The 72,089-nt window shown below is 44.9% G+C and overlaps 1 protein-coding gene, 3 long non-coding RNA genes and 1 pseudogene across 5 annotated transcripts; all 5 read left to right on the top strand.

Moving 5' to 3' along the window:
* Nucleotides 1-17,488: 17,488 nt before the first annotated feature.
* On the top strand, nt 17,489-18,479 carry LOC143487651 (uncharacterized). The gene is made up of 3 exons (XR_013124328.1): nt 17,489-17,720; nt 17,898-17,979; nt 18,102-18,479. It is a non-coding gene; the product is annotated as an uncharacterized LOC143487651 (long non-coding RNA).
* Nucleotides 18,480-18,512: 33 nt separating this feature from the next.
* LOC143487649 (uncharacterized) lies at nt 18,513-19,973 on the top strand. Its single transcript, XR_013124326.1, has 3 exons — nt 18,513-18,563; nt 18,655-19,533; nt 19,571-19,973. It is a non-coding gene; the product is annotated as an uncharacterized LOC143487649 (long non-coding RNA).
* A 4,185-nt stretch (nt 19,974-24,158) lies between these two features.
* On the top strand, nt 24,159-36,628 carry LOC143487665 (B-cell receptor CD22-like; annotated as a pseudogene). The gene is made up of 7 exons (XR_013124329.1): nt 24,159-24,207; nt 33,734-34,078; nt 34,167-34,385; nt 34,529-34,882; nt 34,968-35,183; nt 35,377-35,645; nt 36,228-36,628. The product of XR_013124329.1 is annotated as a B-cell receptor CD22-like (transcript).
* Nucleotides 36,629-37,092: 464 nt separating this feature from the next.
* LOC143487647 (uncharacterized) lies at nt 37,093-39,486 on the top strand. The gene is made up of 3 exons (XR_013124324.1): nt 37,093-37,250; nt 37,434-37,669; nt 37,761-39,486. It is a non-coding gene; the product is annotated as an uncharacterized LOC143487647 (long non-coding RNA).
* A 13,345-nt stretch (nt 39,487-52,831) lies between these two features.
* Nucleotides 52,832-58,971, top strand: LOC143487664 (sialoadhesin-like). The gene is made up of 9 exons (XM_076986718.1): nt 52,832-53,006; nt 53,150-53,503; nt 53,588-53,806; nt 53,950-54,303; nt 54,388-54,603; nt 55,116-55,385; nt 57,950-58,237; nt 58,303-58,542; nt 58,925-58,971. Exons 1-9 carry the CDS (start codon nt 52,832-52,834, stop codon nt 58,969-58,971), a joined length of 2,163 nt encoding a protein of 720 aa, XP_076842833.1.
* Nucleotides 58,972-72,089: the final 13,118 nt, after the last annotated feature.

Raw genomic sequence — 72,089 nt, 5'->3', positions numbered from 1 at the left:
CCGTACATGTCAGTGACGGCACACTTTATTTCACCGCATTGGAAGCTTGAATCCAAATGTTTGGAAACAGTGTTCTTTCCGGACAGCCACACTGCAACCAATATAGCTGAGGGTCTTCGCTCTGTAATCCAGGAATGGAAGCTGAATGAGGGAAATTTAACCTGCATTACCACGGACAACGCTGCGAATATAAAGTCAGCCGTGAGAGACGAACTTGGATGGCAATGGTTAAATTGCTTTGGCCGTGACAGTGCACGGAACGAGCGGGTATCTGCCGATCAATCGTTAGTACCTTTAAAATGCTGTGGTGGAAATTTGGTGATTTCCATTTATGTCAGGCTTTCTTAGTATACATTTAACACATTAGAGATAGGTGTTAGAGATCTTTTACATATACGTGTGTTGATCATGGCACTGAAGCCATTCTCGTGACTTCAGTAGGCCTTAGATGTGTGTGTGTGTGTGTTCTCTGGCCTCGGCTGAGGCCTAATCTGATGTTCCTCTGGTGTTCCTAAACTGACCTCGCTGGAGACGCCTAATCTCTACTTGGAAGGGACTACGGCGACACTCAGTCTGCCGGGACATCACGAGGATGCTGAGCGTGGAGGGGGCATGCGTCACATGCATCTGTCAAATCAGTGTTTAAACATATAAAAGATGAGAGTTCAGAATGGGGAATGAGCTCTCTCTTGCAGACGCCTTGTGCGTTTGTAACAGGGATCTCTTGGAGAAGGGTCTCTGAGCTCTCTCTGTGACAGACACCTGGCGTGTTTGTAATGGAGATCTCAGGGGTTAATCCATGCTTTGTTGAAATAAATCATTGTACTTTATTATCTAACCCAACTGCTTCTGACTTTCATTGTGCTCACCATTTAAGGGTTTCAGAATTTCTAACACAATGCTTTACACATTTTTTCCAAGTTCGTAATTTGACGTTCATAATTCATTGTTATAAATAAAATAAAATATTAGCAACATGCCTGATGTCTGTAGTTCCTGTAGTCGTGAGTGCAAAAATGCTATAACGGCTGAAAGTTAGATGAGAACAAATGAGAATATTTGTGTATGAATTGATCTGTACTGTTAAAATACATGAATTATTTTTACTAGAGTAATGTAACAGGAAAAGGTGTTACTAATATTATTCCTTCTTCTTTAACACAACTATTCCAGAATTAAGATCCTGTGACGGGCAGGGTGTGCGAACCAAAAGGAAGCGATCACGCCAAGTCTCAGGGAAAAAGGATGGTTTAATAGAAAGTGTGCAAACCTAAAACCCGTGCTATATCTCCAAATTAAGGATATAATGACCAGCGGTCAACTGGTACAAAGACAAGACATATATAGGCAAACAAACGACCCTCAGGTGAGACGGATCACGGGCTCCGCCCACCTGAGGGACGCACATGACGTCACCAAACAACGACAACAACAGCCGCTGTGGACGGAGGCGGCCGGTAGGGGGCCGCCTCATCGTGACAGACCCCCCCACCAAGCCGCACTCCCCTCCACTGGGTGTGTGGCACACAGCGGCTGCACACAAAACACGAAGGGGCAGGAAGGCAGGGACAGGCAGGAACACACCTCCTGCCGTCCGGGAGCTGGAACATAAAACACACAACATTAAACAGCTCACCTCCCCGGGCAGGACCCTGGACCGACCGGGCCGTTAACAACACAAAACCACGCCCCAGTCGGTCGCAGGGCCCTCACGCCCTAACCGGCCTTCAGCCGGTGAGCCCCACAGGTGTGAGAACGAGGGGCTACGGCTCCTCTCGTCCCTCGTGTATGTGTGTGTGTGCAGGCTACCTCTCCATGGCATGGCTACTTCACCTCCTGGACCTACTGTTCCTCCCAGAGCTGACCCCTGCTTTCTGCTAGGGGTCACCCCAGCCTCCTGGGGAGCCAACCCCTCCTGGGGCCTCTCATCTCAAGGTGGACTCCTTCACCCAACCCAGGAGTGCCAGAGGCCGAGGCCCAGAGCACCCCCGACGCGGGCTAGGGAGCAGCCCCAAGGGCCTCCTGGTCACCCCGGGCAGGAGGGAGGATCTCCATCCCCAGCAGGAGCTTTTCAGACCGGAGCCCCATGGTCCCCAAACATCCGGGGGCCCCAGCCCTCTAGGGAGGGGCTCTTCACGACCGGGCTCCGGTCACCCCACAACACAAGGGGGCTCCTGCCAGGTGGAGACCCCCACAAGGTCCAGGAACACCGCCAGGGAGAAGCACCTGTACAGAGAACACAACCTCACACACACACACACACACACACATGTATATACAAACACAAAACACAAACGCGCCTCACCGACGCCTTCCGTGCCATACCCCGTGGCACGGGACCACAACCGGTCCCCCCCCAAACACACATTTAAGGGGAGGAGCATGTGTGGAATTACATTTAACAGTTGACATCACGCTAGGACAAAACACACACGCTAATACTAGACAAGCAAACAAAACGGCGTACACACAAACAGACGGAACCCACAAACGCGCTCTCTACATAAACAGACACAGTGACGCGCCGCTCACGTTCGCAGTCGCTTCCCACATGAAACACAAGACAACACGGGGAGCGAGGCAACGGTGAGGAGCGGCACCAGCGTCACACACAGAACATGTAACATAACACAACGAGCGCGCATACCGATCGACACGTCCGTTCACGCATACACACATTTACAACACGAAGAGTTATCTCCAGGAAGACAATCCTGGTCTTCGCCGTGCCACGGACACAACACGAAAGCACGGCAGAACTCTTCATACAAACTGACAACAGACACGAAGAGCTTTCCCAGGGCAGACTGCCCTGGTCCTCGCCGTGCTACACACATACAAAACACAAAAGCACGGCGGAGCTCTTCAAACAAAACACCACGCAGACAAACACTTACCACGAGACATGACCACGAACAAAGGAGAAAGAAAAAGAGACTCGGCAGCTTCCGAAGGGTGGCTGGTCATTCTGTGACGGGCAGGTGTGAGCAACAAAAAGGAAGCGATCACGCCAAGTCTCAGGGAAAAAGGATGGTTTAATAGAAAGTGTGCAAACCTAAAACCCGTGCAATAAATCCAAATTAAGGATATAATGACCAGCGGTCAACTGGTACAAAGACAAGACATATATAGGCAAACAAACGACCCTCAGGTGAGACGGATCACGGGCTCCGCCCACCTGAGGGACGCACATGACGTCACCAAACAACGACAACAACAGCCGCTGTGGACAGAGGCGGCCGGTAGGGGGCCGCCTCACCGTGACAGATCCGCTGTTATCATTCTCCCTAACTGTTCCACTGAGATGCAGAAAATCACTTACACAGGCAGAAATAATATAATAATGTAACTGAGGCATGAAAGGCCCTCTAATGCTCACGTGGGGTACTGCATCAATTCATTTTTGACGCAATAATATCGTTTATCGGGATAATTCTGGAGACCATAATCGTTTGTCTAAATATGCATTATCGCCCAAGCCTACTTTGTGGTGTTTGACAGCTAGCCAGCTACTTCCCCTGGCGTCCTTTGTTTCTCTTTGGTTTTTTGTTTCTTCTTCACGCGTTGAGTATTTCAGCGAAGTTGCTGGCTAGCGGAACAGCTGTTGAGTACTTCCGCGATTACTTTAGTGCACGGACAAGGCGCTTGGGTCTGCCACCTTACGAAATCCATGGGGGATTCCGTCTCCTACATCTCCCGCTCTGACACTTTATACAATTTTCAGGTTGTGCCTCTTTTTTTTTGGTGTTAAGTCTTTTCACCCGACACCCTCATGTAATATGATTGGTCTAGATAACATGAGTCTACACAATAATACATAACCTGATTGGTTACAAAATACATCATCAGACCCAAACACAAAGTTGTGAGTTATTTATTAACTCATTCATATATCTTGTTGTAATGCCTGTAGCATCAAGGAGCGATAGAACGGAGACGTAATAGAACAAAGAACAAACAAGCACAAACCATAATACAACACTGAAGCGCAAACACGATTGTACACATGGCTGAACGAGCGAACACCTCAAACATTAGCAACAACAATGACCAGCACAGACAAGACAAAACAAGAGGTTTAAATACACAAGACCAAAGGAGCAACACATGATTACACTAACGAGGGGGCCGGGCTACAAAATACATGAAGGGACAAAGAATGACTGAACATGCACATGGCTACATGAACAAAACATACATGAATGACAGCTGGGGGAGGAGCTAACCATGACACTTCATCACCAGACTACAGGACAGGGTGACCCACCCTGACAGAACTGACTTTCCATGTTCAGTACATGATTATTCTGTTATTATATTCACATTAGATTATTACTGCATTCTTATTTACTGTTTTAATATTGAATTTATTTTAATATTTTATGTCAGTTCTCAGTAATTGAAGCTGTCCTGTGCACATCTATCACATTCTGGATCAGAACAGACTGCACTGAACACTAAAAACACTGGAATAATAATAATAATAATAATAATAATAATAATAATAATAATAATAATGACTCATCTGTATTTCTGCAATACTTTTCATACATGCATGAAATTCAAAGTGCTTAACAGATTATAGACAATGTATTTAACGGTAGGAAGACAACTCAACACAGAGGGATCCGGGTGCAGAGAGATGTATTTATTGACACTAGTCAGAGCAGGACAGTTGGAGTTAGCTGATAATGGGAAAGAACAGTACAGGGTGCTGGAGTGTTAACTGAGAGATGAAGGCAGGCAGAAGTTAATCCTGGAGGGCTCAGGATCCGTGAGGGGGACAGACTGGACGAGTAGTGTAGGGGTGAAGAACAGGTCCATACACACGTAGACCACACAGAGGAAGAAACACTCGGTACGCAACATGGTTGTCAATACATCGCAAAGAGAAGTGTAGGCTTAGGACTTAAATATGGGAGGGGTGACGGTAATGAGGAACAGGTGTGTCTAGTATTCCGGCGACAGGGACCCCTCACCCCCTGGACACGACTGTGTTTAACTCCTCTCCTCCTGTATCACTGAACACCTTAGACCAAAACTACCAGATACAGGAGCAGTTTCTCCCCTCAGACCCTCATCAAACAACTCTAGTCAGTCACTGTATAATGAACACTCACTTCACTCCTGTACTACAAAATTCCATGTGTATATTTGGCCAATGAAACCTAATATGATTCTGTGTATGTAGAAAATGTAATGTAAAAACTTACCTGTCAGTAACAGCAGGACTGTAATATTTCCTGATGTTCTGGGAGACATTGTGACCCCCCTCACACACACAGCTGATACCTGAACAGCCTCAACACTCACTCACTTAGTTTCATGTAAAATATCAAAGAATGGGCCACAGCTATAACAGACTAACACACACGTACATCCTATATCAGACTAACACACACGTACATCCTATATCAGACTAACACACGTTGTACAGCCTATAACAGACTAACACACACGTTGTCCATCCTATAAGAGTCAAACCCAGTGGAGTTTCACACCATCAGTGAGTCGTGTGGTTTCAGATATTTTCAGCATGTCTATCACATATCAAACGCACAGACGTTTAACTCACGAATTAGCCTGATTAACTCATCTAACTAAGCCTGACCAATTATGTGTGACAGGGGACCCTGTCCCACATACTAGCAGGGTGTCAAACAGCTCTGGCCCAGGGGAGATACGGGTGGAGGCATGACCAGGTGCTCCGTGTGATCGCTGACATTCTGGAGCAGGCCAGGAGAAGACCACAACCTCCCAAACCACAGGTACCAGCTGTACAGTTCATCAGGGCAGGAGAGCAGACGACCTCTGTGAAGAGAGCGAGGACCAACATCCTCCAGGGGGCACAAGGATGGGAGATGTCAGCTGACCTGGGTAGGAAGCTCACTTGCCCCCTTGTTGTCCAGACCACCTTGAGGCCCGACATAGTTATCTGGTCTGAGCAGGCTAAGAAGATCACCCTGGTGGAATTAACAGTGCCATGGGAGGAAAGCTGTGATGAGGCCCATGAGAGGAAGAACCTGAAGTATCAAGACCTCATCATGGAGTGCAGGGAAAAAGGCTGGCAAGTGTGGTTATTTCCAGTGGAGGTGGGGTGTTTCCGGCACAGTCTGTATGGTCGGTGCTCACGACACTCTGCATTGCAGGCAGAGATCACAAGGCAGCTGTGCGCAGAATTGGGGAGGCAGCAGAACGGGCCTCTTGTTGGCTGTGGTTTAAAAGGGAGGAGGAGGGCTGGAGGCCTGGAGCTAATGGGCAGTGATGTGGCCACCACTGCTAACCCGCCAACTGGAGGGTGTAGCGGTTAAGGGTCAAAACACCCAGAGAAGGTTGGGCACCGTCTGATGACACTGGCTCCTGGCCAAAAGCCACAGTCATTTAAAGAGCAGCTGTATGTACGGGATCATCTGATATATGGAACAAGACGCTGTAGAACTCTCCATTAATGTTTAATTTACACAACAGACCAATATTTAACATGCAGATATCACATACTGACACGACTAAATTACATTTATGATTTTTTATGCTTGTCCTCCTGGACAAGGTTTATTTCTCTCAGTAATATTCTGGAGTTCATTGTTGTCTCAATGACAGCAAGTTTCAAACATCTTGTGATTGCAATACAAGCCCAACATAACACACCTCCACCTCCAAACCACCACTCACACACCACCACCCACACACCTCCACCCACACACCTTGTAACGATTTGACCAGGCAGACAAGGATCCAAATGCGGAAAGTAGTCGCTTTTATTAATAACGTAAATACAGAGCACTTGAACTGACGAATTGACGTTGAGCGTGTGAGGTGTGTGGGTGCTGTAGTCGGGGTCAGGACAGTCCAGGGTCACGCCGGTCAGACAGAAGGAAGAAAGTACAGTGGGACTAGACAAAGAACGAGGTCTAGAAGGAGAACAGAGGTCAGAACACGGGGAAAGCAATTGCTAGGAAAGAACGCTTGGTATGTGGCATAGCAACAATACTTCACAACCCGGAAATGAGAGGGGGAAGCTTAAGTTGTGAAAGGGGTGGAGTAACGAGCAGCAGGTTAACAGAATCTTTCAGGAATGATCATGTGCTGTTCCTAACACACCTCCACCACTCACACACCTGCACTCACACACCTGCACTCACACACCTACCAGTAAACAATACTCCCACTGAAGACATCCCAGTAAATGTGAGTACAGTGTGAGTGAGAACAGGATGATCTCTGTATGTAGGTTCTAGGTAGGAGCAGGTGTGAACTCTTCGTACTCAGGTGATGGTGTTCTTGGTACACATGGTCAGTGATTCAGAGAAGTCAGAATAACAAACAAACAACAAAGTGTTCAGTACACAGTGAACAGTAGAAACACATCTCAGTGACAATAAGGTTTAAACAGATAGAGGGAATGAGCAACAGATGTCACCAATAATCCAGTGATGAGAAACGTGTCAGTGTGCAGTAACTGGGTGACAGTTCCTTTGGTCTGTGTTTAGGGTTCTGGGGGTTTTATTTATTTACCGTGAATTTAAATCATAAAAGAGTCACATTTGCATGTTAAATATTGGCCTGATGTCCAAATTAATCACTAATAAAGAGTTTTGCAGGTTCAAGTTAAATGGCATGACTGTAACAAGACAAGATGTGTGATAGACATGTTGAAAACATTTGAAACAACACGACTCACTGGTGTGAGATTCTCATTGGTGTGAGATAAACTAGTCTGAGTTCCTCTTTTAGGAGCAGTTAGCAGTTAGATGAACAGACACACACAGTCTATAACAGACTAACACACACGTACATCTTATAACAGACTAACACACACATACGGCCTATAACAGACTAACACACACGTACGGCCTATAACAGACTAACACACACGTACATCCTATAACAGACTAACACACACGTACATCCTATAACAGACTAACACACACGTACATCCTATAACAGACTAACACAAACGTACGGCCTATAACAGACTAACACACTGGTGTGAGATTCTCACCGCTGTGACATCTGCAAGTTAAAAATTGTCCTGTTGTGTAAATTAAACATTAATGAAGAGTTCTGTAGTGTCAGGCTAATTAGTGAGTTAAACGTCTGTGTGTTTGATATGTGATAGACATGTTGAAAATATCTGAAACCACACAACTCACTGATGGTGTGAGAAGCTCCACTGGGTTCCTCTATTAGTAGCAGTTAGCTGTACAGCTCCTGTTTGACTCTTATAGGATGTACAACATGTGTGTTAGTCTGTTATAGCTGTGGCTCATTCTTTGATATTTTACATGAAACTAAGTGAGTGAGTGTTGAGGCTGTTCAGGTATCAGCTGTGTGTGTGTTTGGGGGGGGGGGGTCACAATGTCTCCCAGAACATCAGGAAATATTTCAGTCTTGCTGTTACTGACAGGTACGTTTTTACATTACATTTTCTACAAACAGAACATAGAAGATATTGACATCAGAATCATATTTGGGTTCATTGGCCAAATATGCTGCATACACATTGTAACGTGGCTCGCACCACGGAGCGAGGAGACGGACACAATCGCTGAGATGAGCGAGATTTAATACGGGGAATACCAAAAGCAGAGTTGATAACACAGGCAGGGGTCACAACAGGCAGGCAATCCGAACAGGAACGAAAAACAGGCATGACGACAGAAACCAGGAGGACTCACGAACTAGGGATCAAACAGGCAGACAAAACGACGTACGAACCGACAAGGCACAGAGTAGACGACCAAACAGCATGAACAAAGCAAACCGACAGAGTAGACAAAATCACGGATACGGGACTGGGGAAATACTAGGACTTTATACATAGAGACTAACTAGGGACAGGTGATGGCAATGACACTGGGGCGTGGCAACAAACAAGGAATAAACGCGACAAACGAGCAGGGCGGGACAAACAGGCAGGGAACACGGACATGAGGGAACCCAGAGTGACAGCTACGAGAGGGGGGCATGGTCATACGTGACACACATGGAATATTGTTCTGTCAGGAACGGGAGTCAATTGAGTGTTCATTATACAGTGAGTGACTGTAGTAGTTTGATGAGGGTCTGAGGGGAGAAACTGCTCCTGTATCTGGTAGTTTTGGTCTACAGTGTTCAGTGATACAGGAGGAGAGGAGTTAAACACAATCGTGTCCAGGGGGTGAGGGGTCTGTAATTATTTTACCTGCCTGCTTCCTGGAGGGAGGGCAGAGGACCACTGATGATCTTCTGTGCTGTTCTGACTGTTCACTGATGAATTTCTTGCTCTATAGTCAATAGTATTCCAAATTGGGTATTTAAGTTATCTGTGTCCTGTCCTGTGTCCTTATGTTTGTTTCCTGATATTTGTATTTATTTTAATAATAAATACCTAACACGGGGCGTGTGACCCCTCTCTCTCCCGGGGAGGACCGGGACGCGTCTGAGTTTAGAAAGACGGAGGTGGTACTAAGCCTGAAGGAATTGGATGAGTTCCTGGTTGGCATGTTCGGCCTGACCGTTTGCTTGTGGGTGATACCCTGATGTAAGGCTTACTGTCATGTTGTATGGTGTGATTTTTGTTTCAATAGTTCCACAAAAAGCAAAAGTAAATCCAAGAGCAGAAAGTATATGTTATGAATGCAAAACAGAAAAAATATATCAAAAGTATATATTTTTTATATAATTGGTTATTTGAAACTTATTTTCGTTTGCATTTTGACAAGTTTTTGGTTCCATTGTTTTTGTTTTTTTGGATTTTCCCAGTAAGGTCTTTTGCTTCTGGAATCTCTCTTTGCTTCTGCTTCGTTTTTTGCTTCTGACTTTTGGAACACATTTCACGTGTGGGAGGGGCTTAGATGAAGGTGTTCCTCTGCAATCTCCATTGGTCACTGATTCCGGACTGACACAGCGCTCTGAGACCGCCTCTGGGACCAAGCCACGCCCACCCCACCAGCTTCCTAGCGTTTTCAAACATGGCGGAACGCGGTGGTTCTGTTTCACAATAGCATGTAAACTAAGTTTTATCATAAAAGTTTATACAAAGGTTATAATTAATTGCTAAATGGTCTGTAGATATTGCAAATGTACACTGTATAATAACTACATTAAGCATGGCAGTTAATATTTAGCACACTTCACCAGCGCGAACTTTTTAAAATTTTAGTGAACTGGATGCAGGCATGAAAATCTGTCACCTTGCGGCGAAATTCGCCGTTTTGAAGTTTTCACATTTTGCGGTAAAACAAACTCTTATGAAAAATAGGTAGATAGTAAAATAAGAAACAAGATTTTTTTGTAGTTCTAAATGATGAACCCTGGTATTTTTTACACTCATTTTTGCCGCTGATGTTATTTATTGGTTCATTAAGATGTAATGGTTTTGACTGAGCCATCTGGAATGGCGAAAGCAGCTTCTCGCGTTTACAGATCTGGCTCCATATATTGACAAGACAGGTCAATATTTTTCAGCGCGACATTACCGTGAGAGAAGTCAACAGGGAAGAGCGTTTTTTATTTAATCGCTGCTGTAGCTTCTGTCACCGTTTTGCCACATTCACAATAGTAGCGACTAGTTACTCGCTCCTCCTGGATCATTCGCTAGCGTCCCCGCGGGTCTAAAGTGAGAAGGAAATTAATCCGCACTCTGCGTTTCAATGGACTACTCTTCTTACTCCCACCCCTCCAAGTTAAAATCTTTTTGTTTTTATCTCTGAGTCGGACAGTGTCTGAATGTCATGTCTGACATGTATTATGTTTAGTATCTCTATGTTCAATGGTTCAATGAATATTGTTCACTTCTTAATAAAATATGGAGAGCACAAGATGCATGTGATGTGTGTTTGTGTGTGGTACCTGCAGAACACTGAAAAACAGTGTGAGTGAACAAAGCTGGTTGTATATAGGGTGGCCACTTTTCAGTATTGCTTTAATTTTGGTATTTGGCTTTAATTTTGGTATTTTTTACTATTGTGTATTTTACTATATTTGGCATCACCTCTCGTACACCAGCTGCCCCCCACCCCCCGTCCGTCGCCATACCAGATATTGCAAATACTCATATTTCTTCCACACATCAATGTTCTCTCCATCCAGTTCACTAAAATTTTAAAAAGCTCGTGCTGGTGAGCATGCTTAATGTAGTTATTATACAGTGTACATTTGCAATATCTACAGACCATTTAGCAATTAATTATAAACTTCGTATAAACTTTAATGGTAAAACTCAGTTTACATGCTACTGTGAAACAGAACCCCCGTGTTCCGCCATGTTTGAAAACGCTGGGAAGCTGGTGGGGTGGGCGTGGCTTGGTCCCAGAGGCGGTCTCAGAGCTCTGTGTCAGTCCGGAATCAGTGACCAATGGAGATTGCAGAGGAACACCTTCATCTAAGCCCCTCCCACACGTGAAATGTGTTCCAAAAGTCAGAAGCAAAAAACGAAGCAGAAGCAAAGAGAGATTCCAGAAGCAAAAGACCTTACTGGGAAAATCCAAAAAAACAAAAACAATGGAACCAAAAACTTGTCAAAATGCAAACGAAAATAAGTTTCAAATAACCAATTATATAAAAAATATACTTTTGATATATTTTTTTCTGTTTTGCATTCATATCATATACTTTCTGCTCTTGGATTTACTTTTGCTTTTGTGGAACTATTGAAACAAAAATCACACCATAATGTTGAGCTTGCTTAAGAATTCCCTCAACCCCCTCATAGACGTGGATGAGGTTGTAGGCACCGCGTAGATCAAGTTTGGTGAAGTACTGGGCCTCTCTCAGCTGCTCTAGTACGGCTGGCATTAATGACAGTGGGTAGGGGTGTTTCGTTTCACCAAGAGGGAATTGAGCCATTGGGAATCTATACAAGGTCTTTAACAAAGAAGACACTGGTAGATCTGGCGATGTGGATGGAGGATGTAACCCTGAGCTAGAAACTCCATGATGTCCTGCTCCATTACCTGCTCCTCTTCTTGTGACAACGGGAAGTCAAGTCAAGAGGTTTTATTGTCATTTCAACTACATACGGAGTACACAGTGAAACGAAACAACGTTCCTCTATATTGCAACGTTCCTCTGTATTGCAACCTGCCTACCGGGACAATTATAATCTTCTCTGGTGTCTTTAGTGTTCAGTACAGTCTGTTCTTGTTCCTGGTTAATGGGTGCTCTGATCCAGAATGTGATAGATGTTTACAGGACAGGTTCAATGACTGAGAACTGACATGAAATATTAAAATAAATACAATATTAAAACAGTAAATAAAAATGTACTAATGTAATGTGAATATAATATACAGAATAATCATGTACTGAACATGTAAATCAGTACTGATGAAAGGAGAGAGTGGGTCACCCTGTACTGTATTCTGGTGTACAGGATGTATATGTATGTAACTCACAACTTTGTGTTTGGTTCTGGTGATGTATTTTGTAACCAATCAAGTTATGTATTCTTGTGTAATCTGATGTTATCTGGACCAATCATATTACATGAGAGTGTCAGGTGAAAAGAGGGAACACAAACCATATTTGGTCAGGAGATGCAAATCTTAGAGAGGCACAACCAGAAAACTGTATAAAGAATCTTCATTTTCACATGTAGATTCACAGAGAACGTGTTACACACATGAGAAGAGTTGTTTCTTCACCAGACACATAATTGTAATTTTGTGCCTGACATTTTTGTGTATGTTCCAGGTGTGCTGGGTGAAGACATGTGGGGTGTAACTTACACTCATGAACGTGTGTGTGTTCTCAAAGGATCGTCTGTTCAGCTCTCCTGCTCCTACAAATACCCTGCAGGACGCAAAGTGACAGAGTCATTCTGGCACATTAACTGGTCTGATTCTTACCCTGTGGATGTGAAAAAGGAAGAGAGGTATTCTGGGAGAGTGCAGTATGGACAGAACTCCCAGAACACCTGTAGTATGACACTCACTCACCTGAGAGAGAGTGACGCTCACACATATAAGTTCAGATTCTATACTGATGATCCTAAGGGTAAATACTCTGGTGTACCTGGAGTCATTCTGTCTGTCACAGGTAATTATAACATAAAACATTTTAGTTCATCATCAAAATGTTTTATGAAATAATACTAAACATTGTTAATAAAATCACTCACAGGTCTAAAGGTTACAGTGTCAGACGGACGTGGTGTAAAGAACCTGATGTGTAACTCCACTTGTGCTCTGTCCAACAACCCCACCTACATCTGGTTCAGGAACGGACAGAGAATGTCTGACTGCATATCCGTCTCCTGCTCTGTACCTGCAGACAGATTTGCAGACAGATACAGCTGTGGTGTTGAAGGACATGAGAACATCACCTCTCCTGCAGTGTGTGAGTGCAGTTTACAACACACACAACCCACACACAACCCACACGCAACCAAAACAATCCAAACGCAATCCACATGCAACCCACACACAACCTACATGCAACCAACACGCAACCCACACGCAACCCACTCATAATTATCAACGCTAGTGTTATTTGTTAGCTGTAACTAAAGGACCTCATTAACAACAATAACATGGAAAACTATATTAATCTCCCAAACAGATTCCCCTAGAGGTTTAGAGGTTGTGTTTATTTTAAAAGTTAACACCGTGTTTGTGTTCAGATTCCCCTAGAAACACCAGCACAGTGGTGGTTCCCTCTGGAGAGAGAGTGGAGGGAGGTTCAGTGACTCTGACCTGCAGCAGTGATGCAAACCCTCCTGTTCTCAACTACTCCTGGTTTAAGCAGAGAGCAGCTGCAGACACACTGCTGGGAACAGGCCAGAACTACAGCATCACCAACATCAGCTCCCAGCACAGTGGACTCTACTACTGCACCGCTCACAACCAGCTAGGACAGCACAACTCCACCGCCGCCTTGCTGGACGTGTTATGTAGGTGCAGTTTTCGCCTTGAAACAGTGAATTCAGTATGTTTAAAATATAACTAGTGTTGTCAATTCCAGGTTCCGAGATTAAAAGTCCTCACCAGGATTTTGCTCAAGCTTGCTAGATTTTCTTATTAGCAATCCAGGTAAAATTAGTGCAATCAACACAATCCACGAAGCCTGAGCAAAATCCTGGTGAGGACTTTTAATCTCGGAACCTGGAATTGACAGCACTAATATAACATAGTGACGTGCATGAAAAAGGCAACATCTTTTTGACCAATGACACTTCTTTATTGGCAAACAGCTTTCTCACAAATACAAACAGACTGAGAGCTTCACTGTATAATGACAGAAGTGATTAATTTCTCTAACAACCTCCATCATGGTGCTTTACGTTAAATCCCACTTACGGCTCTAAGAGTCTGGTGGCATTAACCACGGTTAATAACAACACACAATATAGTGCCAGAACAACAATATCCATCAATTATGTTGGTGAACAAGAACTCGCGGTGCATGATGAGAGGTGGACGCAAGCCCCGCCTCTCCTGTTACCTCTCACACACAAGCCCCGCCTCTCCTGTTACCTCTCACACACACTGTGATTGCGGACCACCACCACCATCAGCAACCCTGCTGAGACCCGGTACAAGCACCTTCTAGCAGCCGATCCGCAGTGGTAGTGACGCTCTGATCAGTTACTGCATACGCCTCTGGCCATTTGAGAAAAAAGTCCATAGCCACGAGCACATAGTGGTTTACAACGTCAGTGCAGGAGAACGGAGTAGTTGCGTTTGGTCCTGTGAAGTGCCCGGCTGTAGTATATAATTACTCTCTTGTGTCAGGGTTGGACCCAGGCACGTGCCTCCTGCCGCCACTAGGCGGAGCACGCGAGCTAGACCTGGGGGCAATCAGGCACAATAGGCTGCAGGTGTTTGCAGCCTACTTAAGGCGAGCAACTTCAGCAGTCCTTTGCTGAAGTTGTTAGTTGTTGTTGCACTCGCAGCCTAAGCCAGTTACTCTTGCAGTGACTTATTTCTCTCAGTCTTCCGTTTCTCCCCTGAGTGTTCTCAGGTTTTGTCTCTCGTACGTTCTGTTTGTTTCTTCCCTCTCTGTTCTATGTCGGTTTGTGTACCAGTGTTCTGGTGGACAGGCTGACAGGTATCCTGGTAGAAGCTTAGGTCTTTCCTACCTAAGCTTCATCTATTTTATTTCCCCTTTTGACACGTCGAGGTTCTCCGTGTAGTTCTTCTGTTGTTCCCTCTGGGTTTTTTGTTTTCGTTTTCCCGCAGTCGCGGAGGTTTCAGTTTGGCTGTTTTTTGCCGTTTTGCTTTTAGTGGGTTTGCACTTGAGTCCTACACTCCTCGAAACCAGCGCGACACCACCGTGTTCAGGGGTGCCGCGTTACATCTTGCACTTGTGACAACACTGCCCCAATCCCCAGATGCGTCCATGTCTACAATGAACTGTCCACTCACCTGGGGAAGGCCCAGAACAGGAGTGGTGTACATCACCAGAACGCCCCATCCTCCTCATCAGACCACCAAAAGACCAGAACAACAATACGCCTTTAGAAGTCAGCTGGTGCAGGGGAGTACCACCCCCTCCTTGACACCCCGAATGAACCTGTGGTAATAGGAGGACAATCCCAGGAATCTCCTGAGTTCCTCTGTGTTGGATGGTGTGGGCCATTGTTGTACTGCCTTAACCTTTTCTGAGTCAGTAGCCACACCTTCACCACTGACCACGTGCCCCAGGAACTCGACTTCCTGCTGGAGGAGATGGCATTTTTTGGGATGGAGTTGCAGGTTAGGAGCTCTGATGGCCAGAAACACTTGTTCTAGGTAGGCCACGGCTCCATCAAAACTTGGAGCGTGCATGAGCAGATCGTCCAGATAGACTATGTATCGCTCCCGCGGCGTCCAGCTAGAACTCGTTCCATTAAGTGCTTGAAGGTGGCTGGGGCATTGCACTACCCAAACGGCATCACGCTAAACTGCCACAACCTCGTCCCCAAGGTGAACGCCATCTTCTCCCTAGCGTCTGGTGTGAGCACCACCTGCCAGTTTCCACTACGGAGGTCCAGTGAGCTGAACCATGACAACCCAGCGACCTTATCCAGCGTGTCATCGATGCAGGGCAGGGGGTAGGCATCTGCCTTGGTGACCGCATTGAAACGGCGATAGTCCACCCAGAACCGTCAGCTATCATCCTTCTTTGTCACTGGTACCACCAGTGCCCATGGGCTGTTGGATGGCTCAATAACCCCAGCCTCCTCCATCTCTCTGGGCTTCTATTTCACTGCCTGATGTTTAGCGGGGGGAGGTGGTGCGGGTGCAGCCGGATGGGTGCGGTTGTTCTGGTCTCGATGGCGTGTTGCAGCAGGTCTGTCTGGGTTCAGTCCTCCTCCAGGGCTGTGAACACATCCACATGAACCTCCAGCAGCTCCCACAGTCTCTGGTTCTCACTGTGGCTGAGACCCTCCCTGGTCCACAACTCTCACACGCCCTCCCAGTTGGCACTGGATGACACGGCTACGTGGGCTGGGGTTCCGCACAGGTGTCCTTGATATGGTGGCTCTGGTCTTCTCCGTTTGTGGCCTCTCTTACCACTTGAGTGGGCTGCATCTATGGGGCCACTGCACCTGCAGCCTGGTTCCCATCACTGCGATTGCAGAGTTCGGTCTTCACAATATAAATACAGTTATGATGGCATTTTATCAAACTGAGTTCAGTAACATTTATCAACTACAACTGAATCAAACAGAGTTCAGTTCCACTAATCAGCACATCCCCCCCAAAAAAATCTTGAACACTATGAACACTACATTATATTGTCAACAAAATTTAAAATACCTTCCTTAACAACTAGGGATCTAAACTGGCCAAATTGATGTTGTAAAAATTATAGAGTTAATTAAACAGAGACAATTTGCATCTGTGAAAAGATCACTGATAGAGACGTATATTCATTTTTCAGAAGAGTTACTAAATGCAAAAATTAGGGTGTATAATGGAACACGCAATTGGCCTGTGAGCTAAACATACAGATTTGGCATTTACTGCAAAACCAGCATAAACATTTAGTTTTTATTAATTTGTTTTCTAAATGCATTTAAAACACCATCTATACAGTTTTAATGCAGGTTAAGATTGATGTTCAAGGCTGTGGCTAGAGTTACACATTAAAGTTTGGATTAAATGTTTACAGGTTGGGATTCATGTTTATTTTTAAAGTTAACACCGTGTTTGTGTTCAGATCCCCCTAGAAACACCAGTGCAGTGGTGGTTCCCTCTGGAGAGAGAGTGGAGGGAGGTTCAGTGACTCTGACCTGCAGCAGTGATGCAAACCCTCCTGTTCTCAAATACTCCTGGTTTAAGCAGAGAGCAGCTGCAGACACACTGCTGGGAACAGGCCAGAACTACAGCATCACCAACATCAGCTCCCAGCACAGTGGACTCTACTACTGCACCGCTCTCAACCAGCTAGGACAGCACAGCTCCACCGCCGCCCTGCTGGACGTGTTATGTAGGTGCAGTTTGCTGTGTGAGATCCTCTTGTGTTGGGAGTGTAATATGTTCAGTGACGTGTTGAGTTTCTCTGCTCTTCAGACCCTCCCAGAGTCCCGTCTGTTACTGACCGTGTGTCTGGGGACTTGATCACCCTGCTGTGCTACAGTGACTCCAACCCCAACAGCACTTACACCTGGTACAGGAAGACAGGAAGTGATGTCATACCTATTGGAAATGGCACCAGTTTAACTTTAAATGCAAGTACAGTTGGACCTTTCTACTGTGAGGTGAAGAATCGCTTTGGATCATCCAATTCAACAGAATGGTCCTTCACATCAGGTACGGTGTGGGCTGGGCGGAGTTCCTACACTGGTTAGAGACACTCAGCATGTAGACTGAGGTGGTCTTGATCTCTCTTCTCTGGTTCTGTTGCATTTGAGTTCACTGAGTTCTGTGACTGTTTGCACATGTGTGTAAAGTCTTACACGTGTGTGTAAAGTCTTCTCACTGTTGCAGATAACACAACTGTGATGTATACAGCTGCTGGAGTCACTGTGGGTTTGTTTCTGGTACTTGTTGCTGCCCTCCTGTGGATGAGGTGAGAAATGCAAGACACATTTATTCCTCTGGGGTTTCTTCATAAGATTTATCATATTCATAAACTCTGGTCCATTACGTAGGTAAGATGTTTCTGCTGATGTTTCTGTGGTGTTCTTACAGAAGTCGAGCTGCAGCTCCCAGGAGCAAACATGAGGAGAACAGTGTGAACGTGAGTTTTAGTGAGAAACTCAGGACAGACGTGAGGCTTCATAGTGACCCAAATGGTTTCTTTACTGGGTCTGAGGTTCTACTGGGCTGTACAGGCAGTGACAGACTTTACAGTGGCAGACTTTACAGTGGTAGGTTTTACAGTGGCAGGTTTTACAGTGGTAGGTTTCTCTTTCTCTCTCATCATGACTCTACTCCTGTGTATGGAAACATCTCTGCACTGGCCATGACCTCTGACCCCACACTCTCACAATTCTTAACTGACCAGGATGATGTTCAGTATGGCACTGTATATTTCACACGAAACCACACACAGGAAGTGTCTCCATCGGCAACCACAAGACATATACCTGGCCCACCAGAGGATGTTCAATATGCTTCTGTGAACTTCAAGAGACACTCTGCTGCCACCCTGTGAGCATATCATGCCATTACACCTACTAGAATTATAAAATGTTTACTCTGTGGCTGATTCTGATAAATGGTTCATAAATTAATTCCACAGGTCTGAAGGAGCTGATGACCCGTGTCAGATCTACAGTCAGGTCCATAAACCCAAACCCCACACATAAGCAGCGCAACACCCTCACCGTGAGCTCAGAGCTCTGGTCTCTAACAGCAGAACATGCAGCAGCTCTGGATCCTGGAGAAACGCTGAGAAGTTGAATTTCAGTTTTCCAACAATCACCGTTCAGCCAGACAGGAGGGAGTCTGGTGACGTTGGACCACTTTACTACCGTAAAAGGGCTTTGGTTGTTTCTCTCTGAACACAGGAGGCTGATACCAGTGTTAGTACTGGATTAGTGTTCATGCACTGAACATGCTTGAATTGTGCTTAGTTGTTAGATGTTACATATGTATCCGCAATGTTAGTTATGTCTGGACATTCTGTTAGTTTGTTTTAACTGTAATGTGTAATCAGTACACAGTGTAATGACTTTCGTCTGGTGTTGTAGTAAACTTTGATCTTGGTTGGTTTGGGCTATTGTAAAGAACATTGTCATATTACTGATTGCTAAGATAATACAAGTATGAAAATATAGTGTGCATATTGAATCTTAATTTTTTGTGCTAAGTAGTAATTCAGTAGTTAGTGTTTTGTCTACATATAAAGTATAAGAAGCATTTCTATATCTTATTTTATATTTTACTTGCAGTGTGACTTGTGATTTCTATAATTTGTTATTTCTATAATTTGAACTTTCAAAATGAAAGTAACTGTCACTTTTCAACATGACAGATTATTTCTTACAGTAATTTTGACTCTGGCTGGTTTTGCTTTGATTGTATTTTTGTGGTTTGTCCTGGACTGTATTTTTGACCACACTGAATTCCACTATTGGCTGGTGGTAGACGCCATGCAGAGGGTTATTGTCCCATCATGGTTCCTGATCCTCCTCATTACCATCCTCAGGTGTGAGGTTCTCACTTCAGTGTGTTTGGATCTTGGTTGATTCATCCTGGATAGTCACCCATATTCCCCCTTCACTAGTGCACAGTCTGCATGCTGGATTTGGGATGAAACCACCTGTCACTCACATCAGTGTTTTATTCTTTATTCTGTTTTGTTTCCCATGTGTTTCTCCTGCCACGCCCATGACATTTGTAACTCCGCCCCCTGATTATTATTCCCATCTGCTTCTAGTTGTTTCTCTTGTTAGTCCAGTGTATTTAAACCCTCTTCTTTGTCTTGTTTGGTGCTGGTTATTGAATGTATTTGTTTTTTTGGTATCTGACTGCTAGTAAGTATTGAGATATTTCTCATTATTGTTTGTCTGTATTGTAATCTGTGTGTTATTTCCAGTTTATGTTGTAAAGTGCACACTAGTGATCACTAGGGGGGTGTGGACCCTGGCACAGTGCCAGTGTAGCAGTTGGGGTTAAGTGCCTTGCTCAAGTCAAGTCATGTCCTTGGGAATCGAACCCACAACCCTCTGGTCATAAGACCAGTTCCCTAACCACCAGACTGCCCCATTTTGATTAATTTATCTGTTCTTGCTGTGGTTCCCGTGTTTGTCCATCTGTTTACTTCTTTTAATTAAAACACCTTCACTTGTGATTCACTCACACTTCTGACTCGACCCCAGTGTGTTAGACGCACCTTTTTAATTTCATTGAATCGGCTAAGTGTCACGTTGTGGTCCCCGGCCCCTCCCTTTTGGGTGTGTTTACGTTGTCTGCGTCTACTCGTCTACTCGTCTGCGTCTGTGGATCTCCGTGGGTGCGGTTATGTCTTGTGATAATCCGTCTCACCTGTGGCTCGTCTCGACATCACATGGGGTTTATGTAGTTTGCCTATTTAATGTGCATTCGCGCAGTGTCTTGTGCTCGTCGTTGTTTGAGTCTCTTATACGTATACATGTTTGTGTTCTACGTGCGCTGTCTGCGCTTGTGTTTTACGTAATAAACGTAACGTCCGTTCAGCAAGAACCAAGGATTTCTGTCTCGTCCTTCGCCACGCTCCGGTCGTTACACTAAGCAACACAACTGAAACCATTTACCTCCACATCTAGTAGTTTTAAATTAAATACCTAACAATACCCCAGAATGTAAATTTGGAAAAATTTAATAATCAAGTGTGACCATTAAAAGATCAACAAATCAGTATTCCCTGACCCCTTGTTTCAGTTTCTGCCTCATTCACACTTGCATCTAGTTTATCCTTTTTAGTATTTAAACCCTGTGTTCTGTCTTCCTGGTTGTCAGATTTTGAGTACTTATGTTCCTGGTGTTTTGTGGTTCACTAGTTTTTTCGAAGTTTTGAACTAATTTGTATTTTATATACCCACTGCTTGGAGTGAGGTTGTGTGTGGGTTGCGTGTGAGTTGTGTGTGTTGTAAATTGCACTCACACACTGCAGGAGAGGTGATGTTCTCATGTCCTTCAACACCACAGCTGTATCTGTCAGCACATCTGTCTGCAGGTACAGAGCAGGAGACGGATGTGCAGTCAGACATTCGCTGTTCGTTCCTGAACCAGATGTAGGTGGAGTTGTTGGACAGAGCGCAGGTGGAGCTACACATCAGGTTCTTTACACCACGTCCGTCTGACACTGTAACAGTTAGACCTGTGAGTGATTTTATTAACAATGTTTAGTATAATTTCATAAAACATTTTGATGATGAACTAAAATGTTTTATGTTATGAACAATTACCTGTGACAGACAGAATGACTCCAGGTTCACCAGTGTATTTACCTGAAGGATCATCAGTGTAGAATCTGAACTTATATGTGTGAGCGTCACTCTCTCTCAGGTGAGTGAGTGTCATACTACAGGTGTTCTGGGAGTTCTGTCTATACTGCACTCTCCCATAATACCCCTCTTCCTGTCTCTCATCCACAGGGTCAGTACCAGACCAGTTAATGAACCAGAATGACTCTGTCACTGTGAGTCCTGCAGGGTATTTGTAGAAGCAGGAGAGCTGAACAGATGATCCTTTGAGAGCACACACACCTTCATGAGTGTAAGTTACACCCCACATGTCTTCACCCAGCACACCTGGAACACACACAAAAATGTCAGGCACAAAATTACAATTATGATCGCAACACTGAAATATTTATGACTGAAATAAAATTGTTGTCTAATTGGTGAAGAAACAACTCTTCTCATGTGTGTAACACATTCTCTGTGAATCTACAGTTGAAAATGAAGATTCTTTATACAATTTTCAGGGTGTGCCTCTCTAAAATATTAATCTCTTGACCTAATATCCTGACCTAATACCACAGCCTATAACTATCACACACATACAGTCTATAACAGATTAACACACATGTTGTACATCCTATAACAGACTAACACACATGTTGTACATCCTATAAGAGTCAAACAGGATCTGTTCAGCTAACTGCTACTAATAGAGGAACCCAGTGGAGTATCTCACACCATCAGTGAGTCGTGTGGTTTCAGATATTTTCAGCATGTCCATCACATATCAGTCAAACACACAGACGTTTAACTCACCAATTAGCCTGCAGAACTGTCCATTAATGTTTCATTTACACAACAGGACAATATTTAACATGCAGATGTCACAGCGATGAGAATCTCACACCAGCGTGTTAGTCTGTTATAGGCCGTACGTTTGTGTCAGTCTGTTATAGGCTGTACGTGTGTGTTAGTCTGTTATAGGCCGTACGTTTGTGTTAGTCTGTTATAGACTGTGCGTGTCTGTTCATCTAACTGCTAACTGCTCCTAAAAGAGGAACTCAGACTAGTTTATCTCACACCAATGAGAATCTCACACCAGTGAGTCGTGTGGTTTCAAATGTTTTCAACATGCCTATCACACATCTTGTCTTGTTACAGTCATGCCATTTAACTTGAAGTTGCAAAACTCCTCATTAGTGATTAATTTGGATATCAGGCCAATATTTAACATGCAAATGTGACTCTCTTATGATTTAAATTCACAGTAAATAAATAAAACCCCCAGAACCCCAAACACAGACCAAAGGAACTGTCACCCAGTTACTGCACACTGACACGTTTCTCATCTCTGGATTATTGGTGACATCTGTTGCTCATTCCCTCTATCTGTTTAAACCTTATTGTCACCGAGATGTGTTTCTACTGTTCACTGTGTACTGAACACTTTGTTGTCTGTTTGTTATTCTGACTTCTCTGAATCACTGACCATGTGTACCAAGAACACCATCACCTGAGTACGAAGAGTTCACACCTGCTCCTACCTAGAACCTACATACAGAGATCCTCCTGTTCTCACTCACACTGTACTCACATGTACTGGGATGTCTTCAGTGGGAGTATTGTTTACTGGGATGTCTTCAGTGGGAGTATTGTTTACTGGGCTTTCCTCAGTTGGATTAAATCATTTGGACTAGATTGGAGGTGTGTCGGTGGAGGTGTGTGAGTAGAGGTGTGGGGTGGAGGTGAGTGCTGGTGTGAGTGGAGGTGTGTGAGTGCTGTTGTGGGGATGATGGTGTGTGAGTGGAGGTGTGGGAGTGAAGGTGTGTGAGTGGGTGGTGGTGTGTGAGTGGAGGAGTGTGGGTGGTGGTGGTGGTGTGAATGGAGGTGTGTGAGTGCTGTTGTGGGGATGATGGTGTGTGGAGTGGAGGAGTGTGAGTGGAGGTGTGGGTGGTGGTGTGAGCAGAGGAGTGTGAATGGAGGTGTGTGAGTGGAGGTGTGTGGGTGGTGGTGTGTGGGTGGAGGTGTGTGAGTGGAGGTGTGAGCAGAGGAGTGTGAATGGAGGTGTGTGAGTGGAGGTGTGTGGGTGGTGGTGTGAGCAGAGGAGTGTGAATGGAGGTGTGTGAGTGCTGTTGTGGGGATAATGGTGTGTGAGTGGAGGTGTGGGGATGATGGCGTGATGAGTTGGGCTTGTTTTGCAATCACAGGATATTTGAAACTAGCAGTCATTGAGACAACAATGAACTCCAGAAAATTAGTGAGAGAAATAAAACTTGTCCAGCAGGACAATCATAAAAAATCATAAATGTAATTTAGTCGTGTCAGTATGTGACATCTGCATGTTAAATATTGGTCTGTTGTGTAAATTAAACATTAACAAAGAGTTCTGCAGCGTCAGGCTAATTGGTGAGTTAAACGTCTGTGTGTTTGACTGATGTGTGATGGACATGCTGAAAATATCTGAAACCACACGACTCACTGATGGTGTGATAAACTCCACTGGGTTCCTCTATTAGTAGCAGTTAGCTGAACAGATCCTGTTTGACTCTTATAGGATGTACAACATGTGTGTTAATCTGTTATAGGATGTACGTGTGTGTTAGTCTGTTATAGGATGTACAACATGTGTGTTAGTCTGTTATAGGCTGTACGTGTGTGTTAGTCTGTTATAGGCTGTACGTGTGTGTTAGTCTGTTATAGGATGTATGTGTGTGTTAGTCTTTTATAGCTGTGACTCATTCTTTGATATTTTACATGAAACTAAGTGAGTGAGTGTTGAGGTTGTTCAGGTATCAGCTGTGTGTGTTTGTTTGTGTGTGTGTGTGTGTGTGTGTGGGGGGGGGGGGGGGGGGTCACAATGTCTCCCAGAACATCAGGAAATATTGCAGTCCTGCTGTTACTGACAGGTATGTTTTTACATTACATTTTCTACATACACAGTAGATACTGTTATTAATGACCCCTGACAGGAGCCACTTGACCAAGAGAAACAAGAAGATAGAAGATATTGACATCAGAATCATATTAGGGTTCATCGGTATTCAAGTATGCTGACACACACACACATGGAATTTTGTTCTGTGAGGAACTCTAGTACAGGAGTGAAGTGAGTGTGCATTATACAGTGAGTGACTGCAGATGTTTGATGAGGGTCTGAGGGGAGAAACTGCTCCTGTATCTGGTGGTTTTGGTCTACAGTGTTCAGTGATACAGGAGGAGAGGAGTTAAACCCAGTCGTGTCCAGGAGGTGAGGGGTCTGTAATTATTTTACATGCCTGCTTCCTGGAGGGAGGACAGAGGAGCACTGATGATCTTCTGTGCTGTTCTGACTGTTCACTGATGAATTTCTTGCTCTGAATGTCAATAGCTGCATTCTAAATTTGTGACGGGCAGGGTGAGCAACTCAAAAAGGAAGCGATTACTCCAAGTCTCAGGGAAAGAGGATGGTTTAATAGAAAGTGTGCAAACCAAAAACCCGTGCATTGTTCCAAATGTAGGAAATAATAACCAACAGTCAATTGGTACAAAGACAAGACGTATATAGACTCCCCTCCGGATGTGCGGCTTACAGCGGCAGCACACAAAACACAACAAAGGGGCAGGAGGGCGGGGACAAGACAGGGACCCGTTCCCTGCCGTCCTGAGCTGAAACACAAAACACATAAAAGCTTCTCGTCACAGGACGCAGACCAGGCAGGGACCCGTTCCCTGCAGTCCTGGAGCTGAAAACATAAAACACATACAGGTTAGCTCGCCTCCTGGGCGGGACCCTGGACCGACCGGGCCGTCAACAAGACGATAACCACGCCCCGGTCGGTCACAGGGTCCTCGCGCCCTAACCGGCCTTAGGCCGCTTAAGCCCCACTGCTGTGTGTGGACCGGGAGCACATGGCCCAACAAACGTCATAGGTGTGGATGTGTGCAGGCCGCCACACTGGGGTGCGGCCACGGCTTCTACCGACCACCTCCCGAACCTACCTCCTCGCTCGGAGCTGACCCCTGCCCTTTTGCTAGGGGTCACCCCAGACTCCTGGAGAGTGAACCCCTCCCGGGGCCCCTCATCTCAAGGTGGACTCCTCCACCCAACCCAGGAGCGCCAGAGACCAGGGCCCTGGCAATCCGCAACAGGGACACGCTGGTCACCCCGAGCTCGAAGGAGAGGGTCTCCTCCTGGAGACCCCACTAGGTCCGGGAGTACCGCAGTCCACCACCAGGAGCGACCTGCAACACATCACACACACACGCACACAGACAACACATAACACAAAACGCGCACTGCTCCGACCACTGACCCCCCTTTTACACAGGGGGGAAGGGACCCCTTCTTGGCATGAGGAGACACCCTGTCCTTACACCCCAGGCGTCCTCCGCCTACAAAGGGGTACAGGGGCTCCTCCTTGCTCAGGGGTCCCTCCCAACCGGTCAGGTCTTCTGATGGAGCAGTGCCTTCTGAGCCACATGTCGTGGCTCAGGAACCCCATAGCTCCCCCCCAAAAACATATTTAGGGGGGGCCCCTCTGGGGAATAACAAAACAAAAAACACAAACACAACATATAACACTGACGCACCCAGGATGCCCTCCGTGCCACATCCAGTGGCACGGGACCTCTAATGGGCCCCTCCCCACACACCGTGAAGAGGGGTGCAAGAGAGGAATTACATAAAACAAAGCACGCTACACTCTAGGACAAAACGAACATGCAAAGACAGAACACAAACAAACGGACAGGACCTACCGATGCGCGCGCTCTGCGGAGCGTGACGCGCCTACTCCAGCTCTCTCTCTCTCACCGTTTTCCCCACGGGATCCGCAGATCCTTGGAGAGAGGGAGAGCTATACGCGAGCGGCTGCGCGTCACGCCCACAGCGACGCTTCTCTCGAGCTCGCAGTCAAAAGGCACCGAGAGACCCTCGCGTCTAACGCGGTCTAGCGTGCGGCACGCACCGGTGGACCCGACTACATACACACACCACGGGACACTCACACACTCGCTCACGTCTGCGTCGTTATTAAAACAAAACACTACAACGTACATACACACACACAGACGATAACGGACAACGGACGTGCGCATTGTGAGGCACCGGTAGTTTCGCTGGGCGAGAGCGGAGTCTACCGGTCCCCAGCTCTAGTCACCGCCGTGTGATTTACAGGTTTAAACACAAACAACATTTAAACACGGCGGGACGAGTGGGGACAGACTCAACACTCTCTCAGACAATACACGACAAACACACAGCACGTAGACAAACACTTACCACGAGACATGACCACGAACGAAGGAGAAAGCAAAGGAGACTGGCGGCTTCCGAAAGGTGGCTGGTTATTCTGTGACGGGCAGGGTGAGCAACTAAAAAGGAAGCGATCATGCCGAGTCTCAGGGAAAGAGGATGGTTTAATAGAAAGTGTGCAAACCAAAAACCCGTGCATTGTTCCAAATGTAGGAAATAATAACCAGCAGTCAACTGGTACAAAGACGACGTATATAGACGAACAAACGACCCTCAGGTGAGACGGATCACGGGTCCCGCCCACCTGAGGGACGAACATCACGTGACCAAAAACAGGACCGCTGCCGCTGTAACCGGGGGCGACCGGTAGGGGGCCCCCCCCACAACGTGACAAAATTGGATATTTAAGTTCTCTGTGTCCTGTCCTGTGTCCTTATGTTTATTTCGTTATATTTGTATTTATTTTAATATTTTTAATTTATTTAAATTTATCAATTGTATGTAGTTTGTAAAGCACTTTGAATTTCATGCATACATAAATATTATGCACAAATAAAGTCATCATTATTATTGTGACGGGGTGACTGATGCAGCAAATGTGTGTTCAGGAAGAGTTGCAGCGAAAGATGTCATGAGCAGGCTCACTCCTGTAGGTTCACTCCTGTAGGTTCACTCCTGTATGAGGGTGAGGGTGCTCACACTGGAAGGAGGAGATCAGTGGGGTCCAGTATCTGGGAGGCCGGCGGGGGGGGGTGGTTTCTATGGATACAGCGACGGCTGAAAAACCGTTAGAAGCTGGACAGTCCATACTTTCCCAGGGTGCCCTGTGTGTGCCTGTGCTGCTCTGGACATTGAGGATGTGGGTTTACGTGCCACATTGCACAGTCCAGACTCCAGTCCACCGATCCGAGGAAGCGTTGAGAAGGGAGCACTGTTCCTTTGTAGGTGGAAGTAGCGAGACGGTCGTATTGTCGAGAGAGTGAGTCCGCCCCTCGTATTCTTCTCACCTGGGGAAGTGTTCCAAGAAGCGGGTTAAGCGAGAAAACCGGGTAAGTTAGCTCAGAGTTCACGGAAACTCGAGGTTTTCCGTTCCAGAAACCGAGCTTAGAGAGAACCTGAGTCAGTTACTATAGCAACTTATGCTCTGAAGCTAACCTGCTCGCTGGCAGGTTAACTTGGACCTGACCCAGAGTTACAAACACGTCATCATGACGTGTCATTTCCTCGAAGATCATGTGGATATTGAAGCTCAGTTTATTCACTGAGTTCTTCGTCGGGAACGCCTTATAAAACCCCGAATAGACATAGGCCTACTATAATTTTCGGATTATTTTTTTAATGAATGTTATCGTTTTCAGCACAATCCATTACTTACATCAATAACTTTATTATTATAATAACATTTCAAATATTACACATCGCGGATCAGCCCTAAATTCTCTCCAGATTGTTATATATCGGTCTTCGTTTTTTGCTAGTGGAAGTTTTCTTTAGGAGATGCGGAATCTGTCAGCAAAACTACTGTATGTCGGTCTGTCCGAAAACTATGTCCGGCATTAAAATGACTAGTGCCCAGTTTTGTGGTGTTTCCTGGGCATAAGCCAGTTATGAACATCAAAGAGGAATTCCACAGCATCATTGGTTTGTCTTTAATTCACACGGACAATAAAGAAATTAAGCAAAGGAGAAGCAATATATAACGAACTTCATTCCATTTACATTTTAAGGATTTCCTGTGATTGGCTGTATTGATGGAACCTACATATGCTACCTATTCCAGCACCATTAGAACATAAAAAATTCATCCATAGCATTAATGTACAGGTATTAACCTTTATAATTCTTAATGAATAATGTACTTATCTTTAATGGTAACAAAAATAACGTAGCTATTGTAACTGACCGTTCTTCCCATCAAGATCATATGTGATGCTTCCCACCTCATCACAAATGTTGAAGCCAGATGGCCATGTGTGACGTTCGGCGAGGGATGAAGGACGAGACAGGAATCCTCCTCTTTACGTCACTTTTATTAAACAAGATTGCGCAATAGCGCACGAGCAACATATATTTCACACGTAATGTGTAGACATTAGACAACGACGAGCACAGGACACTGCGCGAGCGCACATTAAATAGACAGACCATATTAACCCCATGTGATTACGAGACGATTCACAGGTGAGACACATTATTCACACAACATAGCCTTCACCACAGAGTTCCGCAGACGCAGACAAAGCACGTGGACAACGTTTACACACGCCCAAAAGGGAGGGGCCGGGGTCCTCAACGTGACAGACGCCCCCTCCAAGGGCACTACCCGTCCCGGGGTGCCAACAGGACCGAGTGCCCCGAACCCACGACGATGGGCGGATCCGACGCGCTCAGTCCTGCGTCTGGGAGGTGACCGCCCTCGGGGAAGCGTCCGCCACGGACCGCCTAGAACACCCTCCCTGGGAACACAGGGGAAAAGACGTTAGACAACGGCACGGTCACAAAAACACAAACAGGCACGCTTACACACATAGACACAAACGGGAAGAGGGGGTTAGGTACACATACGGGTAGACTTACGAACACAGGCACACACACACATGAAACAGGCGCCTGGCTTCGCGCCAGAAGGAGAGCGATGAGGGGAGTGAGATCGGGAGCCACTGGTGCTGCAGGCGCTGCGGTGGGCGGTCCTCCTCCTGCCCTTGCTGCAAACCCTCCACCGGGCGCAGCGCGGCTGGCGGACGCGCCAGGTGCAGCGCGGTTGGCCGACGCGCCAGGTGCAGCGCGGTTGGTCCCATCCCTCGGTGGGCCGTACGGGAAACCCTCCTCGCCCGTGGATCTCCCTCCGGGCCTGGCAGTGGGAGTGGCTTCCTCTGCTTCCATCTCCTCGTCACTGCCACGGCTCCAGCTCATGGGCTGTCCCGAGCTGCCACCCCGGGAGCAGTCCATGTCGCTGGCTGGGGAGCGCTCGTGGGATGAGCCCGCCTCTGGACTCCTCCTCCTCTTCACCGTCCCGGCGGACAGTTCCGAGGGGGGAGGGCTCTCCTCCTCCGTGTAGGAGCCCTTGGACGGAGGGTAATCCCCGTTCTCCTCCTCCTCCCCACCGTCTTCCTCGGGGCATGCGGAGCACTCCGACGGGGGGTACTCCTCCTCGTCGCCCTCTTGCTCCTCCCCGTCGTCCTCGCCCTCCTCGACAGTGGGAGAGGGACCTACGGGCGGAGGGAGGTAGTCCTCTTCCTCCGACTCCTCCTCATCCTCTTCACCGTAGTCGACGGTAGAGACGTCATCTAGCGACAGAGGATAGGCGTCTTCCTCTGACTCCTCCTCCCTACTGTAGTTGACGGTGGAGGCGTCGCATAAAGACGGAGGGTAGCTGTCTTCCTCGTCTTCCAGCTCCTCCTCCTCGCCTGGAGAGTCCCCCTCCCCAAACTCGCTCTCGGGGGTCTTCTCCACCCCACAGAGCGCAAAGGAGCTCACCTGCAGGGGTGAGGGCTCCCTGGATGAAGTGGGGTGGTATGTTCCCCAAAGCCGCACCGCCTCCTGGCGGAGCTTCTCTGCCGCCTCGGGGCCGTGGTGCACCCGCGCCTGTCGCAGCAGGGACGCACAAATCGGGTCCAGCTCGAGCTGCGCCAAAGTCGGCGGGGCTTCGCAGCGCGGGGGGGAGGAAGAAGAGCGGTGGTGCCGCTTGCATGACTTTTTTCCCTTCTTGGGCTTGCTCTTGTAGCCTGGCATCTTTCTTTGTCTCTTGACGGCTCATCGTTCTGTGATGTTCAGCGAGGGATGAAGGACGAGACAGGAATCCTCCTCTTTACGTCACTTTTATTAAACAAGATTGCGCAATAGCGCACGAGCAACATGTATTTCACACGTAACATGTAGACATTAGACAACGACGAGCACAGGACACTGCGCGAGTGCACATTAAATAGACAGACCATATTAGCCCCATGTGATTACGAGACGATTCACAGGTGAGACACATTATTCACACAACATAGCCTTCACCACAGAGTTCCGCAGACGCAGACAAAGCACGTGGACAACGTTTACACACGCCCAAAAGGGAGGGGCCGGGGTCCTTAACGTGACAGACACCATGTATGATTCCACACTGTACAACAAATCTGAACAGAGTAGGCCTGCGGTAGTTTTGCTAGTTGTTCACATGCAGTGTAATAGGTAAATCAATGCAAACCCTTGTGTGATTATAGGACATGACTGCCTCCTTCATGGAGACAGAGGGTATCCCTGCCTGTCCTATAGGCCTACCTTATGACTCCCTATTCAGATCCTGCACCTGGACCACAGTCCCGCTACAATCAGGCCCACAGCAAAACCAGGGCAAGAATTTAAATGACCCTAGGAATCCTCGAGGCCAGGTTCCAGTGCCTGAAGGAGGTCAGAGTTACCCCTGATAGGGTGTGCCACATAATAATGGCATATGTGGTATTACACAACATTGCAACCATCCAGGAAGAGCGACAGCCTACCATCTCTGACATGCCCACAGACGAGGAACCTTACTGGGTGACAACAGAGATGGTGGAGTTGTCAGAGACTCCATCTGCAATCACTGCTTTCCACATTAAATCATGCACCATCCCCCACCCACCACACCATCCACCCTGTAACCTTTTAATATACATTACAGTCAAATTCACTGTTATGTTTCATTATTTCATTTTTCCTGTAAATAAATATATTTTATAATGTATGTTAAGAATAAGATATAGTACAGCCATACCACTTTGTACAATATTCTTATACTTCATTTTTATCTGATGCCATGTGTGACGATACGGGGTGAGCGAAGGACGAGGCACCGGATCCTTGCTGTAGACGTCACTTTTTATTTAAACACGGAGATTGCGCAATATAGCGCACGAGTAACAGATACGTTGACACAACGTGTAAACATTAGACAACGACGAGCACAGGACACTGCGCGAGCGCACATTAAATAGGCAAGATACATTAGCCCCACGTGATCACGAGTCGATTCACAGGTGAGACTTATTAATCACACAACAAAACCCTAACCACGTATATCCACTGACGCAGACAAAGCACGTGGACAACACACGCCCAAAAGGGAGGGGCCGGGGTCCTCAACGTGACACCATGTGTGTTTCACACCACTCAGATTAGACCTGGAATTAGTAAGTGTAAATTTATTAAATATTTATTTAAAAACTCAATACAGTATTATAAAGGTGGAGAAAATAATAATATAACCGCACCCTTCTGCTAAATATAAAAATATCATTTTCACTCACGCATTAACTCTGTGGGCAATTTTTTGACATGCTGACTGCCTTTCTCTAGCAGCTACCGCAGTATTACATTTACGTTTAATAATATCTAAATATTCTGCATACGCAGTCATTAATACTTCAAGCTACAGTGGTGTGAAATACGATGTTCGACTGATTTTCGAGTTTAAGTCCATGATAAATCCTATTTATCTGTGTTCCATTAAGAATGCCTTTCATATTTACGTGTGAACGCGCTTCTGTCTGGGTCAACCTACTCAGAGTTGAGCGACCCTGATTACTTTAACTCCGATCAGCCGTTTTGGAACCGAAAACTCTGAGTATGTCAGATCGGGGTAAGTTAACTCAGAGTTCAGGGTTAAGTTTAGAGTTTGTTAAACCCGCTTCTTGGAATACCCCCCAGGTCTATAAGTTATTGTGAATGCAAATAAGAGTGATCACCGAGCCTGCCTATAGTTCAGCCTCTTGGTGTTACGCAGGTTCTTACGGTCAGTTCTTACAGCAGCTCCCCGTCACCTACACCATAATTTATCTCCGCTGGTGTGAGCCACCGGCCGTAGGCCTCCTCTCCTCTTCGTCCACTGGGACAGTACACTTCCTACTCCAACATCCGAGGCGTCAAAACAAAGATTATACCTCAACAAAGAAAGGGTAGTTAGGGTTAGGCTGCTGCAAAATAGGGGCAGAAGAAAATGCTGCATTCAGGTCCTAAAAGGCTTTTTCGGCTTCTTCGCCCCACCTGAGGTGTTGAGCTCCACCATGGAGCAGGTCTGTGAGGGGCCTAACCAGGGTGCTAAGTGACTGGAAGAAATGCCGATAGAAATTGGGGAACACCAGGAACTGCTGGAGCTCACGGCATGTCTGGTTCTGCACTTACGTGGCCACTCCCCCTCTCCTTCTGCGGGGGAGATGATAGAAAGGGCGGACGGGTTTTCTTCACCTAGCGGAGTGGTTTCAGTACACGGCGTAGGAAGTGGGCCTGGCAGGGCACCGCGTTCATGTCCTGCTTACACGACAGTTCAGCTGACAGTTCGGCTCTGAGTCCATAATAAATAAATAAATGCGTTGATAAGGGCCGCGTCATTCTACTATGTACCTGCCACCATAGTGTGAAAGTCCATGGTGCACTCAGATGTGGTAACGCTGGCTGGTAAGCGAAGTATATCTCACACTGCACCATGAACCCCTCACACTAGTCCAGATCCGCCGAGTAATGATCTGAACAGGTGATGTGACTTCTGGACGGCGAGGGGCTCGTGGTGCTACCAGACTCTGCTCGGGTGGTGAGCTGCTGAACGCAGATGGCCAGGTTGCCCATAACAGCTGGCCTGGCCTATTATAATTATAATTAACAATTATTATCTTCTCTGGTGTCTTTAGTGTTCAGTACAGTCTGTTCTTGTTCCTGGTTAGTGGCTCTGATCCAGAATGTGATAGATGTGCACAATTCAATGATTGAGAACTGATATAAAATATTAAATACAATATTAAAACAGTAAACAAAAATGCACTAATGTAATGTGAATATAATATAATCAGTACTGATGAAAGGAGAGGGTGGATCACCCTGTACTGTATTCTGGTGTACAGGATGTATATGTACGTAACTCACAACTTTGTGTTTGGTTCTGGTGATGTATTTTGTAACCAATCAAGTTATGTATTCTTGTGTAATCTGATGTTATCTAGACCAGTCATATTACATGAGAGTGTCAGGTGAAAAGAGGGAACACCAATGTTATTTGGTCAGGAGATGCATATTTTAGAGAGCCATACCCTGTATCAAGAATCTTCATTTTCACCTGTAGATTCAGAGAACGTGTTACACACATGAGAAGAGTCTCTGGTTTCTGGTTTTTTCAGTCATGTTTCAATGTTGCCATCATAATTGTAATTTTGTGCTGACTGAGACTGTGTGTGTTCCAGGCGTGCTGGGTGAAGACATGTGGGGTGTAACTTACACTCATGAACGTGTGTGTGTTCTCAAAGGATCATCTGTTCAGCTCTCCTGCTCCTACAAATACCCTGCAGGACTCACAGTGACAGAGTCATTCTGGCACATTAACTGGTCTGGTACTGACCCTGTGGATGTGAGACAGGAAGAGGGGTATTATGGGAGAGTGCAGTATAGACACAACTCCCAGAACACCTGTAGTATGACACTCACTCACCTGAGAGAGAGTGACGCTCACACATATAAGTTCAGATTCTACACTGATAATTCTACGGGTAAATACACTGATGAACCTGGAGTCACTCTGTCTGTCACAGGTAATTGTTCATAACATAAAACATTTTAGTTTAGCATCAAAATGTTTTATGAAATAATACTAAACATTGTTAATAAAATCACTCACAGGTCTAACGATTACAGTGTCAGACGGACGTGGTGTAAAGAACCTGACCTGTAGCTCCACCTGTGTTCTGTCCAACAACCCCACCTACATCTGGTACAAGAACGGACGGCCTGTATCCAACCACAACACACGTGACCTGCGTGTGTCTGACAGTAGTGATGATGCAGGCAGCTACTCCTGTGCTGTAAGAGGACACGAGGAGCTCCGTTCTCCTGCTGTCTGTGAGACGCCCACTTTAAACTGATTCTGCTTATTTATAGTAAACATGTTCAGAGACACTTTGCTGGGTGGTGCTGATGTCAGAGTTGTGGTTTATTATTCTTGGTGTTTGTGGTTTTGTTTTCATTTACTTTCTCTGTTTCAGGTGTTTCTAAAGATTCAGATCAGAACTGCTGGAGTGTGACTTATTCTGTCTCAACTATTTGTGCTCTGATTGGCTCATCACTGGATTTATACAGTAACTTCACTTTTCCTAAAAAAAAGAATGTGACAAAGTCATTCTGGCACATTAACTGGTCTGGAACTGACCCTGTGGATGTGAGACAGGAAGAGGGGTATTATGGGAGAGTGCAGTATGGACAGAACTCCCAGAACACCTGTAGTATGACACTCACTCACCTGAGAGAGAGTGATGCTCGCACATATAAGTTCAGATTCTACACTGATGATCCTACAGGTAAATTCACTGGTGAACCTGGAGTCACTCTGTCTGTCACAGGTAATTATAACATAAAACATTTTAGTTCTTCATCTAAATGTTTTATGAAATAATACCTAAACATTGTTAATAAAATCACTCACAGGTCTAACGGTTACAGTGTCAGACGGACGTGGTGTAAAGAACCTGATGTGTAGCTCCACCTGTGTTCTGTCCAACAACCCCACCTACATCTGGTTCAGGAACGGACAGCGAATGTCTGACTGCACATCTGTCTCCTGCTCTGTACCTGCAGACAGATGTGCAGACAGATACAGCTGTGGTGTTGAAGGACATGAGAACATCACCTCTCCTGCAGTGTGTGAGTGCAGTTTACAACACACACAACCCACACGCAACCCACACACAACTCACACGCAACCCACACGCATCCAACACGCAACCAACACGCAACCCACACGCAACTCACTCATAATTACCAACCACTAGTGCTATTTGTTTGCTGTAACTAAAGAACCTCATTAATAAAAATTACATTTTGTGTTTGTGTTCAGATTCCCCTAGAAACACCAGTGCAGTGGTGGTTCCCTCTGGAGAGAGAGTGGAGGGAGGTTCAGTGACTCTGACCTGCAGCAGTGATGCAAACCCTCCTGTTCTCAACTACTCCTGGTTTAAGCAGAGAGCAGCTGCAGACACACTGCTGGGAACAGGCCAGAATTACAGCATCACCAACATCAGCTCCCAGCACAGGGACTCTACTACTGCACCGCTCACAACCAGCTAGGACACCACAACTCCACCGCCGCCCTGCTGGATGTGTTATGTAGGTGCAGTTTTGTCCTAATGAAACAGTGAATTCGTTATGTTTAAATATAATATAAAAATACATTTATGATGCCATTTTATCAAACTAAGTACAGTTCCACTTAGCACATCTCCATTGTAAAAAATCTTTCAACCAACACAATATAATGTCAACAAAACTGAAAATACCTTCGTTAAAAACCAGAGTTCTAAACTGGCCAAATGGATGTTGTAAAAATGATGGAGTTAATTAAACAATTTGCATCTGTGAAAAGATCACTGATAGAGACATATATACATTTTTCAGAAGAGTTAATAAATGCAAAAATTTGTGTCTAAAACTGAACATACAATTGGCCTGTGAAGCAGCATCATTAAAAATCTGATATTGCTGAATTACACACATTTGGCGTTTATTGCAAAACCAGCATATACATTTGTTTTTATTCATTTATTTTCTAAATGCACTTAAAGCAACATCTATACAGTTTTAATGCAGGTTAAGGTTGATGTTCAAGGCTGTAGCTAGAGTTACACATTAAAGCTTGGTTTAAATGTTTAGAGGTTTGGATTCATGTTTATTTTTAAAGTTTGTGTTTAGATTCTCCTAGAAACACCAGCGCAGTGGTGGTTCCCTCTGGAGAGAGAGTGGAGGGAGGTTCAGTGACTCTGACCTGCAGCAGTGATGCAAACCCTCCTGTTCTCAACTACTCCTGGTTTAAGCAGAGAGCAGCTGCAGACACACTGCTGGGAACAGGCCAGAACTACAGCATCACCAACATCAGCTCCCAGCACAGTGGACTCTACTACTGCACCGCTCACAACCAGCTAGGACAGCACAACTCCACCGCCGCCCTGCTGGACGTGTTATGTAGGTGCAGTTTGCTGTGTGAGATCCTCTTGTGTTGGGAGTGTAATATGTTCAGTGACGTGTTGAGTTTCTCTGCTCTTCAGACCCTCCCAGAGTCCCGTCTGTTACTGGCCGTGTGTCTGGGGACTTGATCACCCTGCTGTGCTACAGTGACTCCAACCCCAACAGCACTTACACCTGGTACAGGAAGACAGGAAGTGATTTCATACCTATTGGAAATGGCACCAGTTTAACTTTAAATGCAAGTACAGTTGGACCTTTCTACTGTGAGGCGAAGAATCTCTTTGGATCAACCAATTCAACAGAATGGCCCTTCACATCAGGTACGGTGTGGGCTGGGCGGAGTTCCTACGCTGGTTAGAGACACTCAGCATGTAGACTGAGGTGGTCTTGATCTCTCTTCTCTGGTTCTGTTGCATTTGAGTTCACTGAGTTCTGTGACTGATCGCATGTGTGTGTAAAGTCTTACACGTGTGTGTAAAGTCTTCTCACTGTTGCAGATAACACAGCTATGATGTATACAGCTGCTGGAGTCACTGTGGGTTTGTTTCTGGTACTTGTTGCTGCCCTCCTGTGGATGAGGTGAGAAGTGCAAGACACATTTATCCCTCTAAAGTTTCTTCATAAGATTTATCGTATTCATAAACTCTGGTCCACTACGTGGGTCAGATGTTTCTGCTGATGTTTCTGTGGTGTTCTTGTAGAAGTCGAGCTGCAGCTCCCAGGAGCAAACATGAAGAGATCAGTGTGAACGTGAGTTATAGTGAGAAACTCAGGACAGACGTGAGGCTTCATAATGACCCAAATGGTTTCTTTACTGGGTCTGAGGTTCTACTGGGCTGTACAGGCAGTGGCAGACTTTACAGTGGCAGACTTTACAGTGGTAGACTTTACAGTGGTATGTTTTACTGTGGTAGGTTTCTCTTTCTCTCTCAGCATGACTCTACTCCTGTGTATGGAAACATCTCTGCCCTGGCCATGACCTCTGACCCCACACACTCACAATTCTCAACTGACCAGGATGATGTTCAGTATGGCACTGTATATTTCACACGAAACCACACACAGGAAGTGTCTCCATCGGCAACCACAAGACATATACCTGGCCCACCAGAGGAAGAGGATGTTCAATATGCTTCTGTGAACTTCAAGAGACACTCTGCTGCCACCCTGTGAGCATATCATGCCATTACACCTACTAGAATTATAAAATGTTTACTCTGTGGCTGATTCTGATAAATGGTACATAAATTCATTCCACAGGTCTGAAGGAGCTGATGACCCGTGTCAGATCTACAGCCAGGTCCATAAACCCAAACCCCACACATAAGCAGCGTAACCGTGAGCTCAGAGCTCTGGTCTCTAACAGCAGAACATGCAGCAGCTCTGGATCCTGGAGAAACGCCGACAGGTTGAATTTCAGTTTTCCAACAATCACCGTTCAGCCAGACAGGAGGGAGTCTGGTGACGTTGGACCACTTTACTACTGTAAAAGGACTTTGGTTGTTCCTCTCTGAACACAGGAGGCTGATACCAGTGTTAGTACTGGACTAGTGTTCATGCACTGAACATGCTTGAATTGTGCTTAGTTGTTAGATGTTACATATGTATCCGCAATATGTTAATTATGTCTGGACATTCTGTTAGTTTGTTTTAACTGTAATGTGTAATCAGTACACAGTGTAATACAAGTATGAAAATATAGTGTGCATATTGAATCTTAATTTTTTGTGCTAAGTAGTAACTCAGTAGTTATTGTTTTGTCTACATATAAAGTATAAGAAGCATTTCTATATCTTATTTTATATTTTATTTGCAGTGTGACTTGTGATTTCTATAATTTGAACTTTCAAAAATGAAAGTAACTTTGTCACTTTTCAACATCACTGATTATTTCTTATAGTAATTCTGATTCTGGCTGGTTTTGCTTGGATTGTATTTTTGACCACACTGAATTCCACTATTGGCTGGTGGTAGACGCCATGCAGAGGGTTATTGTCCTATCATGGTTCCTGATCCTCCTCATTACCATCCTCGGGTGTGAAGTTCTCACTTCAGTGTGTTTGGATCTTGGTTGATTCATCCTGGATATTCACCCATATTCCCCCTTCACTAGTGCACAGTCTGCATGTTGGATTTGGGATGAAACCACCTGTCACTCACATCAGTGTTTTATTCTTTATTCTGTTTTTGTTTCCGAAGTGTTTCTCCTGCCCCTCCCATGACATTTGTGACTCCGCCCCCTGATTATCATTCCCACCTGCTTCTAGTTGTTTCTCTTGTTAGTTCAGTGTATTTAAACCCTCTTCTTTGTCTTGTTTGGTGCTGGTTATTGAATGTATTTGTTTTTTTGGTATCTGACTGCTAGTAAGTATTGAGATCTTTCTCATTATTGTTTGTCTGTATTGTAATCTTTGTGTTATTTCCAGTTTATGTTGTAAAGTGCACACTAGTGATCACTAGAGGGGTGTGGTACCCAGGCCCAGTGCCAGTGTAGCAGTTGGGGTTAAGTGCCTTGTTCAAGGACACTTCAGTCATGGCCTTGGGAATCAAACTCACAACTCTCCGGTCATAAGACCAGACCAATTTGGATTCATTTATCTGTTCTTGCTGTATCTTGCTTCTCTTGTTTGTCCATCTGTTTCCTTCTTTTAATTAAAACACCTTCACTTGTGATTCACTCACAGTTCTGACTCGACCCCAGTGTGTTAGACGCACCTTTTATTTAATTGAATTCATTGAGTGAATTTAAAATTTGAGTTAATTTAAAAACCTGAAAGACTAAAAAAAAAGCCTAACATTTCTCTGGTCAACACTAAAGATTGACTGGCTGCACATGCTTCTTAGCACCTGACACATCACCTCCTGTTCTTGCTCCGCCCCCTGACACGCCCCTCATTATGACTGATGCTTGTCCTGCTTTTCTGGACAATGTTACGTTCGTTCCTGGTTTGTTTATCCTTGGCTCCTTGTGCTCTGTACACCTAGTTTAACACGCAGCTCTCTCTGACTTACATTTTATTAATCACATTTTTCTTTTTATTAATGTTTTAATTTGTCTACCAGTTCTTGGTAAAGCACTTTGGTTTTACAGTTTCATGTCCCTAACCATCTGGTGTATGTAGCCTACTGCTACTTCTGATCACTCATCTCCTCTCCCTCTAACTCTAAATCTAAAGCTCTGAGGTTCTTAATCTATCTGCCCCTTTTGTCTGTTTTCTGCTTATCTAAAACTGCAGGGCTTTCAAAACTGATTTAGCTTCTCTTCCTTGACGTCACTTACCTCACCAAGTCAGCGTTTCTGTCTCTGCTGTGAAACCCAGATCTGTGTTATCCACTGTGCTCTCTGGTTCATTAGAAGAACTGGCAGATGTCTGGAGCATTCCTCACATTCTCCCAACACTGAACTGGAAACAAGGCTGCTGTGATCTCTGTACATCATACTTTTCTGAAATATTAAATTGTGTAGATCATAAATCTGATCAGCTTTTTATCTACTGTTAAAAGGGCTGATGTCTCTAACCTGTCACATCAGTCTGTAACTTACAAACCATTATGTTCCACCTGCTCTGAGATTAGGACCTGTTACCCCATTATTAAGAAATAATGGCTTTCTTAAAAACAGTGTTATAGGCTGACATACATATGACACTAAAACAAATATACGGCTTTTACATTGTGGTGTGAAGTGTAGGGTTGGGGTCATAACTACAATCATCTGACTTCACACTTGCACTCAACACACCTGATCCAGGTAACAGGCTTTTATACAGAGTTGTATAGTAACGAAGTAGAACTACTTCACTACTGTACTTAAGTACTAAAATGCTGTATCTGTACTTTACTGGAGTATTATTTTTTTTTCTCCTACTTCCACTTTTACTTCACTACATATTTTCCATCAGTTTAGTACTGTTACTCCGATACATTTTTTACGTGCTGTATAGTTACTTGTTACAATTATAAACATGTTAGCTGGCGCTGTCACCGGATCAAGCGATCAGGCTGTCTTATGAAAACTGCGCATGCTCCGGTCGCGTCTCGTTTACTCTGCTGCTGCCTTCACTCAACACTTGAGCTTCGTAATCTAGGTTCACTTGGCAAGGGTCTGCGCAGCAAAAATGATCGCACACGGTCGCGTGGCGAGGTCGTGCACCTCTATTTTTGTGCGTGCGAAGTTACAAGGTGGAATTCATGCACTTGTACGGCACTTTGAAGGTCCATTTTCAGTATTTTCCAGCACCTTCAGCTTAATTTACATATTTATACAAATACACATATACTCGAAACAGTGGCGGATGCAGCCGGCAGTTTTTGGACCACCCAGGCCCGCCCGTAGATCCGCCCCTGACTTGATATTATTCCAAATAATTCGCTTTTTATCTCATTAAAAGAGATGGTACCGTGTTTGGTAACAGCAGAAGAATAAGTGTATTACATAAGCTTGTTGGTATTTTAATGTACATATTTTGGCACCTTTAACATTGAGTGATCGTGGCGGTGAGAAAGGAGACCACCCTGGCCCTACCTAGACAGTGTTTGCGTTTGCTGGAGTGAAAGTACATTCCTATAGGATGAAGTGCCATCTCTGCCTCCCTAAAGAGGGTGAAATATTGGCCTTCAAAAATTCACCTTCGAACTTGAAGAAACACATCAATGTAAGTTATAAACATAAGGCACAGAAGACACACCAGCTTGAGCTGTTGGTAAGCGCTAGTTAGGTTAGATATCTTGGCTAACTAACCTAATTATGTTCATGACGTGCTGCAGTATTCACTTAACATTAGCTGGCAGTCATAAAGGCGATGTCATGCTGAGTTGTGTTTTAGCAACAGTAAGCAGTGTCTCTCTTCATGCTGACTAATCATGTGCCCATTTTTATAGTGTAGTGTTTTTATAGGGTAAGGGCATTTATTGAGGGTAAACGCAGGGCAGTAGGCTCACCCTTAGAATCCGATGGATGGATTTTACATACGAAATACACCTCGTTTTCTCAGCTAAATTAAGGCAAACTTGTACTTGTGCCTCAAACCTACGACGTAGCGGGACATAGGTTATATATTTTTTGTGTACGAAGTGTTAAGCCCAGTTTTTTAAGTTGCTACTTATTTGTACATAAAGAACACTTTGGAGCAAACCAAACTGCACTCACACACTGCAGGAGAGGTGATGTTCTCATAAAGAACTATTTGTGGTCTTTGACATCTTTGATTTGTAAGTGATATATAAAAACAATTGATAATCAAACTTTGATGGCTTTCTTTAATTAATTCAAAACACAATACTTGTACTTTTTACTTTCAGTACTTGAGTAATAAATTTTAGAATAACCTACTTGCAATACTTAAGTACAAAAAATGCTGAATACTTCTGTACTTCTACTTAAGTAAAGTTTTTAAAGAACACTTCAACTTCTACTCAAGTCAGTGTTTTGATAGAGTACTTGTACTTTTACTCAAGTGTGGGTCTCTAATACTTTATACAACACTGCCTACCTGCTTGTGTGTAGGGGTTTTTAGTTATGATACTTGACTAACCTACCTGCTTGTGTGTGGGGGTTATAGTTATGAGATATAACTAACCTACCTGCTTGTGTGTGGGGGTTATAGTTATGAGATATAACTAACCTACCTGCTTGTGTGTGTAGGGGTTATAGTTATGAGATATAACTAACCTACCTGCTTGTGTGTGTAGGGGTTATAGTTATGAGATATAACTAACCTACCTGCTTGTGTGTGTAGGGGTTATAGTTATGAGATATAACTAACCTACCTGCTTGTGTGTGTAGGGGTTATAGTTATGAGATATAACTAACCTACCTGCTTGTGTGGGGGGGTTATAGTTATGAGATATAACTAACCTACCTGCTTGTGTGTGGGGGTTATAGTTATGAGATATAACTAACCTACCTGCTTGTGTGTGGGGGTTATAGTTATGAGATATAACTAACCTACCTGCTTGTGTGTGGGGGTTATAGTTATGAGATATAACTAACCTACCTGCTTGTGTGTGGGGGTTATAGTTATGAGATATAACTAACCTACCTGCTTGTGTGTGGGGGTTATAGTTATGAGATATAACTAACCTACCTGCTTGTGTGTGGGGGTTATAGTTATGAGATATAACTAACCTACCTGCTTGTGTGTGGGGGTTATAGTTATGAGATATAACTAACCTACCTGCTTGTGTGTGGGGGTTATAGTTATGAGATATAACTAACCTACCTGCTTGTGTACAACCAAGGCTGGAAATAGGTGCAGAAGAAGGATTGTTGTGCACAAAACTTAATATAATATCTGACTCCAAATTATAGTTCAGGCCCGTAGCCAGGGGGGATCGAAGGGTTCGTTCGACCCCCCCACCCCCCGCCCCCACACCCTCCCTCCGTACACACATGCCCCTCAAGATAGGTAGGTCAGCAACAACAGACTCACAACAAACTTATAACAGTGTTGCCAACTCTCACGCAATGAGCGTAAACCACATTTGACCGTTTTCACACACTCATACGCCACACATCCGATTTCTCGCGCTGAAAAAAAATCTAGTTTATTTATCTCTGATCTACATCTATGATTCAATGAGTTACTAGTTCGCTCTGGCGCCAACCACTGGCGATCGATCGCTTTAGGCGCAGCATAGAGGAAACATATAAGACATAACCCCCCCCCCCCCCCCCCCCCCCCCCCCCACTCCCGGTCAACGTTTGACACACACCCCGCCCCCCCACCCCCAAATCAAATCTCAGTCCTAGTGATTTTGAAAAGCAACCTTGCTTATAATCAGGTCCGGCCCTTCCATTAGGCAATATAGGCAAATGCTAGGGGCGCCGTCTGTCCAGGGGGGCGCTCGCATGCATGCGTTTTTTTTTAATTTTTATTAATCATTTATTAATTTATTAATCAATTAATAAATTGTTTAATAATGTTAGTCAAATTAATAATGATTATAATAACAACACACGACACCTATCACCCGCGCGCCAACCCGCCCTCCCCCACGCGCTCTGCGCACCTCGTTACTGTTTCTCTGTGGGGAAAAAGACACCACAGAGTGAGTGACATCTCCTCGAAAAGACGTCAAAAAAAAAGTCACCAGACGAAAAGACGTCTGTTGCCCAGGGTAGAAAAGGGAGAAAAGTGGAGGAAGAAATGCAGCAAAAAACATATAATGGTAAAATGTGGTGAATTAACATTATACCAGTGCCGAACCGTCAGGGACTTCAACGCCTTCTCTGAAGGTTAATTGATCTTAAAAAGGATGCTTTATCTATTATATGTAATATATGTTAATAACACTTCACCAATAATTTGTATTTTTCCTATAAATTGGCTTTCAAATTCATTTTTCGTGCTCGTGATGGAAAAAAAAACTCAGTGCTGAAATTAAAAATCAACCAATCAGAATATTTCAAACCGTTGTTTCTAGGTAAAAGAGAGAAAGGACCTCCCCCAGGAACTTCTGTTTATCTGTCGCATACCCTTGCCTTTTACATTGAGAACTTTTATTATGGATTGGCAGTTTTATCAACCAATCATATTATCGAATTAGAATTGTGGGGTCGTGCTCCAATGGTCTCTCATTTTTATTTGAAACAAATCCAAAATGTTGCCAATCTGTAGCTGTTGTGTTTTTCTTTGAAACCAGCTCGCTTGACTCACAACTAACACTCAGTCGTCATGGTGGCTTTTCCCCCTCTGTAAGATCTTAGTGAACTCCGCCACTCCATAACCAATTAGTGAGCTCCAACTGCTGATACTGTCACAATTTTTACAATTACAAAGCTATGATTAGCTTAGCAAGTTTTAAAATAAATATATATTAAAACACACATATGCTCCTATGTTCATTGCAGATGCACTTTTGAAATAATGTTGCAGTAGGCAAATTGCCCTGATTTGCACTGGTGGTAGTTGTTTTTTATTTTTTTAATTATTATTAATATTTAAGATGATGCAGGGGGCACCAACGAAAATCTCGCCTAGGGCACCACATTGGTCAGGGCCGGCTCTGCTTATAATGAATAAAATATGTCTAAATTAAAAGGTTTGAAATGTGAAATGGGGCATTGGAGTAGAGAGCCAAATGAAGTTTTGGGGGAAAAAGATCCCCCCCATCACAATACTGGCTACGGGCCTGTAGTTGATAAGAATCTAAAAGAACTCACTTCTCAAATAGATCAGATACTGAGCGGTGCAGGCTGAGGATGTGGAAGAAGAAAGAGGAAGCCAAGAAGAAGAGGAAAAGAAGAACCCTGCACCCACAAACCTCCAGTATCTCAAAGGGACAGCAGTCACAAAAACCAGGTTAACCAATGGTGATCTGGTTGTTTGTAAAGACAACCGAGGACATTTGAATACAGAGTGCATTTCCACACAGGACTGCCACCTTTGGGGTGAAGTCTACAAACCTTCTCAGGGAGTGATGGAACTCTTATCCTGTTAATTTGGTTGTAACTTTACCCAGTACACAACAAGCTGCAAAATGAGACTAAACATGCCACACAAACACACTGATATAACTAAAAATACAAATGGTCAGTTTTATCCCATTTCAATGGGAACCTCTTGAGGTTAACCACCATTTGTTGCCCCCTATGGTTTTATGGAGGAACACCAGATCCTGCATCCCCCACAGGAACACATCTCACCACTCCTACACACTTTCATTCCATATATGTACAAATAATCTGTGATGCAAAAATGTGCTTTACTAATGTAGTGGCACGGTGGCCTGGATCAACCCATGATTGACATTTCCAACTTGGAATTCATTTCAAGCATGGGTAATGTTAAATTACTTGGGAGACAGTGGCTATGTGCTCAAGACATAGCTGATGACCCTTTGTAATGCACAGACTGACCGGGAGCGGAGATACAATTCTCTCCATTCTCCACCCGTTCAGTCGTGGAAAGGGCGATTGGGCAGCTGAAAAGCCGGTGGCGCTGGCTGGAGGAAACTCCTTTGGTGCAGGGCAAATTTAAATGAATTTGCATATTTATACGGGGGCGTGCCACAGGAGGAGTCAGCCACTCTCTCGTGTGCGCTCTATTCCATGTTCTGCCAATGTGCGTGGATTCCAGCGTAAGCACAGTTTGATACATCCGGATTTTTTTTGCTTACGCCATTTTCTGAATGTGTCCGTACGCCAGGTTTCAGCAAGAAATCCATGCAAGTCTTTGTACATGAGGCCCCAGAGCTCTGAGCTCATGGTGAGGGTGTTGCGCCGCTTATGTGTGGGGTTTGCGTTTATAAGATAAAATAAGATAATCCTTTATTGATCCCGCAATGGGGAAATTTGCAATATTACAGCAGCAGAGAGGGACAGAGAAAGAAAGTATAAACAATATATAAGATAAATAATTAAAAACAAATGTATGTACACTGGTTTACAAAATATATGATATTGAAAAATATAATAATTTTATGCATGGTTAATATTGCACATAGAAGTACTGAATATTTCATATTTGCCGTATTGATTGCACATTGTTTGGCATGTGGTATCAATGTTAAACATTAACTACAGATTATTGAGTGCAGCGCGTGTTGAACAGTCTGACGGCGTGTGGAAGGACCTGCGGTATCTCTCCTTCACGCACCGCGGGTGCAGCAGACGGGCACTGAAGGAGCTGCTCAGTGCGGTCAGAGAGTGGTGCATGGGGTGGGACAGGTTCTTTAGCATGTGTTTTAGCTTAGACCTGATTCTCCTGTCTCCCACCACCTCCACTGGGTCAAGACCTGGTCTTAGTCCTCATTCTCCTGTCTCCCACCACCTCCACTGGGTCAAGACCTGGTCTTAGTCCTCATTCCCCTGTCTCCCACCACCTCCACTGGGTCAAGAGGACACCCCAGGACAGAGCTGGACTTCCTTATGATCCTGTCCAGTCTCTTCCTGTCAGCGGTGGAGATGCTGCTACCCCAGCAGACCACTCCATAGAATATGGTTGATCCTTAGGAGATACAGTTTGCTCTGGCCCTTCCTGTAGAGAGCAGCTGTGTTGTCAGTCCAGTCCAGCTTGTTGTTAAGGTGGACACCAAGGTATTTATAGGACCTCACAATCTCAATGTCTGTGCCCTGGATGTTTACAGGCACAGGATGAGAGTGTTTAGTCCTGCAGAAATCCACCACCAGTTCTTTAGTTTTGCCTGCATTGATCTACAGGCAGTTCTTCTGGCACCATGTGACAGTCCTGCATCAGTCCTCTGTACTCCCCGTCATCTCCATCACTGATGAGGCCAACGATAGCAGAGTCATCAGAGAACTTCTGCAGGTGGCAGCTGGCAGAACTGTACTGTAAATCTGCAGTGTAGAGGGTGAACAAGAAGGGAGCAAGAACTGTTCCCTGTGGAGCCCCCGTGCTGCAGACAACAGTGTCAGACTGACAGCCCTGTGTCCTCACATACTGCGGTCGGTTGGTGAGGTAGGGGAGACCAGGGACATCACACTTTTTGTGATTTTTCCAATAAATCAAAAACCATTTACACTGGAATAGTCAATTTGCTCTATTATGAACTTCAATGTGTCAACTACTGAAACAACGTATTTAAGTGGGTTTATGAAATATGTACAGGTTGCGAAATTGATTTAAATACAGTCACTCCACTGTTACACCTGTCCCTGGGTACAGGGACGGTTGTAACACATGCCAGGGACGGTTGTAACGTATAAAATTTACTTAATCAAATACTCAAAATGAAAAAGATTATTTATCATTCATGTTATTGTGACTATTCATTTCTTTTTTTTAAATTAGGCCTAATTATTACTTTCACACCACATGACAAAAAAAGAGGGAAAGGCTCAGACACCACACATGGTGTGATGGGAGGATGAAGACACCACACATGGTGTGATGGGAGGATGAAGACACCACACATGGTGTGATGGGAGGATGAAGACACCACACATGGTGTGATGGGGGGATGAAGACACCACACATGGTGTGATGGGAGGATGAAGACACCACACATGGTGTGATGGGAGGATGAAGACACCACACATGGTGTGATGGGAGGATGAAGGTTCAGACACCACACATGGTGTGATGGGAGGATGAAGACACCACACATGGTGTGATGGGAGGATGAAGACACCACACATGGTGTGATGGGGAGGATGAAGACACCACACATGGTGTGATGGGAGGATGAAGACACCACACATGGTGTGATGGGGGGATGAAGACACCACACATGGTGTGATGGGGAGGATGAAGGTTCAGACACCACACATGGTGTGATGGGAGGATGAAGGTTCAGACACCACACATGGTGTGATGGGAGGATGAAGACACCACACATGGTGTGATGGGAGGATGAAGGTTCAGACACCACACATGGTGTGATGGGAGGATGAAGGTTCAGACACCACACATGGTGTGATGGGGAGGATGAAGGTTCAGACACCACACATGGTGTGATGGGAGGATGAAGGTTCAGACACCACACATGGTGTGATGGGAGGATGAAGACACCACACATGGTGTGATGGGAGGATGAAGACACCACACATGGTGTGATGGGAGGATGAAGGTTCAGACACCACACATGGTGTGATGGGAGGATGAAGGTTCAGACACCACACATGGTGTGATGGGGAGGATGAAGGTTCAGGCACCACACATGGTGTGATGGGAGGATGAAGGTTCAGACACCACACATGGTGTGATGGGGGGATGAAGGCACCACACATGGTGTGATGGGGAGGATGAAGGTTCAGACACCACACATGGTGTGATGGGAGGATGAAGGTTCAGACACCACACATGGCTACAGTGGAAGATGGTTGTAACAAGGCGTTACAATCGCCCCAGTATCACCAGTTATGTTTTCACCTCATGTGAACAAGCCTGTCTGCTTGTTGGACACATGTTAATCAATTCTATTTTTAGCTTACACAACAGTGATTCCAATAATACTTGTTTGGATTCATAGATATTTGATCTCAGGACAGTATCCAAAAAATACCTCTGATAGAACAGTAAAATTTTTACATCAAAAAATACTTTTGGTGATTACTTTCTCTGGGAGTTTCAAATGTGGCTCCTTTTTTGTTAGCATGTGCACAGTGAGTGTAATCGCTCTAGCTTGTTTCTGTTTGGAGGAATTCAAGGTGTTACAACCGTCCCTTGTTACAACTGTTCCTGGTCTCCCCTACTAATAGAGGAACCCAGAGGAGTTACTCAGACCATCAGTGAGTCCATCACATATCAGTCAAACACACAGACGTTTAATTAGCCTGCAGAACTGTCCATTAATGTTTAATTTACACAACAGGCCAATATTTAACATGCAGATGTCACAGCAATGAAAATCTCACACCAGTGTGTTAGTCTGTTATAGGCTGTATGTGTGTTAGTCTGTTCATCTAACTGTAACTGCTCCTAAAAGAGGAACTCAGACAAGTTTCTCACACCAATGAGAATCTCACACCAGTGAGTCGTGTGGTTTCAAATGTTTTCAACACATCTATCACACATCTTGTCTTGTTACAGTCATGCCATTTAACTTGAAGTTGCAAAACTCCTCATTAGTGATTAATTTGGGCATTAGGCCAGTATTTAACATGCAAATGTGACTCTCTTATGATTTAAATTCACGGTAAATAAATAAAACCCCCAGAACCCTAAACACAGACCAAAGGAACTGTCACCCAGTTACTGCACACTGACACGTTTCTCATCTCTGGATTATTGGTGACATCTGTTGCTCATTCCCTCTATCTGTTTAAACCTTATTGTCACTGAGATGTGTTTCTACTGTTCACTGTGTACTGAACACTTTGTTGTTTGTTTGTTATTCTGACTTCTCTGAATCACTGACCATGTGTACCAAGAACACCATTACCTGAGTACGAAGAGTTCACACCTGCTCCTACCTAGAACCTACATACAGAGATCCTCCTGTTCTCACTCACACTGTACTCACATTTACTGGAATGTCTTCAGTGGGAATATTGTTTATTGGGCTTTCTTCAGTGGGAGTATTGTTTACTGGGCTTTCCTCAGTTGGATTACATCATTTGGACTAGAGTGGAGGTGTGTGGGTGGTGGTGTGTGGGTGGTGGTGTGTGGGTGGTGGTGTGTGGGTGGAGGTGTGAGCAGAGGAGTGTGAATGGAGGTGTGTGAGTGGAGGTGTGTGGGTGGTGGTGTGAGCAGAGGAGTGTGAATGGAGGTGTGTGAGTGCTGTTGTGGGGATGATGGTGTGTGAGTGGAGGTGTGTAGGTGGAGGTGTATAGGTGGAGGTGTGTGAGTGGGTGGTGGTCTGTGGGTGGAGGTGTGTGGGTGATGGTGTGATGAGTTGGGCTTGTTTTGCAATCACAGGATGTTTGAAACTTGCAGTCATTGAGACAACAATGAACTCCAGAAAATTAGTGAGAGAAATAAAACTTGTCCAGCAGGACAATCATAAAAAATCTAGAGGTGTCAATTCCAGGTTCAGAGATTAAAAGTCCTCACCAGGATTTTGCTCAGGCTTCCTGGATTGTGTTGATTCCAATAATTTTACCTGGATTGCTTATTAGAAAATCTAGCAAGCTTGAGCAAAATCCTGGTGAGGACTTTTAATCTATAAACCTGGAATTGACACCTCTAAAAAAATCATAAATGTCATTTAGTCGTGTCAGTATGTGATATCTGCATGTTAAATATTGGTCTGTTGTGTAAATTAAACATTAATGAAGAGTTCTACAGCGTCAGGCTAATTAGTGAGTTAAACGTCTGTGTGTTTGACTGATATGTGATAGACATGCTGAAAATATCTGAAACCACACGACTCATTGATGGTGTGAGAAACTCCACTGGGTTCCTCTGTTAGTAGCAGTTAGCTGAACAGCTCCTGTTTGACTCTTATAGGATGTACAACATGTGTGTTAGTCTGTTATAGGCTGTACATGTGTGATAGTCTGTTATAGGCTGTACGTGTTAGTCTGTTATAGGATGTACATGTGTGTTAGTCTGTTATAGTTGTGGCTCAATCTTTGATATTTTACATGAAACTAAGTGAGTGAGTGTTGAGGTTGTTCAGGTATCAGCTGTGTGTGTGTGGGGGGTCACAATGTCTCCCAGAACATCAGGAAATATTACAGTCCTGCTGTTACTGACAGGTAAGTTTTTACATTACATTTTCTACATACACAGTAGATACTGTTATTAATGACCCCTGACAGGAGCCATTTGACCAAGAGAAACAAGAAAATAAAAGATATTGACATCAGAATCATATTAGGGTTCATTGGCCAAATATGCTGACACACACACAATGAATTTTGTTCTGTGAGGAACTCTAGTACAGGAGTGAAGTGAGTGTGCATTATACAGTGAGTGACTGCAGATGTTTGATGAGGGTCTGAGGGGAGAAACTGCTCCTGTATCTGGTAGTTTTGGTCTACAGTGTTCAGTGATACAGGAGGAGAGGAGTTAAACACAGTCGTGTCCAGGGGGTGAGGGGTCTGTAATTATTTTACCTGCCTGCTTCCTGGAGGGAGGGCAGAGGACCACTGATGATCTTCTGTGCTGTTCTGACTGTTCACTGATTAATTTCTTGCTCTATAGTCAATAGCTGCATTCCAAATTGGATATTTAAGTTCTCTGTGTCCTGTCCTGTGTCCTTATGTTTGTTCCCTGATATTTGTATTTATTTTAATAATAAATACACGGGGCGTGTTACCCCTCTCTCCCGGGGAGCTAGAGGACCGGGACACATCTGAGTTTAGAAAGACGGAGGTGTTACTAAGCCCGAAGGAATTGGATGAGTTCCTGGTTGGCATGTTCGGCCTGACCGTTTGCTTGTGGGTGATACCCTGATGTAAGGCTTACTGTCATGTTGAGCTTGCTTAAGAATTCCCTCAACCCCCTCATAGATGTGGATGAGGTTGTAGGCACCGCGTAGATCAAGTTTGGTGAAGTACCAGGCCTCCCTCAGCTGTTCTAGTGCGGCTGGCATGAATGACAGTGGGTAGGTGTGTTTCACCAAGAGGGAACTGAGCCCTTGAGAATCTATACAAGGTCTTTAACAAAGAAGACACTGGCTGATCTGGCGAGGTGAAAGGGGGATGTAACCCTGAGCTAGAACCTCCATGATGTCCTGCTACATTACCTGCTCCTCCTCTTGTGACAACAGGAAGTCAAGTCAAGAGGTTTTAATGTCATTTCAACTACATACGGAGTACACAGTGAAACGAAACAACATTCCTCTATATTGCAACGTTCCTCTGTATTGCAACCTTCCTACCGGGACAATTATAATCTTCTCTGGTGTCTTTAGTGTTCAGTACAGTCTGTTCTTGTTCCTGGTTAGTGGCTGCTCTGATCCAGAATGTGATAGATGTGCACAGGACAGGTTCAATGACTGAGAACTGACATGAAATATTAAATACAATATTAAAACAGTAAATAAGAATGCAGTAATAATGTAATGTGAATATAATATACAGAATAATCATGTACTGAACATGTAAATCAGTACTGATGAAAGGAGAGGGTGGATCACCCTGTACTGTATTCTGGTGTACAGGATGTGTTTGGTTCTGGTGATGTATTTTGTAACCAATCAAGTTATGTATTCTTGTGTAATCTGATGTTATCTAGACCAATCATATTACATGAGAGTGTCAGGTGAAAAGAGGGAACACAAACCATATTTGGTCAGGAGATGCATATCTTAGAGGCACAACCAGAAAATTGTATAAAGAATCTTAATTTTCACCTGTAGATTCACAGAGAACGTGTTACACACATGACAAGAGTCTCTTGTTTCTTCACCAATTAAACACCAATTTTATTTCAGTCAAAAATATTTCAATGTTGCCATCATAATTGTAATTTTGTGCTGACTGAGACTGTGTATGTTCCAGGTGTGTTGGGTGAAGACATGTGGAGTGTGACTTACACTCATGAACGTGTGTGTGCTCTCATAGGATCATCTGTTCAGATCTCCTGCTCATACAAATACCCTGCAGGACTCACAGTGACAGAGTCATTCTGGTACATTAACTGGTCTGGTGCTGAACCTGTGGATGTGAGACAGGAAGAGGGGTATTATGGGAGAGTGCAGTATAGACAGAACTCCCAGAACACCTGTAGTATGACACTCACTCACCTGAGAGAGAGTGACGCTCACACATATAAGTTCAGATTCTACACTGATAATTCTACAGGTAAATACACTGATGAACCTGGAGTCACTCTGTCTGTCACAGGTAATTGTTCATAACATAAAACATTTTAGTTTATCATCAAAATGTTTTATGAAATAATACATAAACATTGTTAATAAAATCACTCACAGGTCTAACAGTTACAGTGTCAGACGGACGTGGTGTAAAGAACCTGATGTGTAGCTCCACCTGTGTTCTGTCCAACAACCCCACCTACATCTGGTTCAGGAACGGACAGCCTGTATCCAACCACAACACACGTGACCTGCGTGTGTATGACAGTAGTGATGGTGCAGGCAGCTACTCCTGTGCTATAAGAGGACATGAGGAGCTCCGTTCTCCTGCTGTCTGTGAGACGCCCACTTTAAACTGATTCTGCTTATTTATAGTAAACATGTTCAGAGACACTTTGCTGGATGGTGCTGATGTCAGAGTTGTGGTTTAATATTTTCAGTGTTTCTGGTTTTGTTTTCATTTACTTTCCCTGTTTCAGGTGCTTCTAAAGATTCAGATCAGAACTGCTGGAGTGTGACTTATTCTGTCTCAACTATCTGTGCTCTGATTGGCTCATCACTGGATTTGCACAGTTACTTCACTTTCCCTAATAATAAGAAGGTCACAAAGTCATTCTGGTTCGTTAACTGGTCTGGTGCTGAACCTGTGGATGTGAAACAGGAAGAGGGGTATTATGGGAGAGTGCAGTATAGACAGAACTCCCAGAACACCTGTAGTATGACACTCACTCACCTGAGAGAGAGTGATGCTCGCACATATATGTTCAGATTCTACACTGATGATCCTACAGGTAAACTCACTGGTGAACCTGGAGTCACTCTGTCTGTCACAGGTAATTATAACATAAAATATTTTAGTTTATCATCAAAATGTTTTATGAAATAATACTAAACATTGTTAATAAAATCACTCACAGGTCTAACGGTTACAGTGTCAGACGGACGTGGTGTAAAGAACCTGATGTGTAACTCCACCTGTCCTCTGTCCAACAACCCCACCTACATCTGGTTCAGGAACGGACAGCCTGTATCCAACCACAACACACGTGACCTGCGTGTGTCTGACAGTAGTGATGGTGCAGGCAGCTACTCCTGTGCTATAAGAGGACACGAGGAACTCCGTTCTCCTGCTGTCTGTGAGACGCCCACTTTAAACTGATTCTGGTTATTTATAGTAAACATGTTCAGAGACACTTTGCTGGGTGGTGCTGATGTCAGAGTTGTGGTTTAATATTCTTGGTGTTTCTGGTTTTGTTTTCATTTACTTTCTCTGTTTCAGGTGTTTCTAAAGATTCAGATCAGAACTGCTGGAGTGTGACTTATTCTGTCTCAACTATCTGTGCTCTGATTGGCTCATCACTGGATTTACACAGTTACTTCACTTTCCCTAATAATAAGAAGGTCACAAAGTCATTCTGGTTCATTAACTGGTCTGGTGCAAAGACTGTGGATGTGAAACAGGAAGAGGGGTATTATGGGAGAGTGCAGTATAGACAGAACTCCCAGAACACCTGTAGTATGACACTCACTCACCTGAGAGAGAGTGATGCTCGCACATATATGTTCAGATTCTACACTGATGATCCTACAGGTAAACTCACTGGTGAACCTGGAGTCACTCTGTCTGTCACAGGTAATTATAACATAAAATATTTTAGTTTATCATCAAAATGTTTTATGAAATAATACTAAACATTGTTAATAAAATCACTCACAGGTCTAACGGTTACAGTGTCAGACGGACGTGGTGTAAAGAACCTGATGTGTAGCTCCACCTGTCCTCTGTCCAACAACCCCACCTACATCTGGTTCAGGAACGGACAGCGAATGTCTGACTGCACATCCGTCTCCTGCTCTGTACCTGCAGACAGATGTACAGACAGATACAGCTGTGGTGTTGAAGGACATGAGAACATCACCTCTCCTGCAGTGTGTGAGTGCAGTTTACACACAGACAACCCACACACAACCCACACACAACCCACACGCAACCAACACAACCCACACGCAACACATAAACAACACACAACCCACATCCACCCACACGCAATCCACATGCAACCCACACACAACCCACACACAGCCAACACACAGCCCACACACAACCTACACGCAACCCACACACATGCAACCAACACGCAACCCACACACAACCAACACACAACCCACATGCACCTCACACTCAACCCACACACAACCCACACTCAACCCACATGCAACCCACACTCAACCCACATGCAACCCTCACACAACCGACACGCAACCCACACACAACCCACACGCAACCCACTCATAATTATCAATACTAGTGTTATTTGTGTGCTGTAACTAAAGAACCTCATTAATACCAATAACATGGAAAACTATATTAATCTCCCAAACAGATTCCCCTAGAGGTTTAGTGGTTGTGTTTATTTTTAAAGTTAACACCGTGTTTGTGTTCAGATCCCCCTAGAAACACCAGCGCAGTGGTGGTTCCCTCTGGAGAGAGAGTGGAGGGAGGTTCAGTGACTCTGACCTGCAGCAGTGATGCAAACCCTCCTGTTCTCAACTACTCCTGGTTTAAGCAGAGAGCAGCTGCAGACACACTGCTGGGAACAGGCCAGAACTACAGCATCACCAACATCAGCTCCCAGCACAGTGGACTCTACTACTGCGCCGCTCACAACCAGCTAGGACAGCACAACTCCACCGCCGCCCTGCTGGACGTGTTATGTAGGTGCAGTTTGCTGTGTGAGATCCTCTTGTGTTGGGAGTGTAATATGTTCAGTGACGTGTTGAGTTTCTCTGCTCTTCAGACCCTCCCAGAGTCCCGTCTGTTACTGACCGTGTGTCTGGGGACTTGATCACTTGATCACCCTGCAACCTGTGTTATGTAGATGCAGTTGTGGCCTTGAAACAGTGAATTCAATATGTTTAAATATAACATAGTGACGTGCATGAAAAAGGCAACATCTTTTTGACCAATGACACTTCTTTATTGGCAAACAGCTTTCTCACAAATACAAACAGACTGAGAGCTTCACTGTATAATGACAGAAGTGATTAATTTCTCTAACAACCTCCATCATGGTGCTTTACGTTAAACCCCACTTATGGCTCTAAGAATCCGGTGGCATTAACCACGGTTAATAACAACACACAGTATAGTGCCAGAACAACAATATCCATCAATTATGTTGGTGAACAAGAACTCGCGGTGCATGATGGGAGGTGGACGCAAGCCCCGCCTCTCCTGTTACCTCTCACACACAAGCCCCGCCTCTCCTGTTACCTCTCACACACACTGTGATTGCAGACCACCACCACCATCAGCAACTCTGCTCAGACCTGGTACAAGCACCTTCTAGCAGCCGCTCCACAGTGGTAGTGACGCTCTGATAAGTTACTGCATACACTTCTGGCCATTTGAGGAAAAAGTCCATACCCACGAGCACATAGTGGTTTACAACGTCAGTGCAGGAGAACGGAGTAGTTGCGTTTGGTCCTGTGAAGTGCCCGGCTGTAGTATATAATTACTCTCTTGCACTTGTGACAACACTGCCCCAATCCCCAGATGTGTCCGTGTCTACAATGAACTGTCCACTCACCTGGGGAAGGCCCAGAACAGGAGTGGTGTACATCACCAGAACGCCCCATCATCCTCATCAGACCACCAAAAGACCAGAACAACAATACGCCTTTAGAAGTCAGCTGGTGCAGGGGAGTACCACCCCCTCCTTGACACCCCGAATGAACCGGCGCTAATAGGAGGACAATCCCAGGAATCTCCTGAGTTCCTCTGTGTTGGATGGTGTGGACCATTGTTGTACTGCCTTAACCTTTTCTGAGTCAGTAGCCACACCTTCACCACTGACCACATGCTCCAGGAACTCGACTTCCTGCTGGAGGAGATGGCATTTTTTGGGATGGAGTTGCAGGTTAGGAGCTCTGATGGCCAGAAACACTTGTTCTAGGTAGGCCACGGCTCCATCAAAACTTGGAGTGTGCATGAGCAGATCGTCCAGATAGACTATGTATCGCTCCTGCGGCGGCCAGTCAGAACTCGTTCCATTAAGTGCTTGAAGGTGGCTGGGGCATTGCACCACCCAAACGGCATCACGCTAAACTGCCACAACCTCGTCCCCAAGGTGAACACCATCTTCTCCCTAGCGTCTGGTGTGAGCGCTACCTGCCAGTTTCCACTACGGAGGTCCAGTGAGCTGAACCATGACAACCCAGCGACCTTATCCAGTGTGTCATCGATGCAGGGCAGGGGGTAGGCATCTGTCTTGGTTGCTGCATTGAGACGGCGGTAGTCCACCCAGAACCGTCAGCTATCATCCTTCTTTGTCACTGGTACCACCAGTGCCCATGGGCTGTTGGATGGCTCAATAACCACAGCCTCTTCCGTCTCTCTGGGCTTCTGTTTCACTGCCTGATGTTTAGCGAGGGGGAGGTGGTGCGGGTGCAGCCGGATGGGTGGGGTTGTTCTGGTGTCGATGGGGTGTTGCAGCAGGTCCGTCTGGGTTCAGTCCTCCTCCAGGGCTGTGAACACGTCTACATGCACCTCCAGCAGCTCCCACAGTCTCTGGTTCTCACTGTGGCTGAGACCCTCCCTGGTCCACAACTCTCACACGGCCTCCCAGTTGGTACTGGCCCTCACGGCTACGTGGGCTGGGGTTCCACACAGGTGTCCTTGATATGGTGGCTCTGGTCTTCTCCGGTTGTGGCCTCTCTTACCACTTGAGTGGGCTGCATCTATGGGGCCACTGCACCTGCAGCCTGGTTCCCATCACCGCGATTGCAGAGTTCGGTCTTCACAATATTAATACAGTTATGAGTTCAGTACCAATTATCAACTACAACTGAATCAAACTGAGTTCAGTTCCACTAATCAGCACATCCCCATTGTAAAACATCTTTCTATAAACACTACATTATATTGTCAAAAAAATAGTTAATTGTGAACAACCTGCATCTGTGAAAAGATCACTGATAGAGACAGATATACATTTTTCAGAAGAGTTAATAAATGCAAAAATTTGGGTGTAAAATGGAACACGCAATTGGCCTGTGAGCTGAACATACAGATTTGGCATTTACTGCAAAACCAGCATAAACATTTGTTTTTATTCATTTATTTTCTAAATGCACTTAAAGCAACATCTATACATTTTTAATACATGTTAAGGTAGATGTTCAAGGCTGTTGCTAGAGTTACACATTAAAGCTTGGATTAAATGTTTAGAGGTTGGGATTTGTGTTATTTTTAAAGTTAACACCGTGTTTGTGTTCAGATTCCCCTAGAAACACCAGCGCAGTGGTGGTTCCCTCTGGAGAGAGAGTGGAGGGAGGTTCAGTGACTCTGACCTGCAGCAGTGATGCAAACCCTCCTGTTCTCAACTACTCCTGGTTTAAGCAGAGAGCAGCTGCAGACACACTGCTGGGAACAGGCCAGAACTACAGCATCACCAACATCATCTCCCAGCACAGTGGACTCTACTACTGCACCGCTCACAACCAGCTAGGACAGCACAACTCCATCGCCGCCCTGCTGGACGTGTTATGTAGGTGCAGTTTGCTGTGTGAGATCCTCTTGTGTTGGGAGTGTAATATGTTCAGTGACGTGTTGAGTTTCTCTGCTCTTCAGACCCTCCCAGAGTCCCGTCTGTTACTGACCGTGTGTCTGGGGACTTGATCACCCTGCTGTGCTACAGTGACTCCAACCCCAACAGCACTTACACCTGGTACAGGAAGACAGGAAGTGATGTCATACCTATTGGAAATGGCACCAGTTTAACTTTAAATGGAAGTACAGTTGGACCTTTCTACTGTGAGGCGAAGAATCTCTTTGGATCAACCAATTCAACAGAATGGCCCTTCAAATCAGGTACGGTGTGGGCTGGGCAGAGTTCCTACGCTGGTTAGAGACACTCAGCATGCAGACTGAGGTGGTCTTGATCTCTCTTCTCTGGTTCTGTTGCATTTGAGTTCACTGAGTTCTGTGACTGTTCACACGCGTGTGTAAAGTCTTACACGTTTGGGTAAAGTCTTCTCACTGTTGCAGATAACACAGCTATGATGTATACAGCTGCTGGAGTCACTGTGGGTTTGTTTCTGGTACTTGTTGCTGCCCTCCTGTGGATGAGGTGAGAAGTGCAAGACACATTTATTCCTCTGGGGTTTCTTCATAAGATTTATCATGTTCATAATCTCTGGTCCACTACGTGGGTCTGATGTTTCTGCTGATGTTTGTGTTGTGGTTCTTACAGAAGTCGAGCTGCAGCTCCCAGGAGCAGACGTGAGGAGAACAGTGTGAACGTGAGTTTTAGTGAGAAACTCAGGACAGACGTGAGGCTTCATAATGACCCAAATGGTTTATTTACTGGGTCTGAGGTTTTACTGGGCTGTACAGGCAGTGACAGACTTTACAGTGGCAGGTTTTACAGTGGTATGTTTTACAGTGGTAGGCTTTACAGTGGCAGGTTTTACAGTGGTAGGCTTTACATCACTGCACACAGAGAACATCTGAAATCTCATGTTCCATTCTGTCCTGAGTATTTCTGTCTCTGCATGACACATAACTGACATCTCAGCTCTGACCATGACCTCTGACCTCATGCAGGTAGCTTTCCCAGACGACCAGGATGACATTTACACCATCGTTTATTTCACCTGCACCCCCACACAGGAAGTGTCTCTGTTCTCCAGACGTATTGGTGCTTCAGTATGTGGTTAGATGAACTTTGGCAGTTACACTGCTGCCACCCAGTGAGCATATTATGTCATTACACCTACTATAATTTTAAATGTTTACAATGCTGCAGCTGATTACATTTCCCAAAGAAATTACACCCAAATTTGTCACACTCTGTTAGTGACACAATCCTCTCTGTGTGTTCCACAGTCTGAAGGAGCTGATGACCCATCTCAGATCTACAGCCAGGTCCATAAACCCAAACCCCACACATAAGTGTAACACCCTCACCGTGAGCTCAGAGTTCTGGGGCCTCATGTAGAAAGACTTGCGTGGATTTCTTACTGAAAATTGGCATACGGACAAATGCAGAAAATGGTGTAAGCAAAAAAAAAATAAAATCTGGATGTATCAAACCGTGTGTACGCCGGAATCAACTCGCATTTCCTTTGTACATCCCAATCAAGAGAGTGGCTGACTCCTTCTGTGACACGCCCGCATATAATTATGCAAATTAATTTAAATTTGCCCTGCACCGGAGAAGTTTCCTCTCTGATCTATCACAAACCATGTCTAAACGGGGAAAAAAGAGGAACTTCACCGAATGTGAAGTGGAGACGCTCCTGAATGAGGTAGAGGTGCTGAATAAATGTTTGTTGTGGCGCGTTGTGGCACTACGGCAAAGCGCAAAAGGTCTGAGTGGGACAGCGTGTGTGAAGCTTTAAATGTTGTGTGGTCAGAACAATGCACACTGGCAGAATAATATAATGCACCTAAAAAATATCAGTGATGCGCTTACTAGAATCAGCAACTCAATAAAAGAATTGGTTAATAAATGAATACTGTCTCCTACCTTTTTATATTGTAGCTATGATCTGTTGCCTTGCTTGTATAGCACCTGGGTTAGGCTGCACATTAATTTGTCCTGGCTCTGGGTTCGCTGGGTGCTCCACCACCTCTAACAATGGCACGGCCTACCTGTGTGCAACATTGTGCAGGACCCCACATGCCCTCACAATACCACACACCTTCTCTGGCCGTAACACGAGCATCCCCCAGTCCTGTCCAGCCAGCGCCACCGGCTTTTCAGCTGCCCAATCACCCTCTCCACGACTGAACGGGTGTGAGAATGGAGAGAATTGTGTCTCCGCTCCCGGTCAGTCTGCATTACAAAGGGTCGTCAGCCACGTCTTGAGCGCGTAGCTGCTGTTTCCTAAGTAATTTAACAATTACCCATGTCGTGCATAGACTGCCACTGAGCGCCTGCTTTGTCTCCGTTTGGGAAGTAGTTCCCTGTAATATATTCCCCCATGTGGGTTAAAGAACACCGCCTTAAACTGAGTGAGTTTTTAATGTGTGAAAGGGAAATCCAAAGAGAGGTGGAGGGCAGTCCAGGTTGGTACACAACAGCAATCCAACCGAGCAGAGGAACCAGAGGGCAAATCCAAGAGAGAGAAACGCTAAACAGGTCAAACCAGAGAATCATATATATATAACACTTGGTATGCTTTCAATAGAATGTCGGCAATACTTCACAATGATGCATTCGCATGATAGGTCTTTTATAGAACCAGATAATTGGTGGCAGGTGTCTAATACTCCGGGGAGGCGGATCTCCGCCTTCGTGGTGGGGCATGCTGGGAAGTGGAGTTCCCAGGGTTGGAGGTCGTGACACCCACATAGTGAACCAGAGATTATGAATATGATAAATCTTATGAAGAAACCCCAGAGGGATAAATGTGTCTTGCACTTCTCACCTCATCCACAGGAGGGCAGAATACCAGAAATGAACCCACAGTGACTCCAGCAGCTGTATACATCACAGCTGTGTTATCTGCAACAGTTAAAAAACTTTACACACGTGTAAGACATTACACACGTGTAAGACATTACACACATGTGAACAGTCACAGAATTCGGTGAACTCAAATGCAACAGAACCAGAGAAGAGAGATCAAGACCACCTCTAGCCACAGTAGGGCTCAGTCAGTAGTTTCTTATTTGGGGTTAAAAAATTTTTGTTTTTGTTTTTCAGTGGGCCACCCAGTGGGCCACCCACTGAAATGGTTCATTTTGGTGAGAAAATAAATGTCTAAAAATTTCAAGGGGAAAAAAACATTTTTACTGGGCGCTACCAGTAATTGAAATTTAAGGCATATTTTACTATGCGCTCTTAGTCATTAACATAGGAAAAAATCATAAAACTGATGGAGACTGGTGATAATGACTCATTTACTTGGTACACATTTATTCACTTATTACATGCATTAAAAACATCCATTTTCAGTCATTGCATTTCTACTTATTTATTAAAAGACAGCAATAAACATGCTTTTTTACTTTGATTGTAGGTTTATTTAAGACAATAGTTACTGTATGTACTAAGATTAATCGCTTATGAGAGTTGTCTTTTTTCTGTCAGGATATTTCTGTCTATATTTTTGAACTACCAACAACAGGAACTGCTTTTGCTCTTCGTTATTTGTATGTAGTCTATTATATTCGTCCATTAGTGCTACGCCACGTTCTGCAATGTCGTTGACAACCTTCATGCTTCGAACAGTGGACTTTACAGTCTTGAACTCGTCATCATGTTCCCATTCGCTCACACTGTTTTGAAGATAGTGTGATGGAAGTCCTGTGATGCTGAAAAATCTTCGTGTATTAAACGTGACAAAGTCCTCCAGTTTCTTTTCTTGGATAACTGAGCAGTCCACAGTAGCCTGTTTCATAGGTATCTGATCTGAAACATTGTTCAATGCTTGGACCATCTTGACCTTCGTCTCAGGGCGAACCTGATACACATTCGATACACATATTAATAATATAACTAGGGTAGCGTTCTTTCACTTGCGCAACATTGCCAAAATTAGAAACATATTAAATATTAGTGATGCAGAAAAACTAATCCATGCATTCATATCCTCTCGTTTAGATTATTGCAACAGTCTCCTAGCTGGATGTTCTGGTAAATCGATAAACAAACTCCAGCTGGTTCAGAACGCAGCAGCACGAGTTTTAACAAAAACTAAAAAGTTTGATCACATTAGTCCCGTACTATCGTCATTACACTGGCTGCCAATTAGATTCCGTATTGACTATAAAATACTTTTATTAACATATAAAACGCTGCATGGCTTAGCTCCAGACTATCTTAGTGAACTTATTGAACAATATAACCCAGCGCGTTCACTTCGCTCGCAGGACGCAGGGTTATTAACTGTTCCTAGGATCAAAAAGATCACAGCAGGTGGAAGAGCCTTTTCTTTTAAAGCTCCACAATTGTGGAATAATCTTCCTGCCTCTATTCGGGACTCAGACACAGTCTCAATGTTTAAAACTCGATTAAAGACTCATCTGTTTAGTTTGGCCTTTGATTAATCTGTTACATATTTACTACATCTCGTATCTTTTCTCCGAGGTTCACCTGGAGAGTAACATTGCAGTCGGAGCCTACAATACCAGCATCGCTGCTCCGACACGGAATGAAAGCCTGGCGTTCATCAACAGACATTTACAGTGACAATATCATAACCCAGAACTTTCATTTTTACCTTTACTTAGTCTGATTGTGTGATTTGTGTGTGACTTGTGTATTTGTCTGTATTTTGTGTAATCTGTGTGTTAACGGGCCGCCCAATGGAGGATGGGTTCCCTTTTGAGTCTTGGTTCTCCCGAGGTTTCTTCCTATTCCCCACTATCTTAGGGAGTTTTTCCTCGCCACTGTCGCCTTTGGCTTGCTCATTAGGGTTCTGGACCCGTAGTATTGTTAACCTTTTAAATCCTGTAAGGCGCTTTGTGACAACATGTGTTGTGAAAAGCGCTATACAAATAAACTTTGATTGATTGATTGATTGATTGAACCTCATCATCAAAAAAAGCTAAAGCAACAAGTTCCTCTGATAGGTACCAGAGATGCAACTTCTTCACAGCAATTTTCGAGATCTCAGGATGCTGGGTCTTGTAGGCATCCAAGTCTTTCAAGAGCTGCAGATCAAGTCTAGGAGCTGAGGTTGCTTCAGGAGATCTTTACCAGGCTGTAATGGTAATTTTGCAGTAAACTCCAAAACTGTATGTTTGGTTCACAAGTCAATTGCGTGTTAATTTTTACATCCTAATTTTTGCATTTATTAACACCTCTGAAAAATTTATATCTGTCTCTATCAGTGATCTTTTCACAGATGCAGGTTGTCTCTGTTTAATTAACTCCATAATTTTTATAACATCTATTTGGCCAGTTTAGAACTCTGGTTGATAATGAAGGAATTTTCAGTTTTGTTGACATTGTAGTGTTGGCTGAAATATTTTTTACAATGGATATGTGCTGCTAAGTGGAACTGAACTCAGATGAAATGCCATCACAAATGTGTCAGGGCTGGCTCCAGGGTTGTGCCATCTTCCACCACCGGGGGAGCTCACGAACCAGCTCTCGTCAGCGCAATCAGCAGTGATGACCTGCACCTGTCTTTCTCTCTACTTAAGGAAGACAGATACAGTGTCTGAGTTGTTTGTATCTCTACGCTATGTGCTTGCAGCCGGCCTTCTGTCTCAGTATTGTGTTGCGTTTTCTTGGTGTCTCGTCTAGTCTCTCTCTCCCTCCTGTTTGTGTTTTCTCTCCTGCGCTGCTCTCTGGCCCATCTCAAGCCCATCAAAGTTTTCCTTCGCTGTTTGTTCCTCTGTCCAGTTTTGTTGATTATTTTGGGATGGTTTTTTTGTTTTAGATTCTCCCGTTATACTGTAGAGAAACAGCTACTTCCCACAGCATCCTGAGTTTGCTTTCTAGGTTTTGTTTATTTTTGAGGTTTCCGCATCTTTTCTGTTATTTCTCTGTTTTTGCCTGGACTGTGAACAGTGGTTTTCCTTTCCTCTCATTTCTTGCATCGTTTTAGCAGGTTTCAGTTCTTCATTTTTTTGTGGTTTGGTGCTTGGATTTGCTCGTTTCTGTTATAAACCTTGCAGTGTTTTTGCTACTGTACACTGTGTTACAAAATGTATTTATATGTTATATTTAAATATACCGATTTCACTGTTTCATTAGGACAAAACTGCACCTACATAACACGTCCAGCAGGGCGACGGTGGAGTTGTGCTGTCCTAGCTGGTTGTGAGCGGTGCAGTAGTAGAGTCCACTGTGCTGGGAGCTGATGTTGGTGATGCTGTAGTTCTGGCCTGTTCCCAGCAGTGTGTCTGCAGCTGCTCTCTGCTTAAACCAGGAGTAGTTGAGAACAGGAGGGTTTGCATCACTGCTGCAGGTCAGAGTCACTGAACCTCCCTCCACTCTCTCTCCAGAGGAAACCACCACTGTGCTGGTGTTTCTAGGGGAATCTGAACACAAACACGGTGTTAACTTTAAAAATAAACACAACCTCTAAACCTCTAGGGGAATCTGTTTGGGAGATTAATATAGTTTTCCATGTTATTGTTGTTAATGAGGTGCTTTAGTTACAGCAAACAAATAACACTATAACACAAATAACACTGTCTGCTTGTACATCAGCACCTCAAGGCCATGACTCATGCCCTCCAGGACCCCTTGCAGTTTGCATATAGAGCCAATTGGTCTGTAGATGATGCCATCAACTTGACTCTCTCCTATATCCTGAAACACCCCAAAAGTCAAAATAGGCGAACGTAATTTGTTGAGTGGATTGCAGATTGGCTACCGTGAATGTCAATCAAAATACAACCGTCAGTGCAGATGTGCGATTCATCTACTACTATTTTATGTGACGCGATCTACGCACATTCCTTCGCGATCGACCGACACTTCCTTCGCGATCGACCGGTCGATCGCGATCGACGTAATGAGCACCCCTGCTCTACACCAACGACTGTGTCTCCACCATTGACTCTGTTAAACTGGTCAAGTTTGCAGACGACACTACCCTGATTGGCCTAGTCTCTAATAACAATGAGTCTATGTTCAGAGAGGAAGTGTCACGGCTCGTGTCATGGTGTGGCGACAACAACTTAGAGCTAAACACACAAAAAACTGTGGAGATGATCTTCGACTTTAGGAAAAACCCACCCCCCTACCTCCAATGTAAATTCATGTCTGCACTGTTAAGCGAGTCGAGTACCACAAATTCCTGGACACCACCATCCAGCAGGACCTCAGATGGGACAGACACACCACTACAGTCGCAAAGAAGGCCCAACAACGCCTGTATTTCCTGAGACAGCTCAAGAAATTTGGGCTGCCACAATCTGTACTGGTCCAATTTTTCACGGCTATAATAAAGTCCATCATCACATCCTCCATCTCCATCTGGTTCGGCTCTGCGTCTCTGCACATAAAACGTAAGCTACAGCGATTAGTGCGTTGTGCAGAGAAAGTCATCGTCTGTCAGCTCCCTTCCCTCGTGGATCTTTACTCATCCAGGATCAAGAAGAGGGCAGGGAAGATCATGGCTGACCCCTCACACCCCAGCCACCTTCTATTCCAGCGGTTTCCATCTCTGCGGAGACCGAAGGTGAGGGCCTTAATAACCCGAACCAACCGACACCTCCACAGTTTCTGTCCTCAGGCTATCATCCTCCTAAACAAGGACCCATCACACATCCCTCCTATACCACATCAATCCCATATGATAGCACGTGCACCTTAGTATTTATTATTTTTCTTTAATATATTGCTCTTTAATATATTTGTGTTCTTATTTAGTTCTTCTGTTGCTGCTGTTTATGTTGACACCTGCAACAAAAATATTCCTCATACTCCTGCTACTTGGTGAATAAAAATTTCTGATTTCTGATTCTAGTGGTTGATCATTATGAGTGGGTTGTGTGTGGGTTGCATGTGGGTTGCGTGTGAGTTGCATGTGGGTTGTGTGTGTTGTAAACTGCACTCACACACTGCAGGAGAGTTGATGTTCTCATGTCCTTCAACAGCACAGCTGTATTTGTCTGCACATCTGTCTGCAGGTACAGAGCAGGAGACGGATGTGCAGTCAGATATTCACTGTCCGTTCCTGAACCAGATGTAGGTGGGGTTGTTGGACAGAGCAAAGGTGGAGCTACACATCAGGTTCTTTACACCACGTCCGTCTGACACTGTAACTGTTAGACCTGTGAGTGAGTTTATTAACAATGTTTATGTATTATTTCATGAAACATTTTGATGATGAACTAAAGTGTTTTATGTTATGGACAATTACCTGTGACAGACAGAGTGACTCCAGGTTCACCAGTGAATTTACCCGTAGGTGTCACGGTACGGCGGGCCCCCTACCGGTCGCATCTGTCTACAGCAGCAGTTGTCGTTGTTGTTGTGCTGTGTTCGTCCCTCAGGTGGGCGGAGCCCGTGCTCCATCTCACCCGAGGGTCATTTGTTTGTCTATATATGTCTTGTCTTTGTACCAGTTGACTGCTGGTCATTGTACCTTTAATTCGGAGCATATCACGGGTTTTTGATTTGCGCACTTTCTCCATTAAACCATACTTGTTCCCTGAGACTTGGCATGATCGCTTCCATTTTATTTCACACTCCCTGCCCGACACAGTAGAATCATCAGTGTAGAATCTGAACTTAAATGTGTGAGCATCACTCTCTCTCAGGTGAGTGAGTGTCATACTACAGGTGTTCTGGGAGTTCTGTCTATACTGCACTCTCCCATAATACCCCTCTTCCTGTCTCACATCCACAGGTTCAGTACCAGACCAGTTAATGAACCAGAATGACTTTGTCACTGTGAGTCCTGCAGGATATTTGTAGGAGCAGGAGAGCTGAACAGACGATCCTTTGAGAACACACGAGTGTAAGTTACACCCCACATGTCTTCACCCAGCACACCTGGAACACACACAGTCTCAGTCAGCACAAAATTACAATTATGATTGCAACACTGAAATATTTATGACTGAAATAAAATTGGTGTCTGGTGAAGAAACAACTCTTCTCATGTGTGTAACACGTTCTCTGTGAATCTACAGGTGAAAATGAAGATTCTTTATACAATTTTCAGGGTGTGCCTCTCTAAAATATTAATCTCCTGACCTAATATCCTGACCTAATACCACAGCCTATAACTATCACACACATACAGTCTATAACAGATTAACACACATGTTGTACATATGAGTCAAACAGGAGCTGTTCAGCTAACTGATACTAACAGAGGAACCCAGAGGAGTTTCTCACACCATCAGTGAGTCGTGTGGTTTCAGATATTTTCAGCATGTCCATCACACATCAGTCAAACACACAGACATTTAACTCACCAATTAGCCTGCAGAACTGTCCATTAATGTTTCATTTACACAACAGGACAATATTTAATATGCAGATGTCACAGCGATGAGAATCTCACACAAGTGTGTTAGTCTGTTATAGGCCGTACGTTTGTGTTAGTCTGTGCAAGACTGTGCGTGTCTGTTCATCTAACTGTAACTGCTCCTAAAAGAGGAACTCAGACTAGTTTATCTCACACCAATGAGAATCTCACAGCAGGAAGTTGTGTGGTTTCAAATGTTTTCAACACATCTATCACACATCTTGTCTTGTTACAGTCATGCCATTTAACTTGAAGTTGCAAAACTCCTCATTAGTGATTAATTTGGACATCAGGCCAATATTAACATCCAAATGTGACTCTTTTATGATTTAAATTCACGGTAAATAAATAAAACCCCCAGAACCCCAAACACAGACCAAAGGAACTGTCACCCAGTTACTGCACACTGACACGTTTCTCATCACTGGATTATTGGTGACATCTGTTGCTCATTCCCTCTATCTGTTTAAACCTTATTGTCACTGAGATGTGTTTCTACTGTTCACTGTGTACTGAACACTTTGTTGTCTGTTTGTTATTCTGACTTCTCTGAATCACTGACCATGTGTATCAAGAACACCATCACCTGAGTACGAAGAGTTCACACCTGCTGCTACCTAGAACCTACATACAGAGATCCTCCTGTTCTCACTCACGCTGTACTCACATTTACTGGGCTGTCTTCAGTGAGAGTATTGTTTACTGGGCTTTCCTCATTGGGAGTATTGTTAACTGGGCTTTCTTCGGTTGGATTAAATCCTTTGGACTGGAGTGGAGGTGTGTGGGTGGTGGTGTGTGGGTGGTGGTGTGTGAGTGGAGGAGTGTGAGTGGTGGAGTGTGGGTGGTGTTGTGGGGATGATGGTGTGTGAGTGGAGGTGTGTCGAGTGGAGGTGTGTGAGTGGGTGGTGGTGTGTGGGTGGTGGTCTGTGGGTGGAGGTGTGTGTGTGGGTGATGGTGTGATGAGTTGGGCTTGTTTTGCAATCACAGGATGTTTGAAACTTGCAGTCATTGAGACAACAATGAACTCCAGAAAATTAGTGAGAGAAATAAAACTTGTCCAGCAGGACAATCATAAAAATCATAAATGTAATTTAGTCGTGTCAGTATGTGATATCTGCATGTTAAATATTGATCTGTTGTGTAAATTAAACATTAATGAATTAATGAGTTCTGCAGCGTCAGGCTAATTGGTGAGTTAAACATCTGTGTGTTTGACTGATGTGTGATGGACATGCTGAAAATATCTGAAACAGGATGTACGTGTGTTAGTCTGTTATAGGATGTACGTGTGTGTTAGTCTGTTATAGGCTGTACCTGTGTTAGTCTTTCATAGCTGTGGCTCATTCTTTGATAATTTACATGAAACTAAGTGAGTGAGTGTTGAGGTTGTTCAGGTATCAGCTGTGTGTGTGTGTGGGGGGGGGGTCACAATGTCTCCCAGAACATCAGGAAATATTACAGTCCTGCTGTTACTGACAGGTAAGTTTTTACATTTTCTACATACACAGTAGATACTATTATGAATGACCCCTGACAGGAGCCACTTGACCAAGAGAAACAAGAAAATAGAAGATATTGACATCAGAATCATTTTAGGGTTCATCGGTATTCAAATATGCTGACACTCACACATGGAATTGTGTTCTGTGAGGAGCTCTAGTACAGGAGTGAAGTGAGTGTGCATTATACAGTGAGTGACTGTAGTTGTTTGATGAGGGTCTGAGGGGAGAAACTGCTCCTGTATCTGGTAGTTTTTGGTCTACAGTGTTCAGTGATACAGGAGGAGAGGAGTTAAACACAGTCGTGTCCAGGGGGTGAGGGGTCTGTAATTATTTTACCTGCCTGCTTCCTAGAGGGAGGGCAGAGGAGCACTGATGATCTTCTGTGCTGTTCTGATTGTTCACTGATGAATTTCTTGCTCTATAGTCAATAGCTGCATTCTAAATTGGATATTTAAGTTCCCTGTGTCCTGTCCTGTGTCCTTATGTTTGTTTCCTGATGTTTGTTTCTTGATATTTGTTTATTTTAATAATAATTTATTTAGCTTATTTATAAATTGTCTATAGTTTGTAAAGCACTTTGAATTTCATGTATAAATAAAGATTATGCACAAATAAAGATTAGTTGTAATGTTGTTGAGGGAGGCAGGAACGATGAGGCAAGTGTGTTGGGACACACGTTTATTCACACACGTTAATTTAACATGGAGAGCGCACAGTAACTCATACATGACAAAGACGAGCACGGGACACTGCGCGAACGCACATTAAATAGACAAACTACATAAACCCCACGTGATAACGAGACGAGCCACAGGTGAGACGGATGAACACAAGACGTAACCGCACCCACGGAGATCCACAGACGCAGACGACTAGACGTAGACAACCTAAACACATGCCCAAAAGTGAGGGGTCAGGGGCCGTAACGTGACAGGTGAGATTAGTACCAGCATAGACGAAGGAGGTCTGGGCATATGCAGCCCACGCCAGATACGATGACCAGGTGCTGGGATGCTCGTGGTAATAAGTCAGAAGGAATCGCATGAATTACTGATTGGAACGTTCGGCCTGACCGTTTGCTTGTGGGTGATACCCTGATGTAAGGCTTACCATCATGTTGACCTTGCTTAAGAATTCCCTCCAGACTCTGGATCAGCTCACTGTGCTGCTTCAGCGGCACATATAGCGTGTTCTCTGGACAGACATATCGCGTGGTTCAGACTCCAGTCCACTGCTCCGCGGAAGGAGTGAGTAGTGAGAAGATCGTATTGTTCCGCCGTCCGCCCTTGTGTTCTTCTCTCCCGGTCTATAAGTTATCGTGAAGAAGAGTGGCCACCGAACCACAAGTTCAGCCTCTTGGTGTTACGCATGTTCTTATGGTCAGTGATCACCACGAAGGGGAGCCAGTGTCTCCACTCCTGGAATGCGAGCTTAATAACCAACAATTCCCCGTCACCTACCCCATAATTTATCTCCGCTGGTGTGAGCCACCGGCCGTAGGCCTCCTCTCCTCTTCGTCCACTGGGACAGTACACTTCCTACTCCAACATCCAAGACGTCAAAACAAAGATTATACCTCAACAAAGAAAGGGTAGTTAAGGTTAGGCTGCTGCAAAATAGGGGCAGAAGTAAACATTGCCTTTAGGTCCTGAAAGGCTTTTTCGGCTTCTTCACCCCACCTGAGGTGTAGAGCTCCACCATGGAGCAGGTCTGTGAGGGGCCTAACCAGGGTGCTAAGTGACCGGATGAGGCCATGACTGAGGTGCACTTGAGCAAGGCACCTAACCCCAACTGCTCCCCAGGCACCGGGCTAGGGCTGCCCACCGCTCTGGGCATGTGTGCACCACAGCCCCCTAGTAATCACTGGTGTGTGTGTTTGTGTGTGTTCTAATTGCACAGATGGTAAATGCGGAGGACAAATTTCGATTGCGGTGAAAAAAAAATCACAATTGACAAAATATGGTACATTTCACATTTCATTTCACATTTGAAACTCACACACTTGTCAAGCTTGCAATGCAACTGATTGGTATTGGGTAGGGGTGTTTCACCAAGAGGGAACTGAGCCCTTGGTAATCTATACAAGGTCTTTAACAAAGAAGACACTAGCTGATCGGGCGAGGTGGAAGGAGGATGTAACCCTGAGCTAGAACCTCCATGATGTCCTGCTACATTACCTGCTCTTCCTCTTGTGACAATGGGAAGATTCTACACCTGGGCAGCACTGCCCCCTCGTGGAGGTTAATGGTACAGTCCCATTAGTCCCTGTGAGGTGGCAACTGTGTGGCTTTAACCGGGCTGAACACATCGCTGAGGTCGCTGTACTCTGGTGGGATCTCCTGTTTTTTTCCCAGCCTCAGGGCTCTCCACAGAGGTGGACTGGAGAGGCACGGCCTGTGGGATGTGCACCTTGCAGCACAGGGGAGTCCAGCCCACTATACAGTTCCTGTCACATGACGTGTGTGGGTTGTGTGTTTTGAGTCAGGGAAGGTCCAGGGTGATGGTGTAACACGTTAGGTAGAATGTTGAATGCTATGAGCTCAGAGTGCTGCACAACAGTGAAGGTTGTGTGGGGGCAGCGGTGTGTGATCAGTCCAGAGTCCGCAGGTCCACCGTCTAGTACTGAGATCCGTCTCAATGGACTCAGGAGAATGAGTCGCTTGCCCAGCTCCTCCACCTGCTCCTCCACCAGCTCCTCCACCTGCTCCTCCACCTGCTCCTCCACCTGCTCCTCCACCAGCTCCTCCACCAGCTCCTCCACCCGCTCCTCCATCTGCTCCTCCACCCGCTCCTCCATCTGCTCCTCCACCTGCTCCTCCACCCACACCTCCACCCGCTCTTCCACACACTCCTTCACCAGCTCCTCCACCCACTCCTCCACCAGGTCCTCCACCAGCTCCTCCACCCACTCCTCCACCTGCTCCTCCACCCGCTCCTCCACCCGCTCTTCCACACACTCCTTCAC

This window comes from Brachyhypopomus gauderio, unplaced genomic scaffold, assembly GCF_052324685.1.
Source record: "Brachyhypopomus gauderio isolate BG-103 unplaced genomic scaffold, BGAUD_0.2 sc49, whole genome shotgun sequence".
Lineage (NCBI taxonomy): Eukaryota > Metazoa > Chordata > Actinopteri > Gymnotiformes > Hypopomidae > Brachyhypopomus > Brachyhypopomus gauderio.
Note: the sequence above shows the minus strand (reverse complement) of the source record. Positions and strands in the feature narration are given on the sequence as shown.

Bases quoted from the DNA above. Each gene is read 5' to 3' on its own strand.
- LOC143487664 (XM_076986718.1), top strand. From the start codon at position 52,832: ATGTGTAGCTCCACCTGTGTTCTGTCCAACAACCCCACCTACATCTGG. The intron at 54,604-55,115 runs GTGAGTGCAGTT...GTTTGTGTTCAG, and splicing joins CATCACCTCTCCTGCAGTGT to ATCCCCCTAGAAACACCAGC. The intron at 58,543-58,924 runs GTACGGTGTGGG...TGGTTCTTACAG, and splicing joins AGAATGGCCCTTCAAATCAG to AAGTCGAGCTGCAGCTCCCA.